The 72,089-nt window shown below is 44.3% G+C and overlaps 2 protein-coding genes across 2 annotated transcripts; one reads left to right on the top strand and one right to left on the bottom strand.

Moving 5' to 3' along the window:
• Positions 1-20,079: 20,079 nt before the first annotated feature.
• On the bottom strand, positions 20,080-21,438 carry LOC133369403 (non-POU domain-containing octamer-binding protein-like; the record flags this gene model as incomplete). The annotated part of the gene is made up of 5 exons (XM_061594686.1): positions 20,080-20,176; positions 20,355-20,396; positions 20,704-20,788; positions 20,859-21,055; positions 21,320-21,438. Coding segments are annotated over 5 exons (540 nt in total), but the record flags the coding sequence as incomplete, so codon positions are not given.
• A 27,295-nt stretch (positions 21,439-48,733) lies between these two features.
• Positions 48,734-67,062, top strand: KCNG4 (potassium voltage-gated channel modifier subfamily G member 4). Its single transcript, XM_061594160.1, has 2 exons — positions 48,734-49,477; positions 66,280-67,062. The coding sequence occupies exons 1-2, from the start codon at positions 48,734-48,736 to the stop codon at positions 67,060-67,062; spliced, it is 1,527 nt and encodes a 508-aa protein (XP_061450144.1).
• The last annotated feature ends 5,027 nt before the right edge of the window (positions 67,063-72,089 follow it).

Genomic DNA, 72,089 nt, shown 5'->3' with positions numbered 1-72,089 from the left:
ATGGAACACTATAGATTTTATTTATTTCTCTATGAAGAACTTGGCACAAACCACATTGACTCTTTAATCTGTGCTTGGCGGTAGGTTTAGGAACAGGGTTACCCAGAAGAGAATGTGGCCGCAAAAACTGGAAGGCTGCAAAAACGTCCCCATCCCTGATCAAGTCTAACATCCCGCTTCCCACAGGGGCCAATCAGAGGGTCCCCTGAAAGTCCAAAAGCAGGTCAGGAAAGCAACAGCTTTTCCCCATGTTGCTGTCAGCCACTGATATTTCAGAGGGTGACTGCCTCTGAATGTGGAGGGCTGGGCTAATAGTTGCTGATAGGCTCATCTTTCATTAACTTACATTGGATAGCCCCCAGTTCTAAGAGACGGAAGGAGAAAAAAATATATCTCTGTTAAATTTCCCCATGCTCTTCATAACTTTAGAAATCCCTATCATCCTTGCCCCTTTATCCCACCCTCTCATGAGCTGCCTCAGTGGCCCACAAGCCCTTAGGCTCATTTCTCCAATGCTTGGCTCTCCTGTCAATTGCACTCTCTGTTGTGACTGTCCTGACACCTTCCAATTAAGTGCAACAGAGTCTGCCTGGGAGCATCCATCAAGGAAGGCTAGGCAGCCAAGCCGAAGGAACAGACTAAACAAGATGTGAGGTGGAAGGCTCTGCCCTGCCCTGTGCTCCACCACGCTGCACGGCTGATCAGAGTTAGATTGGCCAGGTGGTATAGCAAAACACAAGCAAAGAGGTGCCAAATGCTTCAAGCTGAAGTGCTAACGGGAAACAGACCTTTTGCATTGCAGGAAGAATTCACTGGGTCACAAACGCAGGATCTAATACGCGGATGGGGAATGCGGCCCCCAGGCTTATCTGTCTGACTCTTGGGACTCTCCCATTTATTATACAGCCACAAGAGCGGCTGTGTACAGTGTTTTACAGAGCAATCCTAACTAAGGTATGGCTTATGCCAGAGTAATTTACACTGGTGTAAGTTACCCCTATTCCAAACTCCATTCAGGAGCCTCCGGGAGGGGCAACTGCTGGTTGAGCCACCAGATGAGTATGGGCCTGCATGTGGAAGATCACATGACTAAATGAACAGAGTTTGGAATAGGTGACAAAATTCAACAGGGTGGACTATGGCCAATCTTCGGGGGTGGGGGAGAAGTTCATAACTGTGGAAACCCAATGAAAAATGCTCAGCTCAGTGACTCATTGATTTAATCTCACAGGCACATGAAACATTCTCAAAGGAGCGTGAGAGGACTTTGTTAATAAATAGAAATAACTTTAGGGCTGATTCTATCAAAAGCCTGCCAGGCACACATTCTATTCTGAAATCTCTGCTCCAGATTCCCCAGGGACAGATTTTGGCTCAGTTCCAAGCTAAAATATGACCAGCTCTACAGCCTGTGTTAGCTTCTACAGCTCAGTAGAAATTATTCGAAAGAGTGCATCTGAGCATGTGTAGAGAGCCCTCACCTCACCACTAACTAAAACCAATGCCTACGAGTAAAGACTTAATCCAGGGCTGAAGTGAGACTTCTAAACCTAGATGAACCACAAGATCTTTCTGTTAGAAATTATGTGCTGCGTTTCCCCTGGAAACCTCCTACTTTTAATAAGGATAAATAAAATTAGACTGTAGCTCCCTCTTGTGGAAGCAGCCCAATATAGCTTTGGCTAAAAGGTATAGGGATGGCAAGGAGCACATATTATTTTGCATATGTATCTAGCACACTGAAAGTATTCTTCAAAGCATTACAGGATATTATCATGGTAACCTTGTAAGACAGCAATTCAGCCGCATAATCCCCATCCCGCAGAGGGGAAACTGAGGCTGCCTGGCTTGACTGTCAACCAAGTGTGTTTCTTGCAGACCAAAGGCCCATCTTGCCCTGTTCTCACAATGGCCAGCCAGTTGCCCTAGTGGAAAGCTCTTAAGCAGGTTAGGAGCACAGCACCATGCTCCCCACTTGAGACCCCCAGCAGCTGATATTCAGAGACATCCCACCTCAGATGTTGTAGGGAGTACTTAGCCATCATGGCTAGTAGCCATGTCTTATCCTCCACAAGTTCATCTTATCCTTCACAAATTAGTCTCATCCTGTTTTCAGGCCATCCACGCCATGCATTTAATGCACATTCAATGCACATTTAAAGCACATGACTTCCCCCAAAGAATCCTGCGAACTGTAGTTTCCCCCTCATAGAAGTACAGTTCCCAGCACCCTTAACACACTACAGTTTCCAGGATAGTTTGGGGGAAGCCATGCACTTTAATTGTGCATTGAATGTGCTTTAAATGTATGGTATGGATCTGCCCCAAAGTTGGGGGCTACATCCTGTGTCAGTGAATCTCACAGGTTAACCATGTTATGGTTTGAACCGGGGACTCTTATCCAATGTTTCCCAAAGGAAAATGGTGGTGCTTTTGTGTGTCTTTGACAACCCTGTTTTCATGCTAAGAATCACTGCCCACAAAGAACATGGGGGGAGGGAATGTTTTCCATTGCTGACTGCTCTTCTTTGCTTGCACTTTGCAATAGCCAGTCCTAAACTGGCTTCTGAATCAAGGAAACTGGAGATCCAGTTATAGAAGGATGGATGGAGGAACATGGTTCTGGTGTTATGTCCTCATGTACATGCATTTGGAAAACAACAACTAATAAATCTTTTTTATTTTATTTTATTGAATTTACCCAGATTGCATCCAGAAGGAGCCCAGGGCAGCAAACAAAAACACTAAAAACACTCTAAAACATCTTAAAAACCAAAGAATTTAAAACATATTTTAAACAATTCCAAAAAATGGAAATGGACTGCCTTCAAGTCGATCCCGAACAAGGAATTTCAGAAGAAAATCACCCTGTGCTTTATAAACTACAGCAAAGCCTCTGACTGTGTAGATCATGAAAAACTATGGAATGCTTTAAAAGAAATGGGGGTGCCACAGCATCTGATTGTCCTGATGCACATCCTATACTCTGGACAAGGGGCTACTGTAAGGACAGAATATGGCGAAACTGATTGGTTCCCCATCAGAAAGGGTGGGAGACAGGAGTGTATTTTATCACCCTATTTATTTAATCTGTATGCAGAACATATCATACGGAAAGTGGGATTGGACCAAGATGGAGGTGTGAAAATTGGAGGGAGAAATATCAATAATTTAAGATATGCAGACGATACCATACTATTAGCAGAAACCAGTAATGATTTGAAAAGAATGCTGATGAAAGTTAAAGAGGAAAGCACAAATGCAGGACTACAACTCAATGTCAAAAAGACTAAAGTAATGACAACAGAAGATTTATGTAACTTTACAGTTGACAATGAGGACATTGAACTTGTCAAGGATTATCAATACCTCGGCACAGTCATTAACCAAAATGGAGACAATAATCAAGAAATCAGAAGAAGGCTAGGACTGGGGAGGGCAGCAATGAGAGAACTAGAAAAGGTCCTCAAATGCCAAGATGTATCACTGAACACTAAAGTCAGGATCATTCAGACCATGGTATTCCCGATTTCTGTGTATGGATGTGAAAGTTGGACAGTGAAAAAAGCAGGTAAGAGAAAAATCATCTCCTTTGAAATGTGGTGTTGGAGGAGAGCTTTGTGCATACCATGGACTGCGAAAAAGACAAATAATTGGGTGTTAGAACAAATTAAACCAGAGCTATCACTAGAAGCTAAAATGATGAAACTGAGGTTATCATACTTTGGACACTTTGGAATTAAAATGGGGAAAAAAGGAAACGAAGGCTGCAATGCAATCCATGTTTACTCAGAAGTAAGCTTTATTGGGTTCAATGGGACTTACTCCCAGGTAAGTGTACACAATACACACTTGCCTGGGAATAAGTCCCATTAAACCCAATGGGACTTACTTCTGAGTAGACAAGTACTGGATTGCAGGTTAGTCCTTGTGTTGCATCACATTTTACTTGCCTTAACCAGATTGATGCGTCTTTGTATTATAAAGGGTCATATTTTTTCTCTCCCCCCCTTCAAATTGGTAGAGCTTCAGTCAGTCCTTATCTTGCCTACTTATCTCCTATACCCAATTTGATTTACCTGGGAGTAAGCTCCATTAAACATAAAGAGATTTACTTCTGAGTAGACTTGTGTATCTTGTACTGTAAGTCAGCTATACCATCATTTTTAACAAGTGCCCGACAAGTGCCCGTTTGAAACTCTTCGCATTTGCCATGGGGAGGAGGATTTGCACAAAAGAGCTTCCAGGGAATATCTTCCCCACAAGAAATGAAGGGCAGGAAAGAAAAATGGCAGCCCCCCCCCCCCGTGCTGCTCCAAACTTCGCTGCTCCGGGTTTTCCAACTCACCCTCCCGATCCGGACAGCTGGGCTGCTCCACGCCACGTTTTGCGGGGGATAATTTTTTTTATCTATAAATGTTTGGGGCGAGGCGGTTTTCTGCTTTTCTGTGTAGAGGCTGCAGCTATTAAATCAGCGTGTAACTGAACTCTGGGGTGGGCCTGGGGTGGGCCTGGGGTGGTTCTCACTAGCATGAATACACGCAGCGAGGGCCACAACCTACAGCTGGTTGTGGGCTAACAAAGAGAATTGGGCAGGATCTGATTTGCTTTTTGCAAACTGTTAGGTGAGGGTCTATGCAGTGGGCATCGTGTGTGGGGAGGAGGAGGGAAAAGAAGCTACCTCTACAGCCCCACGCAGTGCTGGTGTATATTTCTGTTATTGAAAGATATAGCACTCCAGGGTTTTATAGGTTGGAAATAGGTTTATCATTTTAAAAAATCATAATCCCCTTATCGAAAAAGTAAATGAATTAAGCCATTTCCAAAAACTTGGCAAAAGAGCTTCACACAGAGAAGCTGCCTGTTTGTGGGGAACCTGCCCCCTGAAAGCAGGTAAAGAAATGTCCAAACAGCTAAAAAGGAGGGAACTATTCTGGATATATAAACTGGACACTTCAATACCAAATGGTCTAAATGAGGAATTGGACTGGAGGTCTCTCCTATAGATTTACATATTTTCTGGTTTTTAGAATTTTACATTGCATCTTCTAAGCCATTGTTTGTCAACCCCTTGGGTTCTTTTTAGCATTAACTTTTCATCAGGACTTTACATTTTTACTTCTACCCTTGTTGATTGTTTTAAGTATGGAGAGAATTCAGCTCTTCTAGAGGGGTGTGGCACCTGTTCCAGCTGTGGTTCATTTTGTGTTACATCATTGTTAGGCTGCAGGCTGACTCATGACATACATAGACCTGCTCTTCTTTCAACATGTATTGCTGACTGCTTGCATTTACATGTTATTTATGAGTTTATTTTACTTTTAATTTGACCAGTGGGTGAGTTTTTTTAATAGGTTTGCTAATTTGGAGATATATATATAATAGATCTCACTGCAGGCAAAATGTCACCTAATGAAATAAGGCTTCTAGCCAGAAGGTGCTTTGTGTTCTGTTCCCCCCCTTCCCTCTTAAGAATAATCTTACTGTTTTTTAAAACAATTTCTTTCCCTCCACTGCTGTTTAGAGGCCTATTTTTATATGCATTAAAACAAGACAAGAACAAACAAGAAAACATGGATCACTATCACAAGCAACCCACTGACGTTTTGCGGAATGCTGTAAACAGGAGAGTACAGGCACAGGCTCCCATGGCCCCCTCCACCTCCACCTCCTCTTCTGTTTCCAAATCAAATCAAATCAAATTTTATTGTACAGTCATAGACCCAATATACAATTGATTTAACTAGAAAGTTTAAAACATATACTATAAAATAGAAAGTGACAATACTCATGCTAATACAGCATTAAAATTAAGCATTAGTATCTAAAAAGAAAAGATTCTTCTTACGTGTAGTTTGAGCAGCGAAAATGAATTTCGCTACAGATAGGGTAATTGCCTTATCTGTACCGGCCAGAAGATATTTCAATAGGTAGTCTGCGGGCCTGCCAGGGAAATTTTTTATAATGGGGTCTAAGTATCTAGAGCATTCGGTGATATAAAAGGTGCAGACGAAGACGTGGGACAATGATTCGGTGTCTGCATGCCTACAGGGACATAAGTGGAATTCGTAAGGAATGCCCTGATAGTGGCCTTCTAAAAGTGAGGAAGAAAGGCAGTTGAATCTAGTCCTACAGAAGGCTAGCCGGTATTTGGGTATAATCAGGTTTTCCAGATATAAAGCGGAGTTTGGGAACATGAATCTTAAGTCTGAGTAGATTGGGGAACAAGTTTTGGCAGCGTTTGACATTGAGCATTGGAAGTCTACATCTTTGATCTGAGTCTCGATGGTCCGTTTGGCTACTTTGGGATCTAGGGATGATAGAAAATCCAATGAGAAACCCAGCCTGGCCAATTTAGTGTGGAATGTTTTAGACCATCAGCTGGAAAAGACATCTTTCCAGAGAACATACAGGTATCCTGAGGAGGGACCTGCATAAGCTAATTTGGTCCAATATCTAAAGGCTGAAGACCAGGCTAGGCATTCAAGTGATGACAGGCCAGTCTCTAAGCCGAAGGCCAGCAGCCGGGACACATCGAGGGACGCCAAAAATTGATCATAGGAAAGTTGATAAAATTGATTCAACAGTGGGATTAAAGCCCCGAGCCCAGAGTGGAACACCATACAGCAGTTGGGGAAAGATCTTAGATTTGAATACCTGGATGGCAGGTATATACTGCCCGCCCTTGGTGTAAAAGTAACGAAGGATGGCCTTTGACGTGTTCCAAGCTGTCTAGACAGCAGAGCGTATGTGTGTTGCCCAGGAAAGAGAGGAATGGAACGTAACACCCAAATATCTGTATTGCCTAACCTGGGCTATCTTCTGGGCATTGATTAACCAGTCGGACACAGATAAACACCTAGAAAAGACCAGGATTTTAGTTTTGCTAAAATTTATAATTAGTGAATTTGCAGTACAGTATGACATGAAGGCACGGAAAAGCCGTTTGAGTCCTATTTTGGTCAGAGACAAGAGGGCGGTGTCATCTGCATAATGCAGCAAAGGGCAATTTTGATCGGCCACCTTGGGGGGATGAAAATCGGAAGAATGACAGCTTATGCTCAGGTCGTTCAAAAAAAGATTAAAGAGTAAAGGGGCTAGAATACAGCCCTGTCTAACCCCTTTGTTAGCAGGGATAGGATTTGTTAAAGTTCCGTCAGCGCCGCATCGTACTTGGAGGGTTGTGGATTGATGTAGACGGTAAATGAGGAAGAGGAGTCTCCTGTCCATATTTGTTCTAACAAGTTTAGCCCATAACTTATCTCTGGGAATGGAATCAAAGGTGAATTTAAGATCAATGAAAGTGGCAGCAAACGGACCATTTCCCAAGGGGCTCATATATTTTTCAGCCAGATGGTTTAATAATATGCAGTGATCAAGGGTACATCTGCCTTTTCTGAAACCTGCCTGTTCCCAACCCAGAATATTCTCCTGCTCTAGCCAGCAGTTCAGTCTGATATTTAGGTAGCTGGCATACAGCTTACCCACTACCGATAATAAGCTGATAGGTCTATAGTTTGAGGGGACATCTCTGGCCCCTTTCTTAAAGATAGGAATCACGATGGCCTCAAGCCAGGCCGTGGGAAAGTAACCAGATTTATTAATCTGGGTAAACAGGCTGGCCAGTAAGGGAGCCTACCAAGCTTGATGCGTCTTCAGCAATTCAAGAGGTATAATGTCAAGGCCCGGAGCCTTACCGGGCTTCAGGCCACTAATCAAAGATTTTATCTCGCTCTGCTTAACAGGAGGCCAGGGAGGGAAGGCAGTAGGGTCTAGGGTAAGTGGGCAATTCGAGGAATGGTCCTCGAACAATGCTGAAAAGTGTTGCTTCCAGATGTTAGGGGGAATGTTACAGGGAGTTGGATTAGAGGGCATTAGAGCATCTGTAGCAAGAGACCAGAAGATTTTAGTTATTGATTTTAGATGCGTTTATCAGGGCCTTCCACCCGTCCTGGGTTGCCTGTCTCTTTTCAGTAGCTATCGCATGTTTATATTGTCTTTTGGTGGTATAGTATTCTGGTGGCAGCACGTTAGAGTTTTCCTTCCTGTATTGGAGGTATATCCTTTTCAGATTTCTCTTAGCTACGAGGCAGGCGTTATCAAACCACCAAGGGGGACCTTGTTTAGTCTGCGGTCTAGGGTGGGGAGATTTTGGTTTTAAGATTGTATTCAGGGCGGAGATCAGTAGGGAATAGTCATTTAAGGCAGGAATAGGTTCTGTGGCATCCACTATTCGATTTTTGAAATCCAGCCCCTGGGGAGAGTCTAGGAAGGAAGCGGTCTTAGTCAACGCTCCTATAGACCAATTAATTCTCTTATGTATAAGGGAGGGTATTTTGTCCTTGAAGTTGTATTTGGCTTCTAGATGGCCTTTCTCTGGGAGCAGGACAGTGAAATTTAAAGGGAGATGGTCACTATCTAGTCTGTCTCCCACTGTGAAGTTGGTAACCGAGTTAAGCAGAGGTTGACGGATCAAAACATAATCAACAACACTGCTTCCTTGACCTGATACATAAGTAAATTCCGCACAGTTGTCAGCCAGAGTAAGACCATTCAGTATTACCAAATTAAAACAGCCCACCAATCGGGTTAGACAGATTCCCCCATAATTCACCTTTGAGTCTTTAGAGGACCAGTCATGTTTAAAGATATAATTTTCAGTGTCGGCCTCCTCCGAGAGACCGGATGAAAAAAGTATGGTGTTATTAGGGCTGATTCTTGCATTGAAGTCCCCCATTATAATGGGGTAGGCTCTGGGGTATAGGGATTCTAGTCCTATTATGTATTGTTCCAGGTCCTCTCAGGCCAGTTTGGTGTCATTCCTGGAGGGAAGAGACATTAATATAGACATTAATCATCAGGAAAGACGTAGATCTTAGTTTATTTATTTATTTTGTTGCATTTATATACCGCCCATAGCAAGTAGCTCTCAGGGAGGTAAACAGAATATGATAAAATACATACATCATAATAATAATAAAATAATAATAAAATCACAAAACATATAAGACACAATGAGAACAAAATACAATTAAACAAAATATAAGATGATAAAAGGATTAGTATTACAAGATTAAAAAGATAAAAAGATTAAAATGATTAAAATGCCTGGGAGCATAAGAAGGTCTTTACCTGGCGCCGGAAAGATAATAATGTAGGCGCCAGGCGTACCTCTTCAGGGAGGCTATTCCACAACTCGGGGGGCCACCACAGAAAAGGCCCTAGATCTAGTAACCACCCTCCGGGCTTCACGATGGGTTGGTACCCGGAGGAGGGCCTTAGATGCTGAACGAAGTGAGCAGGTAGGTTCATAGCGGGAGAGGCGTTCCACCAGGTATCGCGGTCCCACGCCATGTAAGGCTTTATAGGTCATAACCAGCACCTTGAATCTCACCCAGAAGCAAATAGGTAGCCAGTGCAGGCGAGCCAGAACAGGAGTTATGTACGAAGACCGACTGGTCCTCGTCAATAGTCTAGCTGCCGCATTCTGCACTAGCTGAAGCTTCCGAACTGTCTTCAAGGGCAGCCCTATGTAGAGCACATTACAGTAATCCAATCTCGAAGTTACCAGAGCATGAACAACTGAGGCGAGGTCGTCGCCATCCAGATAGGGGCGTAGTTGGGCTACGAAACGGAGATGGTAAAACACGTTCCATGCCACCGAGGCCACTTGAGCCTCAAGAGACAAGGAAGGGTCAAAAAGGACCCCCAAACTACGGACCTGTTCTTTCAGGGGGAGTGTAACCCCATCCAGAACAGGATGCACATCCACCATCTGAGCGGGGAAGGCGTTCACCAACAGTGTCTCAGTCTTGTCTGGATTGAGTCTCAGTTTATTAGCTCTCATCCAGTCCATTATCGCGGTCAGGCAACAGTTCAGCACATCAACAGACTCACCTGAAGAAGATGAAAAGCAGAAATAGAGTTGCGTGTCATCAGCATACTGATGACAACGCACTCCAAAACTCCTGATGACCGCACCCAGAGGCTTCATGTAGATGTTAAAAAGCATGGGGGACATTAGGGCACCTATTGCGAGCTTCCCACATGGATGAAGTCTTTTGGTATTTACGTGCAGAGAAGTAGACAGCAATATTGCCAGGCCTGCTTTGGGTCTTTTCCATTGGGAGGCTCAGCCGGTAAGTTGATTGTGGAGAAACCATCCAGATACAGTTTTTTGGTGGACCAAGTTTCCTGAAGAAAAATTACCTCAAAGTCATTTTAAAAGGCAGATAGCTCCGAGTTATTTTGCTTAGCTGCCCAACCTGCTATGTTCCAAGAAAGGAAATTGATCTGGTCCCTAGGTGTAGTAGTGGTTTTGCCAAAATCCCATGGGCAAGTTGGTTGGGGTCCTGTTGTTGGTCTGATTGGGAGGTTGGCTTGGGAGGGAGATTGTCAATTTAGTTCAGTAATCTGATTAAGCTCTCCGGTTATGTCCATGTAAACCGCTCCAGATTGTGCTGGGGGAATGACAAGCTTTATTTTATTTTTGTCCAGCAGGCTCAGATGGGGCTTCCTGGTTGTATGGCCCAGTTCCTCAGGGTCCAGAAATCTGGATTGTAGCCAGTCTGCTCCAGACTTGTAAAGGTCTAGTCAGGTGGTTCAGGAAGTGTTCTTTTAAAGACCCAGAGCATCCTTCTGCTGTATAATTTGGCTTTTTTGATAGGGGTCTGGAAGTAGTTGGATCCTTGAGAGGGGAAAGGATCTCAGGGTGCCGCTTTAACTGTCCAGTCAGCGGCTCTGAATTCCTGGGCCCTGGTGTCATTAGAGGGCGTGAGGATATCAGGTCACAATCCTGGGGCCTCATGGCTTTGTCCTGCAAAGTGGAATGGAGAAGCGTATCTCTTAAGAGTGTAAGTCTAGAGGTTATTTCTTCCTGGGCCCAGGGTGGTAAAGATAAAAATGAGTCAAGGAGATTTTTTTCTTCTGGGATGAAGTCAGTTTTAAAATCATAAGGCAGTTGGAAGAGCATACCTTTTGAGCTATGTCCAGGGGTCGGAGGGGGTGGAGTAGCCTGGGAATTGTCTAAGCAGATAAGAGGGTTACTCAAGTTGTTGTTTTCCATGAGGCTTGGGATTTTATGGAACAGATCAAAATGGTTTTGATTCTCGAATATCCTAGTTATTAAAATTCCGGCATGATTTTCCCCCCCTTTTTCTTTATAGAGCAGGTGGGCAGACTCTGAGGTCTGAAAGGTTATCATGGCTTGGGCATGCCGATAATTATAATGTAAATATTCAATGTCGATGATGTTGGCAACAGACCCGCGGGGGTGTGTGCAATTTTTTTTGCCAGTTGCAAAAAATGGGCTTTGCGCTGGTCAAAAGGCAGCGAGCCTTTAAGTTTTGGGAAGTTTGAAAGGATTAGTTTTTGGTGGCTGAGAGACAGTTTCCAATCCTGATCAATTATAGAATTTAAGATGAATCTGGATTTAATTTGAACCTGAGGCCGAGAGTCAGGTCCCAGTTCAGTGGCATGTTGCCATGGGTCTTGTATACCATCCGGAGGGTGCATAGGAACTATTTTATGTTCTGGGGAAACCAGAGGGGACTGGCAAGCATTTGACTTATCAACGGAAGGATGGGATAATGTGGAATCAAGTTCTGCTACATATTTGTTGGCATGTTCCCCTTTAAAATGTGGGGGTGCCCTTCCTTTCTGGGAGGTTTTAATTGGAGCCTGTCTTGGTTTTTCTAACAGACCGAAGAGCCTTTTAAAATTTAGTCCCTTGATGTTTGGCACTGTTTTCAGTCTTTTCTTGTTCGATTCAAAGCTTTTACTCTTTTTCTGAGTGACGGGTTTGCGCTTTTCTTTTCCGGAGTGTGGCTTTGCTGGGATCTTCGTTGCTCTTTCTATCATGATTTTAGTATTTGATGCTTGAGGAGACCGGGAAGAGGATTTTCCCCAGTTCCTTGTTTTCTCTTCATGTTTGTGGATTTCAGCTATGACCACCTGAAGTACATCTTCAGTACAGAAGAACATAACAACATAAGAAGAGCCTGCTGGAGCAGGCCAGTGGCCCATCTAGTCCAGCATCCTGTTCTCACAGTGTGTTAGTGGTGGCCTTTCAGAACCAGGTAGAATGTAATAGTCAGACGTACACAGGAGCGTTGTAAAGAAGAACTTTATTTGTAACACACAAATAAGTTCTATAAACAGATAGAGACACTTACGCAGCACAAGCACTTTCGGCAACAAACTCCACATCGACTTTTTTCCTCAAACCCCCACACTTGCTGCAATTAGTATCCCTCTTTTATGGGCCCTAGGTTCGTAAAGTTAACCTCCTGCAGCTGTGTGGCTGATGCAACCTGAGCCTTCTGATTAGGCTCCTCATTAACCCTTTCTTTCCCTGTTTCTCTTAGGGGATCAAAAAAATACAAACTGCAAGTCATTCATCCGGTAACATTCCCCCACCTTTTGATTCCCGAGGAATACAGACCTTACAGTGTTCAATTTACATACTTTTGCTTCAAGCAATATACAGTATGATACATACATACATGCATGTGTTACATATGATACCATTCAATCATATTTTTATTTCATTCCCAGATCAGCTATGATCTTCCTGTGCTTTTCTTCAGGCAGAGGCTTTGTGAGCACATCCGCTAACATGTTATCAGTATCACAATACTTTAACGTAATTAACCCTTGTTCAACACAGTCTCGTATGTGATGGAATCTAGTACTTATGTGTTTCGTACGTTTCGTGTGGCTCTCTGCCTGTGCCAAGTGAATACAGGCTTGATTGTCTTCAAAAAGCACATAGGGTTTGGAAACAGATACGGACACATCTTTATAATAAATAATAATAAAATTTTATTTTTAGGCTGCCTATCTGGCCGAATGAACGGCCACTCTAGGCGGCGTACATAATTAAAAATACAACATATAATACAGTTTTAACATATAAAACAATTATAATCCACCAACCTACATCTATACACTGTAAACTAAAATTATCTAGGAGACTTGTATGCCTGCTGAAACAACCAAGTTTTCAATCCTTGGCGAAAACCTACCAGGGAGGGGGCATGGCAAAGGTCGTATGGCAGAGAGTTCCAGAGGGTGGGGGCCATAACTGAGAATGCCCTCTCTCTGGTCTGCACCAGCCTAGCTGTCTTAACTGGTGGGACCGAGAGAAGGTCTTGTGAGGCAGATCTCATCAGGCGGCATATTTGGTGATGCTGGAGGCGCTCCTTTAGATAAACTGGACCGACACCGTATAGGGCTTTAAAGGTTAACACCAACACCTTGAATTGGGCTCAGTACACAACTGGTAGCCAGTGCAGATCTTCCAGCACTGGGGTGATACGATCCCGGCAGCGGCTGTTTTTAATCAACCATGCCACCGCATTCTGTACCAGTTGTAATTTCCGGACCGTCTTCAAGGGTAGCCCCACGTAGAGCGCATTACATTTAAACAATGGTTCGTACCAAAGAAGTTCTGTACAGGCACTTGAGAGACTGATATATTCAGCCTCTGTACTCGAGATAGCTACCATGGTTTGCTTTCTGCTGTGCCAGTCTATGAGCGCCCCATTGTATAGTGTGGCTGAACCTGATATAGATTTTCGGGTTGTGCAGTCGGCTGCATGGTCTGCATCAGCATAGCAAATGAGACCGCCTTCCTGTGAGGCTGAAAGGAACAGCTGTTTACTGGCTGTACCTTGTAGGTACCTTAACACCCTTTTTAACCCATTCCAGTCATGTAAAGTGGGGTGTTCTACAGCCCTGCTTAGGATATGTACAGCAGTACATATATCTGGCCTGGTTACTTTCGCAATATATAATAGCTTTCCAATAATACATCTATATTGTCGTGGGTTTGCATATGCATCATCGCTATGCTCGCTTTGGAAACCCACGGCCATTGGGGTTTTAACTGGGTTACATTCTTTCATACCATGATCACGCAACAGCTGTCGTATTTTCTGTTCCTGATGCATTGAGATACTACCATCTTCATGCATACATATTTCTGTTCCCAAGTAGTGAGCTACAGGTCCTAGACTTTTAATGTCTACATGGCTTGCTAACTGTTTAGAAAAAAAATGATCTTGTGCTATGGTGTCACACACATGTAATATATCATCCACAAACACAAGACAGTAAGCCGTTTTTCCTTTCTGTTTATGCATATAAAGAAATGGGTCTGCTGTACCTCTTTCGAATCCCATAGATTCTAGTACAGTATTCAGTTTTTCGTACCAACATCTAGCACTCTGCTTCAGTTCATATATTGATCTGTGTAGTTTGCATACACGCTCTGTTTGGTCGTCAAAACCTTGGGGCTGTTCCATATATATGTTTTCCGTCAAGACACCGTACAAAAATGCAGTGTTTACATCATAGTGAAACACTTTCATATTGCCCATGGCAGCTATTTTTAATATAAGCTGAATGTTTTCATGGCGTATGACTGGTGCAAACACGGCATCATAGTCCTCTCCTATATGTTGGTGGAATTCTTTTGCTACCAGTCTTGCCCTATACCGCTTTAAAAGGTCTTCAAAAACGGAAACATCATTAAGGGCAACTTTCTTTTGATCACTCCACCCTAGTTCCTTATGCAACTCCCCGGCTGCTGTCAACAACTCGGTATCTGTACGGGTCTTCTCAGCCATAACAGCTAAGAGCCCCCCTGCAAAACAGAGATTGTTACCTATGGAGTTTAAATCTACCAAATACTGTCTTTTTTTACTGATGATTGCGCTGTTGGATATAGAACCTATTGCCTCCACCATTTGGTGGCCTCACAATTGTAACAACCAAACGCAGAGAGACATGTGCAAGTATTTGTGCATTGCTCTGCAAGAGGTTGCTCATATGCGTTAGATAGTCCTCAGCATTCAGGGCATCCCTATTCCTTCTGACTGAAAATAGTGGATCTGATAGACCACCACCCTCTAACCTTATTTGAACATAATCCTCAGGAGCGATTCTACTATTAATATCTTGTAGAACCATCTGGATGGCATTGTATAATTCAGATACAGCATGGGCATATGATCTGATACGGTCTAGATTAATAAATCGGAATACCTCAGTAACGCGCAAAGCCTGGAAGCCTTCAAACTGTCTCTGGTATGTGGCAACACACTCTACACGTACCAGCCCTTCATGATCATTGGGTGCACATTCACCTTCACTATCTGGGGGTGGTGTAGATGAATGCGCGGGCATCCCTATAAGGGTCCACATCCTGAGATGGTGTAGACGTATGTGAGCCTGAAGACTCTGCATCCTGTGGTGGTTGGAAATGTTTTAGAACAGCTGTGCCTAGAGGTGGAGTATTTTTACAGCCTTTTTTACCTGAACGCTTTTGGCTTTTAGAGGCTGAGAGTGTTTTTTTAGCCATGCAAAGTATTTTTTTAATCCTCCTTCTCCGGTACATCTGGGACAGTGTTGGTTTGCTTTTCCTGAACCTTTTTTTGGGTTTACCACCACCCCTTTGTACATGCTTAGCAATACTATTAGCACTGCTGTGATACTGTTGGTGTTTTTTAATCTCTTTAAGAAGAGTTGTCAGGGCTGATGAATCAATACATCCCCCACTACAAAACTGCTTTACAGATGCTTGATACTGGTTGGCATTCATCATCATCATGTTAGCTTTTTTAACCATATTCTTAGCTTTTTTAACCATATTCTCGATAGCTTCATATGTATTCGATACCAGTCTATACTGTTCAGCACAATTATGTAAATCTTGCTCCTCAGGCCCCTGTGTGGAAATCCAAAACTTTAGGGATCCTTGTGATGACTGTAGAGGGTTGTCAAATGTACATACTTGCAACTAATTGCTGTGGACTTTTCTATACAACGTTTAAACTATGTATCATATTTATGAAATAAAACTATGTATCACATTAATGAAATGAACAATTGTCTTCTAGAAGCTTAAGAATGTTTGCTGAGAGAAATAGACTCTGTGGGGAAAAAGATTTTTAAAAAGGGCTAGAAACAGCCACACGGCCTCAAACTTATTAAATCATGCTAGGAAAATGTACATAGCTGCAAATAATTGCTGTGGACTTTTCTATACAACGTTTAAACTATGCATCGCATTAATGAAATAAACAATTACCTTCTAGAAGATTAGAGAGTGTTTGCAGAGAGAAACAGCCTCTGCGGGGAAAAATAATTTAAAAAAGGGCTAGAATCAGCCACACGGCCTCAAACTTTTTAAATCGTGCTAGGAAAATGTACATAGCTGCAAATAAATGCTGTGGACTTTTCTATACAACGTTTAAACTATGCATCGCATTAATGAAATAAACAATTACCTTCTAGAAGATTAGAGAGTGTTTGCAGAGAGAAACAGCCTCTGCGGGGAAAAAGAATTTTAAAAAGGGCTAGAAACAGCCACATGGCCTCAAACTTATTAAATCATGCTAGAAAAACAATAGAGGGTACTCACCAATGCCAGGTAAAAGAGAAAGATCCTGAGCTGTGTAGGCTCTTTTATATCACCACACCTAATGTATGCAGACCAAGGCTTTATGATTGGTTTACACTACACCCTGGAGAACTGCTATTTTTTTTTTACCTATAGAGAGCGTCCTGTATTGGCCATATCCAATACCATGTGATCTCCTCTAGAATCATATGACCATACCATGTGGTCACAGCCATTTTTTCTCCTGGTCCATGTGGTCACAGCCATTTTTCCCTGGACCTTACACTGTACGGATGGCTGGTTTCTAGGATGCCTTGCAAAACCACGTGTTTTACAAAAATAACCATGGATATCTACATCCTGAAAAACACTGCTAAACTGGGTATCTATGATCTGTGGTTGGTTCCAAAATATTACAGGTATGATGCAGAGTGGGATTTTTTGTTGTTGGGGGCTGTTATAGCTGTAGCTTTCTGGTAACCCTGAATTTAACACAGTTCATTCATATTATACAGTATAAAAACCCTACATCTTACAGATGTGCTGCATGTGGGGGCAGCTTCTTTAGCTCTCAGGTACCCCTATATTATAGTTTTCAAAGATTTACCTAAAGGGATATAAAAACAGTTTCTGTACAGTTATTCTGTTTAAACTGTAATTTCCCCTGATTGAATTAAGGCCTAGGAGAAGCTATCCATATAGGATTAAATCCTAGGAAGCTGCTCATGGGCAGCATCCAATATATTTTATTTACTTTTGGCATTAAAGCAGGAATGGTGAGAATGATTAGCCCCCCCCACCCATAATCCCTGTCCTAATTTAACCATTCAGGTGTTCCATCGGAGGAGTCATGTATTTACATATTTATTTTTTAAAAAGAAAGAAAAAGACACTATGTTTCCAAGTAGAACGTTTTATTCAGAAGATTCATTGAGAGATGTAAGAAAAGTTTTGTAACTTCTGTTCTTAATAACATTTAAAATGTGGCTTAGATATGACTGGTCAGTGTCTCTCAGTATCTTTTCAACAACTTTGACAGACTTCTGGGAACGGCCTACTTTGGTAACAAGGTTTAATACTTCATCAACAGTTTCTTGTGTTAGAACAAGACAATTCAGACTGTAAGCTGTTAAGATAACAACATGTAGCACACTTTTAAAACAGATCTTTCCACATATAATTCTCAACATTCTAGAAAGGACAGGCTTTGTCCAGTTCAGACATTCATGTGATTTTTGACCTGGGGCTTGAATTAGGCAGCCCTCACAAGCTTCATACATATTTTGCATTAAACAGTGCTTCAAAATGGCATACACAGCTGCTCTGACAATGCATTTCATTGCAGCCTTCCGTTTTCTTGGTAAAATATTGTCTGTTTCATGGGTTTGAATGCCTAGAACGCTTCTGAGGATGATATGCCTGAGATGATTTCTTGTCAGATCTGCAGAGTCCTAAAAAAGAAAAAAAAATAGAAAAAAATCAAACACAGACCTCTGTTTGTTTTTATAATACACCATGCAAATAATCACTCTACAAACCTGCATGTGAATGTTTCCTATTGATATCGTCTTCCACAGGGCTGTTGGACATGGCTGGGAACTAGCTGCAATAGAGTTTTCAGTTACTGAAGATCCCTAGAAAAGTAAGGACATGTTTTCACATTTTTGCCCCTCCTATATTTTACAGTTCTCCATGCATGTAGTTTACACTTAAATCTTACCGGCATTACAGTGTTATCTGTTGCAATGGCCTCCAACATGCTGTTCCACATTTGGCTGTTCTCTTCCTCTTTTAGCAGTTTAGTTGGTGAAAAACGTACATCTTCATTAGAACTTGTGCTAATAAAACACTTTCGAGGGTTAGGTCTCTCTACGGGTGGCTGTATAGTTAATTCTGTAGGACTTGATGGGGTGCTGGCTGGTTCCATGTTCGATCCTCAGCGCGTGTCTGGGCTTGCAAAATGCACTTCTGTACCAGGTCTCTCTGTCCCTTCTCCTGATTGGTTAGGGATTCAAAACCTCCCCCATTGGGTGACGTAGCTGTAGAGGGGTTACTTATCCCTATTGGGCTGTTCTGGAGAGGAGGGGGTGGAAATGGACCGCTTCGGGATCCATTTCTGGCACCCTAATTTCACCTATGGGTTTTAAACCTCTTCAGATTGGTCCCCAGGCATCCATGTGCTCATAGAGGGGTCACATGCCCCTGTAGGGAGCAGTTTGGAGAGGGGGTGGAAATGCACCCCATTGGGGTGCATTTCCGGTACCCTGCTTTCACCTTTGGGTTTTAAACCTCTTCAGATTGGTCCCCTGGAGACCACGTGCTCATAGAGGGGTCACATGCCCCTATAGGGACCAATCCAAGACCCCGTTTGAGTAAAAATACGCCCATTTGTCAGGCCCAGAATGCGACTCAGGAAACAGACCAGAGGTTGTAGTTAATTCGTGTTTTATTAGGGTAATGTCCAAACAAAGACTGCGCTTTCTCATGAAGCAATACAGGGATACAGGTCCTGCAACATTGGGAGAAAGTTGACAGAGCAAGGGGCTGCTTCCCGCCTGTTCTTTAAGAAGGGGCTAAACGGGCGCGCAACCTTTCGCTCCTCCTTAACTCCCCCTCAGGTACTGCCCGCCTTCCCCCCTTCTCTGCTGTCTTTTCAACCGTCTGCGTGTGCGTGGTGAGGGGGGAGGCATCACCTCCTCCCCTTCTGAAGTGTCCGATTCCACTATGGGTGATAAAGAAGGAGCTGAGGGTAAACCATCTCTCCGCCTTTCTGCTGTGATCAGCCCTCCCTCTTGCTCTGAGCTGCGGAGAAGGGAGGGCCTGGGAATGTCTGGGGGGGATTCTAAAACTTCAAGGCTCTCAGGCTCCCCGTTGCTAGGCGACCCTATCTCTGGCATGTCCTCTGTTTCGGCTTCGCTCCACAGAGGGTAAGTTCCTCCCTCCTCCCTCTGCCAGCCATCTGAATCCTCTCCTTCCAACCCCCCAGGAGCCCAGCTCATCCTCCCAACACCATTGGTCCAGCAAGGGCCACATGCTCCTGGGGGGTCACAGGGCTACTGTTTCTGGGGTGGGGCATGAGGGCTGGGGCTTCTGGGAGACAGGATATCCGGTGAGGTCATCAGGGGAACCGGAAATGGCGGGTGGGCCTTCCGGGGTGGGCCTTCCGCTGATGTCATCCATCAAACTCAAAAGGGGCGGGGTGTAGCTGTTTGACGTGAGGTGGTCTAGTATTACTACTCACCTGAAAGAAAAAGGAAGTCAATGAAAGCTCAATAAGCAAATATAGCAGAAGCCTATGAGTGGACAGCCAAAAGGAGGTTCTCTTTCAAAGCATGTGCCCTGCAGTCCTGACTTCTTTTGTGATCCAGCTGTAGCTCCCTCACTGCACATATTCCTGCTAGTGAGAAGCACCCCAGGCCACCCCACGGTGATTTAATATGTTGCAGCCTCTACACAGAGAAGTACATAAAGAAAGCACATCCTAGCCAAAAACAATTATAGGTTAAAAATTTGCAGCTCACCTGCCATGCCCATCTGCCCCATGTGCATATCGGGAGGCTCCCTATGAAACAGACAGACAAATCTGCCTCAGACCACACCCCTTACACCTCCTTCAAATACAGTATGCAATAGAAGCTTCTTCATGCTGCTGCTCAGGCCAGTTAGCAACTGTATTAATTGACCCCCACCCCTGGCAATAGTAGGTCCCCTACACCATCAAAGAAGGCCCCCATGAATCTCTCTTGTCGTCTCCTCATGTCTTCCTGTCGCCTCCCAGGGTGCTTGTGTTTAGAGCCAGGAGCGGCTTCATTCATTCCCTGCTCACCTGAGGCTCAGCTGGTTATAACTCTGCATCTCCTGGCCATGCAGCACTTGCATTCTCCTCAGATCTTCCAGTCCCCTCCTCGGGTCTTCCCGTCACCTCCTTATCCTTATCTCTCCCCGTCGCCTCCTCATCTCTTCCTGTCGCCTCCTCATCTCTTCCTGTCGCCTCCTCATCTCTTCCAAAAGGCCCCTGCATTCCTCCTCTTTCCTGAAAGGGAAGCGCCCAGGTAGCCACACTAATTGGAGAGATACCAGAAGATGCAGGCTTGCTTATGCCCAATGCTCTCTATGGAGGACTGCTCCCGAAGGAGTCCATAGCTTGCAGGCCAAGTTTCACAATGCAGGGAGTGTGGCACAGAGCTCCAGAACACCAGTGAATGCTCTCAGCCTTGCCCCTACACAGACCCTGCTGATCACCAGCCCGGGGCGCTTGTGTTTAGAGCCAGGAGCAGCTTCATTCATTCCCTGCTCACCTGCGTGCCAGCTGTTTAAGCCTCTGCACCTCCTGGTTGTGCAGCTCCTCCATTCTTCTCAGGTCTTCCTGGCACCTCATTAAGTCTGGAGAAACACCCGCAAAGGTTAGAGTGCCTGCGCTACCTGCTCTGTGCACGCTGCCAATGATTGTCACCTTGCCTCATGAGCATGACCTGGTGCTCATAACGAGCTGCCTCCGTTTCCATTTCCAGCTTCTCTCGGGCCTTTTTGAAGTTCCAGTCTATTTGTTCCTGCTGCTGCTTTTCCATCTCAGTCTGGGCCTTCCAATGCATTGCAAAGTCGTACTCAAAGGAACCTGGCTGTGCAAAATGGGGAGGTTGCTCACACTCCCTGTAGTAGCAAAGCAGAAAAATCAAGTCAGTCAGGGGGAGGCAACCAGAGTTAGTGAGAGTCAGCAGAGTGAGGTTAAGGCAGCAAGCATTGAGTTCTGAGGAAAGCAGTTGCACCATGACTGTTTTTAAGAAGGGAAACCTTAGGTTTATCTGTCCAGTAAGTTACTCAATTATAACTCCAATAAATAACAACAATATAGGGATACTTCCTACAAAAGTGTTACTGTATGCAGAAGCAAGAGCTGAGCGGCTTTTCAAGAACCTGTTGTCCACAATAACCAGAGCCCTTTCTACTTGGCCAACCGTTGAAAAGGCCTCCTCCAGAAGCTCATTGGATACAAACTGCGGCAGGTTCATGATAGTCAGTGAGGCACTGTGGCATGCAAAGTTATGTTACGTTTTATGTTACGTTTTATTTCTAGGCCGCCTTTTGGCCAAATAGGCCCCCAAGGTGGCTTACACACAAATAAAAATACAAATACAAAATGCAAATAAAAACAATACAATTTACAAAAAAAAAATCAAACTAACGAAGTCCTAACATCTCTAAAACAACAGGAGCAGCAAACTGAAAGCATTAATCTTCCCGGTAAAGGGCAGTCCCCAGAAAAATGTCACTAAGAGCAGGGGTTGTTGGATGTTGTATCTGGCGCGAGCAGATGCCCAGGATGCAGAACAATACAGTGACAGGCTAGATGCCAGTTGAAGCAATGAGCCGGACAAGCAATAAGTTTTAAGAGTCACTTTACTGACAATATATCACAAGCTCTCTCTGTACAAACTCCTCGACCCCCACACTCACAAGTGTCTGCTGGCCCTCTATATAGAAAAGGCCAGCTGCCCGAGCCTAGGTTGCATAGCAATGTGTCCTTGAAGATGGCTCGAGCTCTGCCAACTTTCGCTTCTAAGTCACGTAGCTCACTTGTGGAAATTTAACCTCTGCTTTCTCGGTTTAATAGCCAACAATCCCCCACCTTAAATTTCCACATTCAGCTAGTTACATTTCTCTTCCATTTACATGTGTTACATTTTACATGTCATTTCATTTACATCATTTGGTTTCATTTCAGTTTACATCACTTTCATTTGTAATACAGTTACTCCATTGCAATCTCAGCATCATTTTCATTACATTTCATTACTCTTCATGATTTCCATCATCCCACTTTCTCCAGTTACTGAAGTCTATATGTTTAATGGAATTTATTTTAAATCTAACAGGTGGAATACCTTTTGTTGTTCTCTCTGATCTGCGTGGTTGTATTTCTGCCTTAGTATCTGTGTCTGTGTCAGGCGATTCCTCTGTTTCTCTCTCAGAGCTAGAACTTGATTCACTACTGCTGCCTGTTTCTTTTTGTTTTATTGGTACTGTGTCTGCCTGTTCTTGTTCATTACTACCTTCAGTGTTTCCCAACTCCACATATGTTTTCTCTTCCCAATCCTGCTCTATTGCTTGCACGCTTCTGCTTAACACCACAGACCTTTGTTTTGGCATCCATATTCTGTAATACGTGTTTTCAAATCCCAGCATGTACCCTTTGTCTGCTCTCCTTTGCAGCTTCCCTGTCCTTTTATTTTTGGGAACATGTACCCAGCATTCTGCTCCAAACCTAATCAAATGGTTTAATCTGGGTTTTCTGTCATACAATTTCTGATAAGGAGACATTCCAGTGGCCTTACGGAATATTCTGTTTTGAATGTAAGCTGAATACAGAATACATTCTCCCCAGAAACCTTGTGTTAAAGAGGAGTCACATAGCATTGATCTTATTGAGTCCTGAAGCAACCTGTTCCAGCGTTCAGCTAACCCGTTCTGATGAGGACTATAAGGGGCTGTTAACTCCTGTTTTATTCCTCTTTTATCCAAGTATTCAGTAAAAGAGTGTCCTAAGAACTCTCCTCCTTGATCTGATCTTATTCTCTCTATTTTGACACCAAACTGCACTTCAATTTTTGTAACAAATCTTTTCAGTTTCTCTGCAGCTTCACTTTTAGCTTTTAGTAGATAAACAGTGCAGAATTTTGAAAAATCATCAACTATTGTCAGGAAATATCTTGCACCCCCCTGAGTAGGTTGAAATGGCCCCACTAAGTCCATGTGTATTAATTGATAAGGTGCATTTGTACTGGGCATGGCTTCTTTGTTCTTTGTAGCCACAACTGCCCTAGTTTGTTTACACACGTGGCAGTCTACATATTTTTCACAGTTTCTCAATGTCACATCATTACTGTTCTCTGTTGTTTTCACCACATTTTCATATCCTATATGGCCTAGTTTTCTGTGCCATAAATGAACACAATTATTATGGGGTTTCTTATTAGCACACATGAGTACATGATTTGTTTGTTTCACGTGTAAGAAGAACAATGAGTTCCTTACTATTCCTTTCATGAATATTTTTTCTCCTCTCATTACATGCACTGAACCCCTTTTGAACATTACTGTGAACCCCATTTCATTGAGTTTTGACACAGCCATAATGTTACATTTGATATCAGGAACAAACAGCACATCAGTCATAATGGTATTGAAACCTGCTAATTTCACTGTACCCCCACTTTTGATAAGTTTCTTAGTCCCATCAGCCATTATTACATGATCCTCTACGTCACAAAATGTATGAAACATGGATTTATCTTTGATTATACTATTTGTTGCCCCACTGTCAATTGCCCATAAACCTTTACAGTTATTTCCCTGCTCATTGTTAATACATTGCTTATTCTTACTAGCATTGATCACCTGTACACATGGTTTTCTTCCTCTTTCTCTTCTTCTTGCTTCACAATTCCTTTGAAGATGTTGCTTGGAACCACAAAAATAACATGCCTTTTGTCCATACAGTCTCTCTTGTGCAGCTTTGTTGTTCTGCTTTTCCACGTTGTGTTTAGACTCAGTCTTTTCCTGCTTTGTCATTTCTTGCCTTCTTTGAAATTCTTGTAAAAGTTTGCCTTCTATATAATCCATATTGAGATTGGCATCGTCCATTGCTTCCAAAGAGCTCACCAGACTATCATAACTTGAATCTAGTGAAGATAATGTGATATACACTTTTTGCGTTTGAGAATGTTCAATTTCACGTTCTGACAACTCCGTAAACAGTCTGTTTATTTCTAACAAATGCTCTGACATGGTTGTATCTCCAGATAAGCGCATCTGATACAATCTTCTGGCAAGATACATTTTAGAACTGGCAGTCTTTTTCACATGAATATTTCTTAAAGTTTCCCAGGTTTCCTTTGCTGTTGCTGCATCACGCACGTGCAGTAATTGAGAATCATCAATAGCAAGAACAATTAACGCCTTTGCCCTCTCATCCAGCCTTCTCCAATCTGCTGGAATAGGCACCCCGGCGGGTGGGTCTTCTGCGATAGCTTTCCACAGGTCTTCTTTCACTAGAAAAGTCTGCATTCTCTGTTTCCAAGTGCCATAATTTTTCCCTGTCAGCCTTTCCAAGGGAATCCCGGCCGATAACGTAACAGACATACTTTCACTTTTCACAGTTCACTGCCTTTGTAATTAGAGCTTCTCACCTCTGTCCTTCGGTTAGTTTTTTTTTCTTTCCCACGACTCTCTCACAGCTTTCAGCTCAGCTTTCGGTTTCTCCATCTCTCTGCTGTTTTTCTCGCTGGTCTGCAGTTCTGGCTTTTCTCTGCCGCTTTTCTGCAATCCTCCGCTCCAGGTGATCCTCAGCACCAGGTAATCCTCAGCACCAGGTAACCATCCTCTGCTACCACTTGTTGGATGTTGTATCTGGCGCGAGCAGATGCCCAGGATGCAGAACAATACAGTGACAGGCTAGATGCCAGCTGAAGCAATGAGCCGGACAAGCAATAAGTTTTAAGAGTCACTTTACTGACAATATATCACAAGCTCTCTCTGTACAAACTCCTCGACCCCCACACTCACAAGTGTCTGCTGGCCCTCTATATAGAAAAGGCCAGCTGCCCGAGCCTAGGTTGCATAGCAACGTGTCCTTGAAGATGGCTCGAGCTCTGCCAACTTTCGCTTCTAAGTCATGTAGCTCACTTGTGGAAATTTAACCTCTGCTTTCTCGGTTTAATAGCCAACAGGGGTGGGGGGCAAAGCAGGTGGAAAAGCATGCCCCTTGATGGTCCCAGCACAGTCCCATCCCTGCAGCAGCATGTCTCAGTCTGCAGCTCTTCCTGATAAGGCCCAGGCAGAGGGGTGGGGCAAGGCAGATGGAAATGCTTGCCCCTTGACGGTCCCAGCACAGTCTCATCCCTGCAGCAGCACATCTCAGTCTGCAGCTCTTCCTGATAAGGCCCAGGCAGAGGGGTGGGGCAAGGCAGATGGAAATGCTTGCCCCTTGATGGTCTCATCCCATGCAGCAGCATGTTGTCCAGTTCCACCTTTGCAATCTCAGCTAGAATATGAGTTTCCTGGAGACAAAACCATTCATTAAAGCCCACCTAGCCAGCATTTTTCTAGTGAGATGAGCGATTCACCAGCCCAGTAGGCCAAACTCCTTCCTGAAGAGACAAAGGGCTTAACGAAGCACCAATGACAGGGAAGAATAATTTTATTCCTAAGGGAGTGGATAAAGGCAACTCAGCAAAGAGATGACAACTGGCACAAAAAGTTGCCTGGCCAAAATGAAGAGAAGCAAAGCAGAACACTCATGAACAATTGAATCTCACAGGAGAGCAGGCCCAGACCAGTCTTGAGAACGGTGGTCAGTTTCACCTATGCCCTGTGGTCAGTTTCACCTATCCTAAGGATGATTGCAGGGAAGCAAATCCCTCTGAACTATTCCCTAGACCAGTTGGTCATGGAACCAACCCTGGACTTAATCTTCAGTGGGGACCGGGACCTGGTGCGAGATGTAAGTGTTGTTGAACCGATTGGGAGCAGTGACCACAGTGCTATTAAATTAAACATACGTGTACCTGGCCAATTGCCAAGAAAATCCAACACGGTCACATTTGACTTCAAAAGAGGAAACTTCACAAAAATGAGGGGATTGGTAAAAAGAAAGCTGAAAAACAAAGTCCAGAGGGTCACATCACTCGAAAATGCTTGGAAGTTGTTTAAAAACACTATATTAGAAGCTCAACTGGAGTGCATGCCGCAGATCAAAAAAGGTACCGCCAGGGCCAATAAGATGCCAGCATGGTTAACGAGCAAAGTCGAGGAAGCTCTTAGAGGCAAAAAGTCTTCCTTCAGAAAATGGAAGTCTTGTCCGAATGAAGAAAATAAAAAGGAACACAAACTCTGGCAAAAGAAATGCAAGAAGAAGTCTTGTTTTAGCAGGAAGAAAGCAACATTATTAATGTGATGATAGCTGGGGGTGTTACCCCCGACTTTCACCATCCCAGGACCCAATTCCCCACCCTGGGCAATTGATCCTGGCAAGATATCCTTCTCTGCCAAGGCTGTGCACACTCACAACAACCCTGCAGGGAAGATAGCCGCCTCCACCCTTTTTTACTGGTTAACCACTCTGAGCCAAAGGGAAACTCAGAGCCCAGAAAACTTGCCAGGAATTCCAAAGAGCAAGAGCCAAAAAGACACTCCTTGCCCCTGGAGCCTTAGGCAAGCACCCAATTATACAGTAGTCGTAGTCAATGGCCAAAGTACCAGATTTAGAACTGACATCCTCCTAAAATGAAGGCACACTGGTAAACAGAAGTAAGTTTATTAAAGAATAAAAGAGGTGCACAGTTACAGCAGCAAAATGGTTCCTTAATATCCACACTCAAGAGGGGCAAGGTAAAACAAAACATGAGAGAGTTCAATCAGAAACAGAAGAATAACCAAGACTAACTAGCCTGAGCTAATACTTACAAAACGACTTGCAGTTAGTTAGCCACCTCAAAGAGATAACAGTCAGGATAGTTGATGATAAACAGGAACTTACCTGGATGGACACCAGTAAGATGGAAACCAGTAGAGGAACAAAACTTAGAATTTTCTGCCCATACTTAAGGCAAAATCCCCAGCAACAGGCCGGAGACAATTATCCAGTCAGGCACATCTTCTCTTTTACGGCCTTGAAGGGCTTCACTGATAAGAAAGTGTTAGCCTGGCCCTTTGATTACCCGCAGCTGGGCAGTAAGCACCAAGAGCCTGTGCTGGCTAGAGAGTTTGGACACGTGAATATCAGTTGTGCATATCCAGCCAAAGCCCAACCGACACGATGCATTTCAATTATGAATGCACACACACACACAAAAGGGGTGGGGGGAGATTGGTATTGCTTGTGAAATATGTATTTATTTATAATTTATTTATTACAATTATATCCCACCTTTCCTCCATGGAGCTCAACCTGGCATACAAACATGGTTCTTCCCTCCCAATTTTATCCTCACAACAACCTTGTGAGGTAGGTTAGGCGGAGAGGCAGTAACTGGCCCAAAGTCACCCAGTGAGTTTCATGGCCGCTCTAACCACTACACTACACTGGCTGTTATGCCCCTAAGGAGGCAACCAGCTTCTTTTCACTTGAATTCCCTGTGAGCACCCTGCATCCTCAGGATTCCACTGCTAGGCAAAGCTGTGAAGCTCAAAGTGGGACTGCTGTCCATCCAGTAGACTAGCATTTAGGTGCTCTCAGAGGACTTCTTGTTTCCCACACTGTCCTGTTGTTACAGACATTACATTAGCAGAAGTGCACATAACACATTTTGGTTTTGAGAAACAAAAGCCCTCTCATGCAGCATTCATGAGCCCGGGCTCCACCTGCATGGGAGAAGGGGATGATGGCAAGGCCGATGTGCACTTTGCTGGCTGCACAAATGAAGATCAGGTCTATGCTGTGATCCTATAAATTAATACTGGCTACAGAATTAGCTTTCTTTCTAAAGGATCAAATTTCTTGCCCCTATTTATCTATTTATGATTAAAAATAATTTTTGTGCCGGCTTTCATTTCAAGAGTAACAGTGCTTCCTTTCTTCAAAACTTGCCAAGAGATGTGAGGAATGCATAGTGAACTTCAAAGGCTGGGTGTGGGGAGGTGGAGGAAGACTGCTGGTAGACCAGGGGTGTGATCCTTTCTTGCCTTGCGCTTTGCTCCTCCCCACTGTGAACGGATTAGGCAAATATATGAACATTTACATAATTCGTACAAGACACAGGACTCAGATCATTTGGGGGCACATGTGTTGCTGCAGGGCAAATCTCTTCTTCTCTCCTTCTAGTTCTAAGGCTTTGGAAAGTCCCTGTAATGGTCTTGAGCCCAGGAGAAATTGGGGAGGTCACCACAGCCCCAGAGCCAAAACCTGAGAGAAAACTGCCCAGGGAGGAGCTTCTAGATCTCATGTTCCTTCAGGTATAAGTTGCAGAAGGTCATGGTCCCACATGGTCCCACAGCTTACTTGCTGTATCCATAGGAGGTTGGCAACCTGGTGCCCACAGGTGCCAGTGGACCTGCCAATACCTACTATAGCACCCATGCACAGATATTTACTATTTCCTCAAAATTCAACAAGACTTTGTGCTCCTGTCTCTTTTTCTGCTCTTTTAGGTGTGGTAGCTGTTAGGTCCAAACCCAACACGCAGGTCGCCTCTGTCGACCCCAACTCACTTACACCCGGGAAGGTGCGGAGCTGAGTGCAAATGAACTCACTATCAGAGATCAAGTAAACACAAGACAACTCCTTTGCAAAGGGGACCCAATACTCACACGCCAAGGCAGGCCAGCATGGGAACCTCGTTTATTGATTGCTTGGGGTATATATAGTCTCTCCCCATAGTTTACAATATCGAGGTAACGTCATAATAACAAAAGAAGCTATTGCTAGTTATTGCAACCTTCAGATATGTAGAAGGAGGTAAAGGGGTACAGGGGAAGGGCACAAGTAGAAACACTGAGACTATCTTTCAGACTTCATGTCTGCATATTTTGCATGTCCTTGAGATAAGCACTCTGCATGAACAGACAAAGGGAAAGGCATGAGGAGGAGGCCCAGCTGCAACTGGGCGCCCCTAAAGTGGAGACAGACATGAAATTACTACGCTTGCATATCAAAGGGCTTTATGAGTCAAGGTTTGTGGGACATCGGAATAACGTTTAACATTTCTATGCAAGGCACATTTGTAACAATAAGCAAGGTTACAGGCATAGATATACAGTAAGTATCACAGTAAAGGTTCCAGCTTAAACCGGCTTTTAATATACTTGAGCCACTGGAATGTAGGTAAGGGTCAGGTCACCAGGAAATAAACCTACATTTTATATCAAAAGTCATTCAAAGGCCACTTTGGTTCACTTTCCCATGATGCTCAAGCCATTTCTAATAAAGCAAGTGAATTATAGTTCTGCTAGCAACTGGGTCACAAATCCTGACCCAACATAGCCACTCTGTGTTTTGCCACACACCCCACATCTGCCATTTTTCTCAGACTTCCCAATGTGCTCACTGGTCCTCAAAAGGTAGCAGCTTCTGTGAGATGGCATGACAAGGGACATTCTATGAGAGTGTGTAACTGAGAAAGCTATTATAAAACCCCAGGCATCATTAAACTGTAAGCCTCTTGTATTCTACAAAGGGTCTTAATGAGGAAGATGAAGCAGATGAGAAACATTTGTAAAAGAAATGAGCCTTCTGACTGACACACACAAACGTGGAAAAGAGGATAGAGCTGCTGCACCTTGAATTGTGCAAAAGAGGGAATTTCAGCAGGTGTAGGTTATTAAAGGTGCAGAGGCCCTGTACTCTTTTGCATCTGACCATGCGACATGACCCCCATGACTTTTTGCATTCACGTTGCAATCTAAATTGCTATACGTAAGGTTAAAGGGATTCCTTCTTCCTTGTGGAAAACCTGTTTAACGGGCTACCGTTGGTTTTATCCAAGAGCTGATGCCAGGTGGGCAACATCCATTATATTTCCTGGGCCATTAAAAAAACCAAAAAAGAGCAACAACATTATATAGCTATCCCGGTATCTCGTGTGTGCCACCTGAGTGATTCAAGCATCCTGCCTTCTTCCATTCTGCTTACTCAACCCCATTTCTTATTGATGGGCCACTTGCTCCACGCCTTCCTTAAGCAAGATTGGCTTAGGAAAGAGAACAGGGTTCCGAATGGCCACTATTGCAAACAGGAAACAGGCGGCCTTTCCAAACCCATTGGCTATGCATTTACTTGAGCTCCGCAAAAGCCGCTGGGGCCTATTAGCTGTATTGGGTAGAGGACATTTGGCTGGGAAGGAGGTCAGGCTATTCCTGTGCTGCTCTTTATCACTTCAGTTGGGACAAGAGAAAACTGCCAAGAAATAAACCAGCGTCAGCAAAGGATGAGGAGGAAATGGAGCAGGTGCCACTTGCTTATCTCTGTAGGTAACTCTGAAGCACAGGATGTTTTGAGTGGCCCCTGGCAAAGTTAGGGGAACTTTCCATCAAGAGGACCGGTGATTTCGATCAGACAGGAGAAAGTGCTGTTGCAAAGGACAGAGATGCAATTTGCTCTGGCCCCCTTCTGATAAAAGAAATGCATACGCTTCCTAACAGGATGCGATGACATTTTTTTTCTGATTTCATGTGAGATATTTACTAACCACGAGTTTGGGTCACTGTGTTGGTCCTGGTTTAACAGGCTGCTTTGGGAGGTGGTGGGGTCTTTGCTGGAAGTATTTAAGCAGAGGCGGGGTAGCTACCTGTCAGGGATGCTGTAGTTGCCAGATTCCTGCACTGAGCCATGGGCTGGACTAGATGACCTCCAGTGTCACTTCCAACTCAAAAATTCCATGAGTGGTACTTAATGCTAGTGCCAGTCAGAGGTCACCCACTGAAGTTAATAGACACTAGTAACTTAGGTCCATTAATTTCATTGGGTCTACTCTGAGTAGGACTTAGTTGAATACACCCCTATGATACTATAAACATTGAAACAATCAAATCAAGCATAAAAACCAACTTCTATAGAGGGAGGGGGAAATTATTCACAATCCAGAGTGCCATTAACTCTGCCACTAGCCTTGATTCATCTGAATCAAATTCCCATGAGAGGCCTGGATGATGCTCAAAATGCTTTTTGTTCCATGATGGAAGCGTTTCAAGTGTTCAAAACATTTTTGCAGGCAGTAATCCTTACAAGTGAGAGCCAGTGAGGTGTAGTGGTTAAGGTGCTGGACTACAACTTGGGAGACCAGGGTTCGAATCCCCACACAGCCATGAAGCTCACTGAGTAACCTTAGGCCAGTCACTGCCTCTCAGCCTGAGAGAGAGGCAATGGTAACCCCCCCCGAATACCCCTTACCATGAAAACCCCGTTCATAGGGTTGCCATAAGTCGGGATCGACTTGAAGGCAGACCATTTCATTTTCATATCCCACTTTTCTCCTGTCGTGGAACCCAAGACAGCATACATAAGGTTTATTTTATTATTATTTATTTATGCATGTACGTCTTAATGTCAAAACAGGCTCCTAAATGGTTCACAAAGTACAAAAACCAATTACACAGCATTAATATAATCAATTACAAATAAAATACAAACACCCACAATTAAAATACACAATAAAATAATCCCATTAAAATATTAAAAATAAAGATCCATAATTAAAATATGCAGTAAAACAATCCCAATAAAATAACTCAGCAGTTTAACAGGAGGTTCAGGTCAAGGGATTGAAGGTATGCTTGTGTAAGCAGGTGCAACTTCAAAAGCCGGAGGAATGCCAGTAGAGATGGGGTCTCTCTTGTTTCAACAGGCGGTGCATTCCCTGACACTGGTGCCACCAGGGGAAAAGCTCACTTCTGCCTCATCCCAAGCTGATCATCATCTGGCCATAATAAGACTAACTGGACATAACTGACCTAAATGTTCTTACTGGGCAATGGAGTGGAAGTTGGTCTTTCAGGTAACAATTGTTCCCGTCCAGGCTTGACCACAGACCTTGGTGTAAACAGTACTGAGCTAGATGGATCAATGGTCTCATTCAGTATGAGGGCACTTCCTATGGTCACGGTGTGGGCAATCCAACGTTCAGGGAAATTTGTCTGCCATTCCTGAACTCCTGTTAAAACGATAAGGAGTGCCAGGATTCACTATTTGAAAACCACAGCTCATGTTAATGAAACTGTGTATGTAAAACACGTTCTAACATCTCTCTTGGAATTTCACTGGGCCCCTCCAGACATCCTTTTTATTGTGCATTCATGATCATTTGTGCTCAACATGGTATTGGACTGGATACATGCAATCCCACTTCCAGTACTGTTTGTGCCTGCAAAAGTTTGTTTCTGATCAGTGCATGCCCTGCATCTTCCCGCTGAAGTCCTGTCACTTTTCCTGCCACAAGTTTTGTAGTTAATTATTTTTGTCTCATTTTTTTGTGCTGTCGCGCAAGAGTGCCCCTTCTGGCTGCAATAATGCAAATAACAGTGGGGAAACATTGCAGAACAACTAATAAAGTGGAATAATGTGGATAGTCCAGAATAAATCCACCACTAATCCACTCTTGTTTCATCAGTGACATGTTGCACAGCACACCTGCAAAAGCAAACCAACAGACAAACCCAGTCTGGAGTGGCCCATTATAAAAACACATCCTCAGCTTCACCAACACAAATTATTTTCTTAACTAATCTGTTACTGCAGAAGCCTGAAGTCTTCACAGTTTACATGGTGTCAGGGAAAACAGATGACTTCTCTTTTTATCCATTTTAAATTCAGAGGTAATCTTCAAAGCATTAAACATTCATGGTATAAAATATTTAGATGTCCTGAACTGCTCTGCTCTGGAGAGCTTTATCTTGTTAGCAAAGAAAGAGATTTTCCTTACAAGTGGGGAGAGCGGGTGTAAACCAGCTGCAAACTTGCTTAGGTCTTTGTCACATACAAAGCTGAAGTTGACACCATTTGAAATCAGGCTCCTAAAAGAAATATAAACTCTGCACGAGCTAGGGTTTTCTCTTCTGAAAAAAAGTTGCACACGTGGATGGGGCCAAATAATATATATATATTATTTATTATTTATTTATTAGATTTATATCCTGCCCTTCCTCCCAGAAGAGCTCAGGGAGGCAAATGGATCCTCTCACATGGTGCCTGCCAGGCCAGTGGCACCAGGTTTTGGGAGTCCTTAGGACAAGATGCTTCCAGCCATTGACCATACTGGCTGGGGCTGATGAAAGTTGGAGTCCAACATCATATGGAGGGCTGCAGGTGAGGTTCCATATCCCTGCTTTAGGAGCATTCAACAATGGTGCATAGTCACACACACACCCCTTCCATGCCTTGCAGTCTGAAGTAGTGCTGTCCATTCCACCACTCTAGCCTTCCAACCCCTATATTCTGCTGCATGGTTAGGTTGAGCAGGACAATGGGATATATTGCATTGGATGGTATACTGGATGACAGGAGAGCCAATCCTGCTTTTCCTTGAATCTTCTTGGTTGACCACGGGCAAGTCACGATTTTGCAATCTTACCTTTGTAGCGTGAAAGTATGTAGTATAAATGGCCTAATCCTTCAAATAGATCAGGTGGTAGAATCCAAGTAATAAATAACTCTTGTAAGTCTCTATATAACCATCTATTGCTGGATATTATTGTAGTAGAATCAGCTTTTTGATTTCTCTCTCTCTCTCTTTTGAGCTGACATTGCTCCGGATCCTTCTCCCTCGGTTCTGCTCTTCCCCCCCCCCACATTTCTTTTGTTCTGTTTGCTTTGGTCCTGTAGCACTTCCACCCTCATTTCTGAATGGCTTTCCTTTCCTGCCTCCCCCAGTCATGTGTTCTTTTCCAGTTCATTTAATTTTCAATTATCGTTTCCATTTTTCCTCTTTTGAGCTGATGTGCGCCTTTCCCCCGTCTCATTCTTCTTCAAAGTTTACAGAACTGTGAACGTTGTGGAATTACAGCAGTTGAAGGAGATTGCAAGGTCTTCCACTATATCTGTTGTGGTTGGCTGTTCCCGATAGAGCCTTCTCAAGGTCTCCAATACATGGAGTTCTTGTTGGTTAACAGTGCAATCCTATGGATGTTTCTCCTCTCAACTCCAATGGGACTTACTCCCAGTTAAGTGCATATACAAGCAGGAAACTGTTGCTGGAGTCCAACTCCTATCAGCCTCAGCCAGTATGGCCAATGGCCTGTGGCGGTAAGAGCTGGAGCCCAACAACATTTGGAGGGCCACAGGTTCCCCATCTCTGGTATATAGGATGGCAGCCTAGGTGGTTGATGTATCTCTGTGTAACTCACATCTTAAAGTGCATTTTGTTGGCAGGTAGTCTTGTCGTGAGAGACAGCAGATCATAGAATCATAGAACAGTAGAGATGGAAGGGGCCTATAAGGCCATCAAGTCCAACCCCCTGCTCAGTGCAGGAATCCAACTTAGAGCATCCCCAACAGGTGGCTGTCCAGCTGCCTCTTGAAGGCCTCCAGTGTTGGAGAACCCACCACCTCCTGAGGTCATTGGTTCCATTTTTGTACCACTCTAACAGTAAGGAGGTTTTTCTGATAATCAGTCAAAATCTGGCTTCCTGTAACCTAAGCCCATTATTCTGTGTCCTGCACTCTGGGATGATCATGAGTGATCCTGTTTTTTTCTTTTTTAGTATTTATTTGGAATATTTAAATACTACCTTTCATTAAAATTCACAAACAGGCCAAAAAATCTTGCTGTTTAAAAACATATCTATAGCCAACAGGTATTTCCATCAAACTTTAAAAAGCAGGGAAAGTGGGCAGCTATAGTAAATGCACGAGGGGAGCAGGAGACCTGACCTCCTCTCTAAGATATTGTACTGCCCTACAAATTTGTAAAAATGCAAACACACTTTGGGTTGGTCTTTCACAGTCCAATCCACTTGCTGTGTACCTTGGAAGAATTAGAGGCAAAATTACATAAAAATGTGAATGCTAGAAGAAATTTGCACCAAAATGCTGCTGAATTGTTTTAAAAAATCACAAACTGATGTGGCAATATGTATAAGTTAAAAACAGAAAAATGAGAAACCGAAAGAAACCAAAACTAACAGATTCACTCATTCTTAGGACTGTGGCAAAAGCAAGTAAAGAGTTACATCTCTCCACACCTTCTGTGATCCAGATAATTATCACACAGATTCACACCAGCTGATGCTATTTGCTTTTTTAAAAAACTGCCCTAAATGCAAAGCTACGTTTAACAGCAATCAGTTTATTCTTTTTCTGCCTGAGTCTGTTACTTCCCTTTCTGTAAAATGGGTCAAACACCATCATCTTTGGTCTGTAGTTCCCAACTTGGAAATTTTACTTTATTGTCATCCACACAAGTTTGCTTGTTTGTTTATTAAATTTATATCCCTCCCTTCCTCCCAGAAAGAGCCCAGGGTGTCAAACAAACCTTTAAAAACATCTATAAAGCATATTTAAAACAAAGCATCTTTAAATGTTGTTCTGAACTCTGTTGTCAAAAGACAGGACTAGAGGAGCTGTTGTTCATGTTGTGGTTTCTCCTTCCCCCTACGGACAACTCTTTGCAAGCGTCCCATTTGCTGGCCTCACTGAGCAAGCCAAGCAAGGACATCTGTACCTCCATATGGTTCCTTAATCTGCCTCTTTCATAAGATAATTACAGGACAGAAAATGAATATTCACATTTAAATGCAAACCCTAAGCATCTGGGGTGAGTGCTTACTTAGCTGCTGACTGAGGGAGAGCTGGCTCTCTACTGTATGATGTGTTAGGTGGCCTGAGAGGTAGCAATCCCCACAATGACACCAGATCTGTTGCACCAAAACCAACCAAGAGTCTTATGGTGCTTTAAATACGAACACATTTCTATGGCCTTCGCTTTCGTGGACTGCTGCTTAAGCAGGTCCACAAGGTTTTATCCTGAGTTACAGTCATATACAGACATGGTGGTGATAGGATTGTAAACAGTGAGATCAGAGGGAAATGATATGCAGAGAGGTGAGGTGGAGATAATCATGTTATTAACAGTAGCCATTCACAAAACATCTGTTTTATAAGAAACAATTGGGCATTCAGAACACAAGAGCCTTACTTCCTCAGAACCAGACATTTAAAAAAGGGAATGTGGTAGAGAATCTAAGAAAAGATTCTGCAGGATCAGGCCAATGGCCCATCTAGTCCAGCATCCTGTCCTCAAAGTGGCGAGCCAGATGCCCCAATGGGAAGCCCACAAGCAGGACCTGAGTGCATGAGTACTCTCCCACTTGTAATTTCCTGCATACTGCCTCTTACAGTGGAGGCAGAACATAGCCATCGTGGCTAATAGCTATTGATAGCCTTATCCTCCGTGAACTTGTCTAATCCTCTTTTAACGACTCGCACTGCAAGTGTGGGGACACCTTTACCTTTTATGTTGGCTTGATAGGAGTTCTTAAACTCTGGTCCATGGACCAGTGTGGCTGCCACACACACAAACACACAAATATACATTGAGTCTCATCATTAAAAACAAAGACAAAATCAATAACACTTTAAACATAGGCATAGGATATTAAATGATATGATGATGATGATGATTTGGGACTTGCATCGCAAGGAAACATCCGCACCATACATTTAAAGCATTCTTATATCACTTTAACAGTCATAGTTTCTCCCAAAAGATCTTGGGCACCGTAGCTGGTTCATGGTGTGATAGGGATGGGAGAGGAATCCAAAACAACATGAAAACAGAAACACAGCCATCCTTTGAAATTCGCACATCTGAATTTTGTGATGCAGTTCCCTAACCAAGCAATATTTACCGAGATGCATACATTAGGGGAAAGTGTGCATAAAAATAAACATATTAGTGAAACTAAGATACAGAAATGCATTATACTAGAACAAATTGTTTGCAAAAATGTGTACATTAGTCAAAATTGCACACAATGCTGGGTTTATTAAGAGAAATTCACACTAAAATGCTGGAGAATTTTCATGAGGATTTTTTAAAAAGAAAAACTCACAAATTGCTGCAGGGATGTGGAGGTGAATTTAAGACGGGAAAACGAGAAACGGAAAGAACGGAAACGGAGAGGTTTTTCTATCCCTAGGGGCTGAGAGTTGTTAGGAGACCTTAACAACACCCATGTTTTGTGCCTATTGAGAACTGAGGCTCTGATTCTCTTTCATGACAGGGAAGAAAAGTTAAGAAGCCAGAGTTTAGAGTCCTTGGTTGATAATGGGGGAGGTTGAGAGAGACATATCCAGGCTGTAACTCACTGATCTCAGAGACAAATCGGGGAACTCAAGGACTGTGAAATCAACAGGGGGTCACAAGGATGGATTTAGTTGACTGCGATCCATCATTCCAGGAGGCAACATCTCCTAAATGTGGATTGAATTGTTGTGGTAGACTTTTACAGTGGTGAATTTCTCAATCAAGAGAAAAAGGAATTAGCCACATCTGTCAACAGAAAGCAAGCAGACATGACAGGAGAGGTATTTTCTGTGTCAAGAGTATTTTGCTGAGAGTTCTTTGGCTGCAGAGAATCAACAGAGCAGTGCCTTCTGCTTCCTGTACATTCAGGATCCAGCTTCTGAATCTTCTGCTTATCTCAGGAACCTTCAACTTTAGGGTTCAGTGATAGAGCACATGCTTTGCATGCAAAAGGTCCTAGGTTCAATCCCTGGCATCTCTAGTTAAAAAGCTGAGGTAGCATGTGATGGAAAAAAAGAATCTGTTTGATACCCCAGAGAGCTGTTGTTAGCAGCAGGTAGTTTTAGACTTTGGCCTTAATAATCCTTGAGAGGTACTCCTATTTATACGATAACATGCATTATCTTCCCTTCAAAACCTAGCAAGCTACCTCTGCTGCATTTTGGGAGCTTTCCTGCTTGTTCTGCTGAGTGGGGCCCAGGCATCTGCCCCAAAGTCCTTCCCTGGCAGCACCACTGGCTGTTAAGAGTAGAGAAAATGTGGCTAGATGGAGGATTAGCATGTCCTGCAATCAGGCAGTTTGCTGTGTACCAATGGGAAACACAAAGAATGCACACATCCACAACCTTGTAGTTGAGGAACTCTAAACTCACATTCTCAGGAGTGAGCTTAGGGCAACTTAATTAATCCAAACCAACAAATGATGATGATGATGATCTGACCATCAGCAGATTTGTCTTGCAAGGGGCTGAAGCAAGCTGCTGAGGAGTGTGCTGTTGCACTCATGTTCTGCTTGTGGGCTTCTCATAAGCATCTAGTTGGCTACGGTGAGAACAGGATGCATGACACAGCAGGGTTCTTCTGATATTCTTCATTTCTCACTCTCACATGGAACTTTTCAGATCTGAATGTCGCAGCATCCAAACAACGAACTATTTGATTTGGCTGTGATAAACAGCTGATTGCAGAGGCAAAGGTGCAAAATGAAGGCAAAAACCAGTATGAACAGCATGTCCGAGCCTGGCAGAGGGAAAACAAGCCTGGAAAATAGAGTTTGACTTACACCACCCTTTTTGCCTGAGTAAATTCTGCCGGATTCCCAGGTCGCCTTAACCAGAATCATAGCCACTGATGATTTGGTGAAGCACCCAAATTTAAGGAAGCTGGTATAAATCGTTCTGTCTGAGTCACCAATGCACAAAGTAGAGCAATTTTCATTTTTATCCTGCATATGCTTTTTTAATAATCAAAGACAGAATGTGTTAGGTTCCTTCAAGGTGGTTACAGTGGCCAGAACACCCCCAAACTCTCACCAGGAAATGCTTTACCCTAACCAGACCAAGGAAAAGCAGGGGCAAGCATGTGTACATTAGCCACCCCATATACACAAACTGCTTTGTGCTTTTCAGAGGAGCTGCCTGTAACGTGAGGCATCTCCAGCATGCCAGAGCATTACCCCTGGACATTCAGACCTGGCTTAGCTGTGAGCATTTCCGACAGCACAAGCAACCACAACAGAAGTGCACACAGCCTTTCTAGAAGAAGCAGCCAGAGAATTCCAGGAGGATGGAGACTGCTGAAGAAGGCCGAGCTGCCCTACATGCAGACTTGCAGTCTTCCCACATACTGGATCTTAGTCCTCCCTGGCTACAGAGCCAGGAGGTAACACACTTGCAGCTTTGCAGTTTAACAACTATTAACCATTTCCTTTCAATATAACACATGTGAGGAAATTGCATACAGACACTTCTTGAGAAGTCCAGGCTCCCTTGACTCGGTGCCTAGAGAGGGGTCGCTGGGATTCCCAGAGCGAAATGGCTGAGCTTGGGGCCTGAGCAGGAGGGACCTGGCCAACTTGCTTCCTCCCCTGCAGACTTTCCTGTTGAACTTTGGATCACTGCACAGACTGAAATCTTCCCAAACAACCATGTTATTAACAAGGCCTCTCTCTCTCTCCTTTTCTTTTATGAGTGCTTCTAGAATTAGAAAAACTCTTTGGCCTGAAATTTAATGCATCATAAATGCAGAGGTGTATGTGTAGTAATTCAATTTAACAGTCTGGTATTAGGAACGACTAGACAAAAGCAATCAATTTCCCTCTGGTAACGACTCAAGAATTGTATTTCCCAGGTCACCATTCAGAAGCTTTCACAGTATCAGAAATAAATCTTCATTTGGGGAGGAGGGGGAGGGGAGGGGAGAACCCCCCAACCTCCCATATTTTAATCCCATTCATAGCTGAGAGAGGCATCAAAGGAATTTGTATTTTTATGTGGTGGGTCAACACGGTGGTTGATGCTGATTTTTATTTTATTTTTTCCCCAACTCTGCTTTCTATGTGAATGCCTTGTGAATGCTTGCGGGTTTTCCACGGGCAACAGGCTGGCCACTGTGCGAACAGAATGTTGGACTAGATGGACCATTGGCCTGATCCATCAGGGCTCTTCTTAGGTTCTTAATGCCACCAATGCCTCATTGTATTCTCCAGTGATCCACCAGATAGCTAACAACTGATCTTTGCAATAACTTTCCTGTGTAAGAAAGTATCATGCAATATAGTGAATGGTGTGGAAAAAAAAGATAATTTCATCTCCTCCCATCTACAACTGAAACAGGGGGCAAATTTCACTGTCAATGGAATGGAGTGGCTGGAATCTTGACCAGGGAATGCACCACACTGCAACATTTTGTTGATGTTCCCATAAGTTATCTCCTTTGATTAGGGATGGGCAAATATGTACGTTTGGGCATCTATCAGATTTTTTTTTTTAAAAAAATAACAAAATAAATATACTGCTTGATTGTAATAAAACCTCAAAGCTGTTTACAAAAAACATTAAAGAAAACATTTAAATTATCGATAGAAGACAGTTAAAAACATTCAAAAACAAAATCAGCAATAAACTAAAAATAAATTTGCATAATTTGCATTTTCCAAATCCAAAGTTTTAATTTTCCACTCTTAAGTTCAGTTCTCCACATTTCTGCATCAGTTTGTACATTTTTTAAGTCTTCATGAAAATTCATCAGCGTTGTAGTACATGTTTTTCTTAATATACACATTTTGGTCTGTAATTTTGCCTAATGCACACATTTTTGCAAAATATTTCCCTAGTATAATACATTTTATGTTATTTTCACTAATGTATACATTTATATGCATATTTTATCCTGGCATGTGCATTTTTGCACACCTAACTTGGCCGGAGGACTTCACTGCACAATTTGGAGAAGTGCAAATTTAGAAGGATGGCTGAGTTTCAGATCATGTATTGTTGGGGAAAGGGCAACTTATGCGAGTCCACCGTTAAATGTGAATTGAATTAAAATTGTCCCCCATCCCTACCTATGATTACCCAGTGTGCTTTACACCAGGTTTGGAAAGGAAGTGGGTAAACCCAACTGTACACATAGCTGATGTAATTTCCTATTTATTTCCTTCCACGCTAAAGATTTTCAACTCGGAAACATCCCCTGCATCAGCGAGCAGCTCAGAGCACATAGAGTACAAAATCTATACTAATCCTATGGAGAGTAAATGAAAGTTTGGATGTGCATACAAAGAGAACTGGGGAAAAACAACGTAGCAGACAATGTATACTTGCTATCAACCCTCTTAAAGATTTTCTTACTGAGTGAGAGCAAAACCTCCTGGGATTCTAATGGGGGCAAGGTGGGGGTGGTTAGAGGAACTTCTCAAAGAGATGCCTTTAGCCGAATGCAAGTGAATTGCTTTGGTGGGGGAGGGAGAAGACTGGAGGAATCCATGGTGTAACTGTGACACCATGGCACAACTGGAGGACTGATGTGGTGTGCAGGATCTGGAGTGCTTGATAGGGAGCAGGAGAAGCAGGTGGACCTTAAGACCAAAGGGAATGGGAAGAGCAGCCAGAAGGTAAGCTGGACCTGGTGAAGGCTGGTGCGCTTGTTCTACTAGGGTACAGCCCTGGCAATCAGAGTTGCAAATAAAGATTTCAAAGCTTTCCCCAAAATGCCCAAAGCCACACTCTTTCTACCCCCCCCACTCTTCCATTGAACTTGAGAGATTTCTGGAGATGTTTTAGTCAGTCTCTCATTCTCCGGCCAATCAGCTGTCTGCCCCACTCAGCCAATTGGCCACACCTCCTTGACCTCCTTGCAACCCCTCTGTCCATCAGCCACCACTTTGGCAAGGTGAAACAGGAGAAATGGACACTATCCAAAAGAGCAAGTGTAGGGTAGTGGTTAGCATGTTAGACCAGGACTTGGGAGACCAGGCTTTGAATCCTGGCTCAGCCATGAAGCTCACTAGGTGCCCTTGCCCCCTCCTCTCAGCCTAACCTGAGAGCTATTGTGAGAATAAAATGGCAAGGAGGAGAACCACATCCCTTTGCTAGGGCTGGGGCTGATTTGTTCTCCATGGCATCTGTGATTATGTGACGCAAGGGAGACTGGCCTGGATTCACAGTCCTTTCTGTATTTTGCATGTCTGTCTATATCAGGCCTAGGGAAGCTTTTTTCAGCCAGAGGGCCACATAATCTGAAGAGTGGGGTTTTAGATGAATTGTGGTCTTTATTGATTTTATTGTATGGTATTGTATGTTGTACGTCGCCTAGAGTGGCCGTTAACTCGGCCAGTTAGGCGACTCAAAAATAAAATTTTATTATTATTATTATTTATTATTCCCTCATGGACTACTTTCCAGGGGCCACATGCCAAATGCTGGCCATGGTCAGAGACAAAACATGGAGATGCAGCGGATGTGACTCTTACCTTCGTACTGTAGGTTACAACCCGGCTAGAAATGGGGGAGGAATTCAGTTTGGTTCACATTTAAAGCCGTATTTATCAAACGCACACTTTCTGAAATGATGAGAACCGCAACACAGCCATCCTTCAAAATTTGCATTTCTCTGAAGTTTGCAACACAGTTCTCCCATCAAACAGCGTTTACAAAAATGCATATATTCAGGAGAAATGTGCAATAAAAATGAATGTATTTGTGAAAATAACATAACATGCATTATATTAGGAAGAAGTGCTTGCTTGCAAAAACGGGGAAGGCCATAGCTTAGTGGTAGAACATTTGCCTTGCATGCAGAAGCCCCCAAGTTCAATCCCTGGCAATCTCTAGGTAGGGCTAGAAAAGGACTCCTGACTGATCCTGGAGAGCCGCTGCCAGTCAGTGTAGACATTACTGAGCTAGATGGACCAATGGTCTGACTCAGTATAAGACATCTTCCTATGTTCTTATCCATTATTCAGATTGCATGCAAAATATTGTTTAATAGCTGAAACACACTGCTGAAGATTTTTCATGAGATTGTTTTAAAAAAATTGCAAAGTGCTGCAGAAATGTGGAGAACTGAATTTAAGACTGGAAAAAAATGAGAAATGGAGAGAACCAAAAATGACAGATCTTTTCATCAGTAATCCTAGCCATGCAAAAGTCAGAGATTCCCTCTACACCCACATCTCTCCATCCTCCATCCTAAGGTCTAGATGCCACAATTGGCCTGTAAACCAGAGATTCCCCACCCTGGATCTAGATCATGAATTGAGGCTGTGGATTCTCTGATGGACATTCTCTGAATTACCTGGGCATCTCAGATTTTCTTTTCTTTTTTAAAAAAGAATCTGTTATTGGAGAATCCTCACCACCCTTGCACAACTACAGTTCACAGGGTTCCTTAAGAGGAGGCAAGGCAGCTAATCTGGTTTTATATAAACAAGTCCTGTGTAATGGAGAGGTAGCTCTTTGTACCAAAGAGACTGGACTGAGGACACTCTTGAAGAAAAAGCTCCTCCAGACAACCAATTTATTATACATTCATTGTGATTTGATTACTCAAAACTTACGTTGAGGTTACACCGTATCCAGTCTTAACTAAGCATTCATACTCATTTGCTTGTGGGGAGGTTATACAATAAAGGGCATCCATCCTGTTTTGCTTGTGTGGTGTTTACACATCTCACTCATTTGTTCTTCCCACATTTTTCAGTACATTTCTTTGATACTTTCCTAACTGCAAAAAGTCCTTTAAAACAACAACCTGGATTTGATGTGTCAGGGCAACATAATGTTTTAATCTGCTTAAATTGCACCAACTTAAAGTTTTGGTATGGACTTGAATCCCTCCTACAAAATATGAATGGGGTTGTATTCAACTAAGTCCTACTCATAGTAGATCCACTGAAGTCAATGGACTTGGTTAACTTAGGTTTATTCATTTCAGTGGGTCTACTCTGAGCCAGGCTTAGTTTAATACAACTCATGCTGTACAGGCCAACAAGGAGAGGGTTGGATTGTGATCGAGTCTGGTTTTCTGTCTTCCCTGAGACCTTCTGACTCCTTCCAAAAATTGTGTTCTCTTTGACCCTTGAAAAACATTTCTGCTTGCCATAAATGCTAGGGAAATCAACTATACATGTATTATTGTGAAAGCATTTACAAATGTAACTGGGGGTGATGGTGGTCAGGGTGTGAGAGGGAGTGTTGTGTTTGACAATAATGCCTTTTTATGAAATTATGCGGGTGTTTTGACGTAAGCCCTGAAGAATGTTAAGTGTTTTTAGAATGTGCAACATCCCTTTCAGGAGGATTCCTATTTCAAAGAAAATTCCATTACTATTGAGCAACATCACATAATCAGAGAGGCAATTGTAGATATGATACAATGCATGTGCTGGCTATTTTGAAACATGGCATGATGCAGTGGCTCGAGTTTGGGGCTGAGCCTGAGGAATTGCCAACGAGCTGCAGAATCCCAACATCTGTCCCCTTGGCTAGCTACAATCTCCAGCCCTGACCAAAGCAGTATACGTGTGTGACCTAAAGCTAGTAGCCACCAGTCATCATTGCTCATAAACCTAACCATCTTCTAGCTATCAGTGCCTATTATAAAAGAGAAGAGGTGATGTTGCACAATCTAGTCATTTCAATAGTACACTGACGATGTGAGCAGAGCATTTGCCTCTCTAATTGGCCAGGGGATATATTATCAGAAAGCACTTTCTAACAGCTGCATATGGGCAGGATTAGAGTGCTGGCAAAGCTCCGGTTGGGATGCAAGTTCTAAAGTGCCTTCCTATTGCAAATAAATCAGAGAGATATCCAGCCAGAATCATGTTGTGAAATGCTTCACTAGCTGAAGACCTGTCTGGTTTGATGGGCTGGGTAGCAGCGTAGTCTGAGTCTCGTTATCTATATGCCCCTGCCTCTGTGGCCATTGCCTCAGACAGAGCAAGGTGTGGGGATAGGTGGAATCACTATCCTCTCTTTGCTCACTTCTTTTTACTGCGCATCCAGCGTTGCACTTTCAGTGTTGTCCCATGTGTTTTCAGATCTGACTTGCAGAGGTTGGGTTTTTTTGTTTTTTGTGTTTGCAATAAATGCCATTGCGGCACTTACTTGCCCAACATGGAAAGGCAAAACATGATGAAGGCTTCCAAATCGCACCATTTCGCCTAAGCAAATGAAAAAAGAAAAGAAAAGAATGATAACGAGAAGAAATCAGTAATTAACAGGAGAGTTTCAGGGAACCCCCCTGTATGCCAATGTAAATGCCATGACAGAAGAAAGGCAGGATATAAATGTAACTAGCTAACTAAAGTGGGCAGAGCAATTAATATAAATTTGATCTCTGCACAATAGGCTAGTTTCTTCGACCCACACTCAGACACAGTAGTGTAGTGGCAAATTCAGAAGTGCAGGGTCTCTTCGTGATCGTCATTCCACGCCCCCTCACTCACTTGATTGCTCTCCATTGTCATTTTCCACACTCCTCAGTCCTTCCAGGGCACACTTTCTCCCACAACAACAGATGTCCCTAGCAGCCAATCAGCATGAAAGGGGAGGGTGTTAGCTACTGAGAAGAGTGGCTAACTCACCTTCTTTCACTCTGATTGGCTCCAGTCAGCAGGAAAGGACAAGGAAGCATGTTAGAAGACTCTTTTCAGTGGCTAACACACTCCCCTTTCATGCTGATTGGCTTGTAGGATGCTGGAGACCTGGCTGGGACCCTGCTCCAAAAAAAGAGAGCCCCTAAGATTCCCTGAAACCCTGGATGACTACAACCCTCACTGCCTTCCATCCAGGCAAGCAAGAAGCATGCTCAGAGTTCAAGGACACGTTCCGGCCAGGCAAAAACATTCAAGGAGGGTGAGAAGCAGGGCCGGTGAGGGGTGTGGCCTAGATAGAAGGGGTGTGGCTGGGGATGGGGGTGTGGCCTGGGGAGAATCCCGAGGGCCAGATAGAAAGTTCTGGAGGGCCTGAGGTTCCCCACCAGTGCACTAGAGTGGGAGGGAATGTTGGTAGCTGGGGTGTGTGTGTGTGCCCAGATAGAAAGATAGACAGATAGAGAGTAAGAATCCGCCTGGTAGCCATAGGCAACGGTGACAAGAAATTCCATCCAGGCAAATGAGCAGACTGGTGGAGGAGAAGAGATGGAGCATTCTGTTCCTCTTCTGCACCCAGCATGGAAATTAAGGAGGCAGCCAGATGGGGGAAGCCCTCTTCTCCACACCCAGAACACCAAGCTACTGCAGGAGCACCGGATCTCCCCATGTCTCCTCTGCCAGCTCCCAGCAGGCTAGTATTTACTGTATTTTAATTGGTGTGGTGTAGTGGTTAAGGTGTTGGACTATGACCTGGGAGACCAGGGTTCGAATCCCCACATAGCTATGATGCTCACTGGGTGACCTTGGGCCAGTCACTGCCTCTCAGCCTCATGAAAACCCTATTCATAGGGTCGCCATAAGTTGGAATCGACTTGAAGGCAGTACATAAATAAATAATTTTTTTTTGCATGCAAATAGCTTTTGTGGCTCTGTTGTTCCAAACCATCATCTGCTGGCTCTCTGCGTGTGCAAAGGCCCCTGTTGTAAAATGTAAAGTCAGGAATAGCTCTTGTGTGACCTCCACCACACACACATGCACACGCACACACACACACACACGGAGCTGTCCCCAAAATTGTGGTCTGCCGGAAGATTTTGTCAGCAGGCCCATACATAAGAGGAAGACTGATGATTGGTTGGATCTGTCCTCCTGGCAGCCCCCCCCCACCCCCCCCACCCCACGAACCACCATGCCAACAGCAAACCTATCCCACGCACACTCCTATCCATTCTTCCGCAGAAGAGTTAAGTCCCTTTTTAAAAATCTGGAACTTCCAGAAGTCAACACCCCAAAGGAAGCTGCTTCTGGGAAGAGCGTGGAAAAAACAACCTTCCCTTAATGCCTCTGAAGTCAAAGAACCAGGAGAGAATGAACACCGGCAGCCACTGCTATGGGGGTTAAGGCAGGGGTGGGCGAATGGCCTTTGCCAGCATCGATTCATCCTTGAGCATGCATTGGCTGGGGCTCTCTCCTTCCACTCCAGGCTCCTCTGGAATTGCTGGTGCGCCCTGCAGTCTGCTCACAGGATGAAGAGCTGGAGGACGTTGGACAGAGAGAAAAAGGGAGAGATTATGTCTAAGCCCTTCCCTCTCCCCTCCCTCCTCCTGCTGTCAGCCCTCCAGGGAAGCAAAGCAGGAAGAGGGAGAACACATGCTATCTCTCTGTTTAATTCCCCAAGAAGATCTAGGGACACCTTCCAGGTCTTAGAGCTCAGTCTTTAAAAAAAGAGAGCGAGAGAGAGCATGAATCTAGAGGCAGATCCTGGCTGACTTCAAGAGCAATTTTATGACTTCCACGCAATCAAGAAGACAAATGTCCATCGATTCTTCCGCACCACCTAGGAATGGTGACAATTTCTCGCAGTGTGTCTTGTTCTTGCTGCTGGAGAGAGGGGACCTGGATGCAGCCTGTGCTTAGCGCAGTAAGTAACTTTGTGAAACTTTGTTCTGGAATGCTGTTAGGCTGCAGCAGGGTGATGGCAAGCCAGAGGCACAGATGAATAAGGTTCAAGGGGTTGTTGCTGTTGTCGTTGTCGTTAATTATTATTACCAACTATTTCCATCACCCCCAAAACTCTACAAATAGGCTGACTTCCATCCCAGCATTGTATATGTAATTCCTGCGCATGGGGACAGAGGAATCGTGTATGTATGCTGCTAGCAATTTGTAATGCAACTAAATGGCTACTGAGCATATTGCAGGCAGAAACAAGAGGATGACACACTCTCCCAGCCTCACTCACCCTCACTCTCCCAGCCTCATCCCCACAGTGTGCAATATGGGAGGGAGGAGATTATTTGGGCTACCTTTACAGGGCTGAACACTCAGAAAGCCCATCATTATTATTGTTGTTGTCAAAATTCACATCAGCTCATCAACATTAAAACGTTAGGCTTCTCGGACTTTTCTTTTGTTGCACCCATTGGTGAAATGGGGAAGGGATGTAGCTCAGGGGCAGAGCATCTGCTTTGCATATGGAAGGTCCCAGGTTCAATCCACAGCATCTCCAGGTAGGGCTGGAAAAAAGTCTGGACTAAAACCCTGGCGAGCTGCTGCCAGTCAGTGTAGACAACATTGAGCTAGAGGCACCAATGGTCTTTCTCAGAATAAGGCAGCTTCCTAGACCCCCCTGAATGTGAAATGGTATCAGTTGGTGGATACTCGAGAGAATCCTGTTAGAGGCTTGTCGATCCCATGACCAATTATTCACTTATACAGTATTTCAGTTTCTTCTGCTCTTAACTTTAAGGAGGGGGGTTACCTTTAATACAGCATCAGAAGAAAGGTAACAGCATTTAGAACTTCCAGCTAAGATGAGCATGTTCAGTAACCCCTGCCGCCTGATCTCCTGGCAGACAAAATGCCAAGGCGTTAATTAATCCCTGAGAGTCTACTAAACACTTATGGACTACCTGGAGAGATTTCTTTCAGAAATGCCATCACTTGGTGAAGTTGATTTGCAGCAGATTAAGGGCAGACAAAAGTAAATCCTGCCTACATAAACACAATTAACATATAGAATTTGCTACGCAGAAGTGTTAGTGGTCCGGGATTGTGGGGGTCATACACCACACTCGCACACCCCTTTCTATCCTCCATCCAGGCACCCAAGCGACATAATTAGTAGACACATTCCAGCCACGCAAAAACACTCACAGAAGCTGCAGCTCAGGGCTAGCGAGGGGTATGGCGTGGGAGGGTGTGTGGTCTGCATGGTCTGTGGATTCCCAAGGGCCTGATGGAGAAGCCTGGAGGGCCACATTTGGCCCCTGGGCCTGAGATTCCCCATCCCTGCTGTAAACAAAGGGATATTTTGGACTTGGTTGTCATTTGTTTGTGAATTGTCTTGCTCTTTCTTCTTGAAATGAAAAACCATATATATGAGTAAATTCTAATTCTAAAAATAATCTCTCTTTCTGTTTCCTCCCCACCTCCATCTCCTCAGCTAGCTTGGATCTGATGCTGCTTCTGTGCTGGAGCTCAAGTGACAATCCTCAGAGATGCCTATTCTCTCTGGAGGTAGTGACCTTGATTACAGCTATACTTCCTGTAGTTCCTTGAACCATCTGTTTCCCATCTCAGTGGTCGAGACTCCCTCCGCCAAAGGAGTCCACTACCAAAGGGCCCAGAGGATTTACCGCCCAGATCACCTCCGGGAGGTTGATCTGAAGAGGGAGATTGTCGTCAACGTTGGTGGCATTAAGTACCTGTTGCCTTGGAGCACGCTGGACGAGTTCCCATCATCTCGGCTGAGCAAACTAAAGTTCTGCAGCACCTATGAGGAGATCATCCAGGTGTGCGATGACTATGATGAAGACACCCACGAGTTCTTCTTTGACCGGAACCCTAGGGCTTTTGGGATGATCGTCAGCTTCCTCGCGGCGGGGAAACTGATGCTTCTCCGTGACACCTGTGCCTTGTCTTTCCAGGATGAGTTGAGGTACTGGGGGATTGAGGAGTCCCGCTTGGAGGGCTGCTGCTTCCGAAAGCTCTTCCAGAAGGTAGAGGAGCTGGCCGAGGTGCACAAAGAGGAGGAACAGCAGAGGACCAAAGTGTCGGCTGGTGTCCTGGAAGAGGAGACCAAATTTGGTCAGTTTATGAGCAAGCTGAGGGACATGGTGGAAAACCCCCAGTCGGGCCTCCCGGGTAAAATCTTTGCTTGCCTCTCCATCCTCTTTGTGGCAACCACAGCGATAAGCCTTTGTGTCAGCACCATGCCGGACTTACGGGAAGAAGAAGACAGGGTAAGTAAGTCCCTGTTTTGTGCTGGAGGTAGAATACCTCTTAATACCAGTTTCTGGGAAGCACAAGCTGGGAGTGGGCTACAGGACTCGTGTCCTGCTTGTAGGCTTCCTCTGGGCATCTGATTGGCCACTGTGAGAACAGGATGTTGGACTAGATGGGCCATTGGCCTGATCCAGCAGGACTCTTCTTATGATCTTAGCAGCAGCAGGAGTATTAGTTGCATCACATCTCCACGTCAGTGCTACATCACAGTATTCCTCAGGAGAACACTGCACCCCTATGTTTGGCCTAGTTCACACATGCAATTCCCTCTGTATCACTTTTGAGCGTTGTACCCACATTCACCTGTGTATAAGGAATGGACATTGGGGGAATGACATTGTGGCAGCAGGCTCCACCCTGATCTATGTACATTCACATGTATGCGCGGAACTTCTCTCTATGCAGCTGGGATCCCTGTTTTTCCCGTGTCTCCCATCAGTATTGGCTCCAGTATTTTGGAAGCCTTTGGGCAAGATGGCCGCAATGTTGCCCTACCCTTCCTCCTCCTCTTCTCTGCCATTGCAACTAGGTAAGCATTGCCAGGAAGAGAAATGATGAATAAATAGGGGGGCTGCTTATTCTCACTGCTGCCATGACTGCATATTTGCTCATTCCCTCTGGGACAGAGGCTGCGGGATAGAGGCTGCAAGCTGGCAGCACCGGAGCCAGGGGGCTCTTAATGGTGGGGCCCCTGCCATGGCACAGGCCTTGGAAGGTGCCTGACCTTGCCGACCTCTGATGCCAGCCTTGTCCCTGAATGTCTGGAGAGAGTCCTCCATATGTATGGCTGTGCCTGCAGGGGCTTGCTACAAATGTTACAGTGCATAGGTCAGTGCAATGCCACCCTCCCAAAACACACGTATCATGCATAGTTGAATTATACACACCTGTGCAGGGCTTTGGTGAGTGAACTGACCCCACTGACTGGCATTGTGCTTGAGGCAATGAGGCTTATTTGCTCTGAACTGGTTCACAAATGCATGTCAACATTGGATAACGCAGGAGCCAGGTGATGGAATGTTCATGCATGAACCAGCCCCATAAATACCTGGCTAAGTCAGCGTGCCCAAATGTTGCTGGGGAAGGACCATCGCTCAGGGAATGTGCTTTGCGTGCAAAAGGCCCCCGGTTCAGGGCTTGGTGTCTTCAGATATGGCTGGGAAAGATCCCTGCTTGCAACCCTGGCAAGCCACTGACAGTCAGTGTAGACAATACTGAGCTAGGTGGACCAATGATTTGACTTGGTATAAGGCAGGTTCATTGCAAGCATCCGTAGCTCAGTGGTAGATGGTGGGCTTTGCAAGCAGATGGTTGCAGGTTCAATCCCCGGCACCTCCAAGTAGAACTGGCACAGTGTAAGTCAGCGTCTGATATTCCTAACGTGTGTTTTAAACATGCTTCATGGGATAATAATAATAATAATAAATGATTATTATCCTGCCCTTCTTCCAATGTGCTTCTCCCCACATTTTGTTTAACCCCCAACAAGCTTGTCAGGTAGGTTAGGCTGAGAAGTAGTGACTGGCCAAAGGTGAACTCTGATGCTGAGGAGACTGGCTCTGGTTTCCAGGATGGTGTAGTGGTTAGAGTTTTGGACTAGGACCCGGGAGACCAGGGTTCAAATCCCTGTTCAGCCATGAAGCTCACTGTGTCATCTTGGGCCACTCGCCAACTTCCAGCTTGACCTACCTTAAAGGGTTGTTGTGAGAAGTTGGGATATCAATGCAAAAACAAGTACATGAACAAATCCGGGTCTCCTGGTCCTAATTCAACACTCTAGCCACTATACCACTCTGGTTCTCTACCATTTTGTGTGTTTCCTGGCATAAAGTGTTTCTTGAAGAGCTAACATAACTATCTGACTCAGGACTAGCTTGTAACCGTGGGGGAGGGAAGCGGAATCATGCCCAATGTGAAGAAAAGCCTAGTCATGAGGAGGGGGGAGGAATGATGTGGTCAAAGAAAAAAAAACCCAATTAGCTCATTCTGAGATAGAATGAGTGATTTAATTTTCCTAGATTAGCAACAGGGCTTAATTTGAAATGAAGGTCGCTCATAACTTCAGTTCAGAGCAAACTCAGAAACTGTGAAATGAGAGAGTAACGCTGTTTGCATATTTTTAAATGGCCAGCAAGGAAGGAAATCATTCATCCCCCTGTTAAACCCCTTTTCACAGGCACTGTTTTATTGATACGGGAATGTAGAGATGAACTAACCAGCCAATAAACTGCTCCTTGGAGGACAAATCTATGTACAGATGACAGTGAGTCTGAAGATGTATAGGGTGCCCTTCTGTCAACAGTGCAGCTGACAAGTTGCTTAGATTGTGGGGAAAAAAAGTGTTTCTTAGGCAGTTCATGAATGCCCTAAGCAATTCTTGGTCAATTTATTTGATTGTTTGCTAATAAATGGAAAGGGAGCTGATCCAGTCACTACTGGCTGTGCTGCCAAGAATTTTTTGTAACCATCCCAAAAAAGTGCACACTCTTTGTATAAAAAAAAAGAATAAGAAAAAAGGCTACACTTGGCTGTCTTTGTCTGCAGTTGCATTTAATAGTACATTAATTCCCTTCAAACTCATCAGTATTTACTAACAGCTTCTGCAAATAAGTATATTTTCAAAGTAAGCCCATTAAAGTTTTGCACAATAGTTTTTGTTCTTACAGGACAGCACATGTTTACTTGTAAGTAAAATATGGAAATGGACTCCATTCAAGTCGATCCTGACTTATGGTGACCCTATGAATAGGGATTTCATGGTAAGCGGTATTCAGAGGGGTTTTACCATTGCCTCCCTCTGAGGCTAGTCCTCCCCAGCTGGCTAGGGCCTGCTCAGCTTGCCACAGCTGCACAAGCCAGCCCCTTCCTTGTCCACAACTGCCAGCTGGGGGGCAACTGGGCTCCTTGGGACTCTGCAGCTTGCCCACAGCTGCACAGGTGGCAGGGCATGTCACCTCTGAGTCACTCCCTGTGGGGGTGATCTTTAGCTGGCCCTTGACACCCAGGAGACATGAGCAGGGATTTGAACTCACAGACTCTGGACTCCCAGCCAGGCTCTCCTCCCCACTGTGCTAAGTCCCTTTCTGTTCAATAGCACTTATTACCAGGAAAGTGTGCTTAGGGTTTCCATGTTCATCTTTTAAAGTGTCACAAGATTCTTTGTAGTTCAGTTGGGATTGTTTATCAGCCCAATCCGCAGCATGTTTACTCAGAAACAGTGGCAGCTGGTTTATTTATTTATTTATTTATTTATTAGATTGATATCCTGCCCTTTCTCCCAGTAGGAGCCCATGGTTACTCCATGACAGTAGGGCAGTGGAATCCACTCCTTGAACAGCTCCTTGAAAGTTCAGACTAAAACCCGGTGCGCGTTGCCCTGCCCCAGTGGCATGGAGTCACCAGCCACCACTGCTGAGAAGTAAGTCTTACTGAGCTCAGGGAGCCAGCCCATTGCTAGGCACATTATTCAATGGTGCTTAGAGTTTTATATTCTAGAAGAGGCTTTCTTGGTGGGTGGTGGGTGGGAATGCCTTCCAGAGTCATCATTCTCTAATACTTGGGCAAATGCACCTCTGTGGTGCAGTGGCTTAGCTTTGGCATTCATATGAGGAATCTGGAAATCCAGAAGTTGTTGGATTCTCATCAACTCCAGGCAGAATAGTCAATGGTTAGGGATGATAGGAGTTGTGCTCCAACAACATCTGGAAGGCACCATATTGGCTACCCTTGTTCTAGATTCTAGGGAACAGAGTTAATGGAACAGAGCAGCCTTTTCCAACCTTTGACCCTCCAGATGTTGCTGGACTCCAACTCCCATCAGCCCCTACCAGCATGGCCAATGGGAGGATGGCAGCAGTAGCCCAACAATGTCTACAAGGCCACAGATTCCCATCCTCAATTTTTCCTAAACAGAACATCTCCTCTTTTTATCACCTGAGTATTTTCAATCAGTCTTCAGTGGTGGTGGTGGTAGTAGTAGTAGTAGTAGCAGTACTACTACTACTACTACTACTAATATTACTACTACTACTACTACTACTACTAATAATAATAATAATAATAATAATAATAGCAGCAACCCTGAACTTTATCACTTTCCTTTAAGGTGCCTTGTGATAATAATCTTACTAGCAAATCTGAAATTATCAATATTTAACTATATCAGTGCAATGCGGATCAAAATAACTTGTTAACATTTTGACACAAAACCCACCTCCACCAAAAAAAAGTGTTTATAACGATATGCACATAAAGGTGTGCACAAAATTCTTCACAAAGCATGCAAAATAATCTGCATGTCAAATGCACAAAATGAGAAATAAAAAGAGAAGAAACTGAGCTGCCACCTATGCGTGATCATGGCAGCTGGTTCAAAGCTGACCATGTATTTCACAAAGAATGCCAGAAAGCTGGTAATAAAATCCTTCCTCTTTTCGCCAGCCTCCCACTGTTCTGACTGTGTGTGTGACTCATAGAGCTGGAAGGGACCTCAAGGTGCAATGCAGGGAATCCAGTGCTACAACAATTCTGTTAGGTGGGGTTCCATCCTTTGCTTGAAAACCTCAAAACAAAGTAGAATCCATCACCTATTCCACTGTCAGAAAGATTTTTCCTAAATCAAAAGGTGGTAGTGGGTGCAGTGGTGGCTGGTGGCTCCATATTTCAGCACCTGGGACAGTTCCCCAGAGTGGATTCCAGTGCCACACTGACATGGGGCCACCAGCTGCCACTGAGTGGGGGTAACATTTACCAATCCTGGGGCTGCATTGTCTTGTGGTCAATCTTTTGGGGGCTGTATGCCAAGAGTGGGCAGAGCCGGAACAAAAAAATGGTGGGGCCAGAGGCAATGATGGGTGGGACCAGGTGCATTTCTTTGATGGCTTGTCCATTCTGTGTGTGCCGAAAGCTCTGTTTGAGTGTTTGTTCATAGGAACATATTCACAGGAGTAGACTTATCCCAAGTTGGATTAGTTTGTTTATTGAGCTTAGTACACTTTTCATAGACTGGCATCCCCCAGATGCAAAAGTGGACAGAGTCATGGACGTGTGCAGCCCTCAAGCCAGTGGTGCCTGGCGGCTCTATACCAGTGGGGAAAGTGGAATCCGCTCTGAGTTTTAGTCCAAATTTGACCAAGGTGCTCCTTGAAAGTTTGGATTAAAACCTGGAGCAGATTCCACCTCCCCTCTGACATGAAGCCACCAGCCATCACTGCCCAGGGCCTGAGATACTCTACCCCTGTCCTGCTTGTAATTTGAACCTGGAACAAGACGTTTGCTGCATTGTCTGTGTAACAGCCCTTCAAATATTTGAAAATGGCAATCATTTTTCCTCTTTGTCTCTTCTCCATGCTGAACATATCTTAACTCCTTCAGCCTTCCTTGTAGGCTGCCAGAGTGCTCAAGGGAAACTAATCTAGTTGAAGACTAAAATCCTGTGCTCACTTACTTAAGAGTAAGTCCCACTGAATGCCAAGGTTCAGCAAGGAAGTGCTGTTGGACTAGGACCTGGGAGACCAGGGTTCAAATCCTTACTGAGACATGAAGCTCACTGGGTGACCTTGGGCCACTCACTGCCTCTCAGCCTAACCTACCTCACAGGGTTGTTGTGTGGATTAAATAACAACAACAACAACCTAGAATGAGAGCACATGCTTGGCAGGGAAAGGGCTCTGGGTTCAATTCCTGCCACTCCTGCCTTTAAACCTGGAGAGCTGCTGCCAGTCAGTGTAGACCAGGGGTGGGAACATCAGGCCTGGGGTCCAAATATGGCCCGCCAAGCCTCTCCTTGGCCCTTGGGACCCTCCCCAGCCCACACCACCTCTTGACCCCCTTCTTGATTGTTTTCCGTGGCTGGAACGTGTCTTGAGCTCTGCTTGGATGGAGGATAGAGAAGGGTGTGTGTGAGTGTCTGTAGCAACTAGCCTACTGTACAAAAGTGGCATTTGCATCCATTGCTCCACCCACTTTTTGCCTCTAGCCCCACCCACCCCTGGCATGTGGCCCCTGGAAGGTTGCCCAGAAGGGAATGTGGCCCTCAGGCTGTGAAAGGTTCTCCACTCCCTGGTGCAGGCAATACTGAGCCGAGATAAACCAGTGGTGTGATTCGGCAAGGGCCGTTCCTGGTGAGACCTGGGAGTGAATTCCATAAAGTGCACATGATGCTCTAAAGATGGCGGAGAATTATAAGACTGAAGGAGAGACACAGAAATCCTTTGCAAGGCCGTTTCCTAGCGTATACGATTCAGATCAGATATACTGTAGATGTTTATGCAGCTTATGACATCTGAAGGTCAGAGGAGGTGCGCCAGTTCGTGGCAAGCGCCCGCTGCTATGTTGTCCTTGTGCAATGAAGGGTCAGTCTGAGAGGCGTACCAACCCAGGTGGTGAACTTAGGGAGATTCTCTTGTCCTGAGTTAAACATGCATAGGATCGATATTCACTCGCTGGAGGAGGAGGAGGAGGAGGAAATGACTGGGTAAGCAAAAATGAAATAAAGGTGGACATAAAAAATGGAAATGGTCTGCCTTCAAGTTGCTCCCAACTTATGGCGACCCTATGAAGAGGGTTTTCATGGTAAGCGGTATTCAGAGGGGGTTTACCATTGCCTTCCTCTGAGGCTGAGATGCAGTGACTGGCCCAAGGTCACCCAGGGAGCTTCATGACTGCATGGGGATTTGAACCCTGGTCTCCCAGGTCGTAGTCCAGCACCTTAACCACTACACCAGCTTCATGGAATATGTGTTTGAATTACTCCCCCCCTCTCCTTTTACTATGCATCATGTGGTACAACCGTACAACTGTTTCCACATTTTAGCGCCCTGTGGGAGGTGTGAAACAGACAAGGCTGTGTCTGCCTGATTGCCTGATAAGTCATTCAAAGAGATTCTGAATGCAACTGCAGTGGAGTTCAGTATTGTTCAGTATAAACTGTGGACTGGTGCAGGGAAGTCTGGTTTTTCAGAGAAATGGGGTACAATCCTATAAGCCATTACTTAGGAGTAAGTCTCAATGAACTTAATGGGGCTTACTTCTGAGCAGACATGCACATTAGAATTCTGTTCTATTAGGACTGCACTTTTAATTCTCTCTTCCAGCCTTTGACCACTCAGTGCCTTTCAGATGTTTTGCACTACAGCTCATTGCTGGCTGGGGCTGATGGGAGTTCTAGTCCTAAATATCTGGAGGGCACCAAGTTGGCAAAGGCTTCCTTATTCTGGGCAGCCTGCCAGGATTTGTGCTACATTTCAATAGGAAAAGTACAACCTCTGTGAAAGTATCTCTGGAAATCTAAGAAGTCTTTTACGAAGCAATTGCGTTTCAAAGGGGATAGGGGAGGCAGTTAAAGATGCTTTGTGGTGGCAGCTTCATTCAGAGAATCAGAGATCTGCTCTGGTAATCTTTCCTAGATCCCTCTTCAAGACAAAACCTGTTCCCCAGAGATTAACTGATAGGATACTGATCACAGAGGTCACTTTCAGATAGGGATGGAAAGATCTGTCAGTTGCAGTTTTCCCAGTTTCTCATTTTTCCAGTCTTAAATTCAGTCCTCCACATTTCTGCGGCAATTTGCATTTAAAAACAAAATCCTCATGGAAATTCTCCAGTATAGCGACAGTCTGGAACTGCCCGGAGATGCAAAAACAGGGAGAGATTGCACCACAGAGGTATGTGTAGGGGGAAAATGATTCTGCAGGATTCATGCAGCACATAATTAACTTCTGGAACTCACCACTACAAGATATGATGGTCATTATCTCAGATGGGTTTAAACAAAATCAGGGATAGGCCCATCAATAGCTGTTAGCAAAATAGAGCCTCCATGTTCAATGGCAGTATACCTCTGAATAGCAGAGGCTGCAAACCAACTTAGGGAAGGGCTGTTTCCTTCATGTCCTGCTTATTTATGGACTTCTATGAAGTATCTGGCCAGCAACTATGGGAAGGAAGGTGCTTAGACTGGATGAATGTTTGGTCTGATCCAGTAGGGCTCTTTTTATGTTCTTAAGAAAATATATTAAGTTGTAAGAAAGTGGCTTAATTTGTACCAGACCTCCCTAGACCATCAGCCTGTAACTTATTTCAAATGCCAAGCCCTAACCTCACAATGTGCCAAATGAGCTATGAATACATTTCATTTTAAGGCGTTCAACTGATTTTTTTTCTTTTGTATATAAAAAAGTTGTTAATCATACGGTCACTAAGCAATTACATTTCCATACTGCATACTGGAAAACACCTTGCACCATCAGATTACATGTGCACAGAAGTGCAAATTGCATTGAATGCAGCTTCTCTTTTCACAGCTAGAGAGGAAAAACCCAGAGCTCCTGCACCTTAAATCCACCCCCACCCCATTGTAGAAGAGAATCTTAACTTTCCGCAAACCTGATCTATCTCTGGAACCACTGTGCACAAATTACTAGGCTTCTCACAAGGTCTACTGCTTCAGTCTTGCTTTTTATTTTTTTAAAAGAGAAGTTTCTGTAAGCATGGAGGAACTCCGTACAATTCCTCAGATCACCCATATTCATTAAAATCTCTCTCTCTCTCTCTCTCTCTCTCTCTCTCTCTCTCTCTCACACACACACACACACACACACACACACACACGTCAATGAGACGGTAAGGGGGCGCTCTTCCCTTCCTTGGAATTCTAAATGTAATGGTGGGTGGAATGGGTTGCCAATGACCTGTAGGAACAATTCATAGACCTTGCCCCCCAGAAACATTTCTACAGCAGTAGTGTAGTGGCAAATTCAGAAGTGTGGGGTCCCTTCATGATAGTCACAGTCACACACCCCTTTTTGCTGCTGGGTTGAGTATGAAATCCTTGTTAATGTCTTCTCCCAAAGCAAGAGACGTCCCTAGGAGCCAATCAGCATGAAAGGGAAGAGTGTTAGCTACTGAAAAGAGTCTTCTCAGTGGCTGACTCACCTCCTTTCACTCTGATTGGCTCCAGTCAACAGAAAAAGACATCGGGACCGAGCCTTTAGTGTGGCAGGCTCTGCACTGTGAAACTCCGCTACCAATAGAGGTTTCTTTCAGGCATCTCCTGAAAACTGAACTTTTTAAACAGGCCTTTTCATAGGAATTTTCCAACCAATGCAGTACTGATGGATGCTTTTATTATTGTTTTTAATAATTTTTATTGGTTTTTTAAAAAAGTTACCTCATGTTTTTATATACTGTAATGTCACCTTGAAAAGGGTGGTTTCTAAATATTTAAATAAATAAATAGGCTTTAGGGTGGCCAGCTGAACAGAAAAAGACACCCACTCCCACATGCACACTATCATGTTCCTGCACCTTTGATGATGACTTGTACTACGAAAAACAACGGGCAAAGCTCTTGGCACCCTGAAAATAAACAGTATCGCTTGCTAATGCCCATCGATCAAGCTGCAGTTAAAGGTACACGAGGAGGAGACAATAAAATGAATGGGAAGTCAACTTTGCTTCTCTGCTGTGCTGCTTGACTGCAGTGTTCGGTCAAGGATGGTTAAGCCATCCTATCTCATCCTTGTAATCACCATCAAGTAACATATTGACTGGTGCCAGGCCAACTCTCTGCCAGCCAGAATTTTTCGGGTCTCAGCATGTGCTGCTATTACAAAATCCGTGAAATTCTGGAACAGCGTTTCAAAACAGTGCTGGTGGCTGTGGGTTGAAGGGTGGGGTTGGGGAGGGAAGGAAGACACTCATTAAGATTTAAAACCAAACTGGATACATAAGAAGCATTTATCTTGTGTCTGAAGAGGCACTATCAGGAACTGAACACTGAGGTTGGTCGCTAGTGTATTGCTCAAGGACAGTACTGCAGGTCAGCATCATTGGGCAATTGCTAAGGCCCAGACCTAAGTGTGGGGCCTGATGCTGACCCTCAGAGCCTCCTGGCTCTGCTGCTCCTGTCTTCTATAACATAGGAACATAGGATGCTGCCTTATACTGAGTCAGGCTGTTGGTTCATCTAGGCCAGTATTGTCTACACTGATTGGCAGCGGCTCTCCAGGGTTTCAGATAGGAGTCTCTCCCAGGCCTACCTGGAGATGCCTGGGAAAAACCTGGGACCCAGTAGCGTAGTGGCAAATTCAGAAGTGCAGGGTACGTTGCCCTCCCCCCCTTTTTTGCTGCTGGGTTGAGAATGTGATCCCTGTTAATGCCTTCTCCCACAACAGCAGACATCCCTAGGTGCCAATAAGCATGAAAAGGGAAAGTGTTAGTTACTGAGAAGAGTCCCCTCAGTGGCCGACTCACCTCCTTTCACTTTAGTTGGCACCAATCACCAGGAAAAGACAAAGAAGCATGTTAGAAGACACTTCTCAGTAGCTAACACACTCCCCTTTCATGCTAATTGGCTCGTAGGATGCTGGAGACATAGGGATTCTGCTCCCAAAGAATTAAGGAGTCTAAGACCCCTTGAGAATCCAGATGACTACACCCCTGCTCAGCCCTTCTGCACGCAAAGCAGATGCTCTACCACTGAGACATAGTCTTTCCCCTAAGTGAGTGGGCAGTGACAAAGTCAATGAGGAAAAAAAGAAGTAGCTATGTGGACTAATCCTAGATTGGGAGCATCAAGGATTTCTTTAGAATGTATTTAGATATTTGGGGTGTGTGTATTTTGAGCTTACTTTATCACTTCGTGAAGTTCAAGGGTGGTACGCGGTGTTTTCTTTCCATCAACTCTAGCACTCTGCAGCCTCCCTGGCTTCCTGCACTTCCTGATCTGAAAAAGCCTGATGAAAGGAGTCACTTTCTGAGTCTTCTCCTGGGCTTTAATTGAAGTGCGGGAATCTGAGGAGGCTGCAAAGCAGAGAGCACTTGGGAGATGATTTGTAGAAAGGAAGGACACTCCCAAACACCCCTTGGCCACCTCAAAAGGTAAGCACCTCAAAAGCACACGTACTGTTTTCATAAGAATTTCACTGAATTTTTCTCTCACAGCTTTCGCACACAACTTCTTTTCTCATTAACTCAGTGGAGAATGGTAGGATAAAAAATGCAAGACAATTTTTTGGCACAGCTCTGCTAGATAACCTTTGCTGTTAAATGACATAGCTCTATGATACCTTCTCAATGATCCATAAAGAAAGGTTAGAGTTCTCCCCGGGCATATCCAGATTCAAAGCAGAGGAGTGATGCAGGGTTGCCCACAAAACCTTTTGTGGCTAAAAGATATTGCTTTACAGCCGCATATTTAAAAAGCCAGTGACCCATTGAGAGTACTTTCCCCCCCCTTTTATTTTCTCAAGTTCATACCTTGTACAGTTTGATTTAATCGGCGTCAGGGTTAATCATTCACATGCAACCAGCAATGCAGGAATGGTGACTCAGCAATCTCTGAGGCAGCAATGCAGTCAGGGGATTTCAACAGTTCCAGCTTGTAAGAGACTTGTGGAGAAGGCAGATGCAGAATGCTCAAACTGTAGGGGTTTTCTTTCCTTCTGGGTAAGAAATTCTAGCGACCTCTGGTTTAGAACAAGGATTCACTCCATTGCAATGTTTCTTCTTCTTCATCATCATCATCATCATCATCATCATCATCATTATTATTATCCGCCCTTCAGCCAAAGGTCCCAGGGTGGGTTACAACAATTAAAAATATATGTAATTATTGAAAACAACCCAAACAACATCACAGTAAAAATGGTGGGTTCTAAAAATATACATCTCTGGTGTCGAAGGCCAGGGTAAAAAGGTGCAGCTTCAGCATTCATTGAAAGTTGTACGATAAAGTTGCCAGGTGCACCTTGCTGGGGAGTTCCACAGCTTAGGGGCAGCCGCAGAGAATGTCCTCTCCTGGGCCACCCCCCAAGCTTCTGAGGGTGGCAGATCTACCAAAAGGGCCCCCTCTGCTGATCTGAGCACCTGAGGGGGTCTGTAGGGAAGAAGACAGTCAATTCACCAAACTGATCGGTGCCTTCGATTAGTCAGTCAGCAGATTGTACTTTTGAAAATTATTTTTATATACATACAAGCATGCATAAAGCTTATTGCCTAATGGCAAGAGCCATCAACATCCAAAACAGGCAGAAATAGAATGTTTCAGAATACACAGACAAAAAGTGCCCTAAGATTTTGGGTTGTATGGTGTGTGTGTGAATGGAACTCGCATTCCTGCCAGAGATGACCTTTAGTGTAGCAAAGTTTACCCTTGCAATGAAATTCTTACTCGGCATTAATTTCTGCAGCTATCGCCGCTCATTGATTTTGAGCCGGAAGCCCGCAGTGGTGTCTCTAGTAAACAACAGCTTAATTTGTAGATCTGTGCATGGAGGCTTTTTAAAATTTTATTTCAGTTAGCTGTGGGTATCATGGAGATTGACTAATAATACACTGCAATGCTAAAGAGTTTGCAGGCAAGATGTAACTTTGCTCTGGTCGTGGTAGGGATGATAGCACACAGGAGGTTGCTGAATTGGCGACCTAATACATCTAAAATAAATGAATGAATAAATAATACAAAAGGGCTCATTTTTATATTGCTTTTGTATGTAGGCATTTTCCCAGAAGTAGAGTCATTTGAAGATCTGACTGTAGCAGATGGCTGGTAGGAGGGTGATTCATGAGATCAATGGGTGTTTATTACACACTTTCTGAGTCTTGGGGACCCTGGGAACTAATAGTCTGTTAGGAGGGAAGGGAATGCCAAAAAGGATTTCCCAGCACCCTCACCAGACTGTTACAATCATGCCCTGCTTGCTGTTTTCCTGGAAGCTGGTGAGGCACTGTCGAAAACAGGCTGATCTGTTGGGGGAAGGGCCATAGCTCAAGTGGTATTTATTTACTTACTTAATTATTAAATTTATATCCCACCCTTTCTCCTAGAAGGAGCTATCACCAGTCATTGTAGACAATACTGAGTTAGATGTACCAATGGTCTGACTCAGTGTAAGACAGCTCCCTATGTTCCTATGCTGGGCTAGAAATGGCACCTCAGTCGGATCCTGCAAAGCTCTTCTTGTGCTCCACAACTGCCAGGATGCATTGTAGGAAGACAAGACAGTTAAGCTGGTATGAAACCTATATGGAGTGCAGATCTGCCTCGAAGTTTCTATGAACACAGGGAGCTGCCTTAGATTGGGTCATACTGTTTGCCCATGTAGCTTGATATTATCTACTCTGACTGGTAGCAGATCTCAAGGAACTCTGCCAGGGCATTTTCTCATTCCTTTGTTGTTGTTATGTGCCTTCAAGTCGATTACGACTTATGGTGACCCTATGAATCAGTGACCTCCAACAGCATCTGTTGTGAACTACCAGATCTTGTAAGTTCAGGTCTGTGGCTTCCTTTATGGAATCAATCCATCTCTTGTTTGGCCTTCTTCTTTTTCTACTCCCTTCTGTTTTTCCTAGCATTGTCTTTTCTAATGAAACATGTCTTCTCATGATGTGTCCAAAGTATGACAACCTCAGTTTCATCATTTTAGCTTCTAGTGACAGTTCTGGTTTAATTTGTTCTATCACCCAATTATTTGTCTTTTTCGCAGTCCATGGTATGCGCAAAGCTCTCCTCCAACACCACATTTCAAATGAGCTGATTTTTCTCTTATCCACTTTTTTCACTGTCCAACTCTCACATCCATACAGAGAGATCGGGAATACCATGGTCTGAATGATCCTGACTTTAGTGTTCAGTAATACATCTTTGCATTTGAGGACCTTTTCTAGTTCTTTCATAGCTGCCCTCCCTAGTCCTAACCTTCTTCTGATTTCTTGATTATTGTCTCCATTTTGGTTAATGACTGTGCCAAGGTATTGATAATCCTGGACAAGTTCAGTGTCCTCGTTGTCAACTTTAAAGTTACATAAATCTTGTGTTGTCATTACTTTAGTCTTTTTGATGTTCAGCTGTAGTCCTGCTTTTGTGCTTTCCTCTTTAACTCTCATCAGCACTCATTTAAGGAATGTGACCAGACAGTGTGCTGGATCCAGGATTAAGATCGCAGCAAGGTGCCTTACACCAGATGAGACAGTGGCTGCATTCTGACAGCACTTTCTTCAGTTTTCCTCAAGTTTACTTACCTGTTAATTTTAGCATTTTATGTGACCTTTCACGTGACGTAAAAGCCACTTCTGGAAACCTAGTGGGATCAACTGGAAGTTTGGCACTCATTTCTGTGTTAATTGCTTCCAGGAAAAAAAAAATCAGTTTGCAACCCCATTAGCCCAGAATATCACAGGAGTTCTGGTGTTTATTCTTCCTGTGGCTTTTTTGGGATCATGCCACCGTCACTCACATTACCTTATTCGGGGCAGTATTCTGCCATACAGAAGTGTTCACGCACATAAAGAGTGGAAGGGGTGTCCGGTGACGTCTGCAGTTGTCGTGTCACACCACAGGCCCACTGATGTGAATGAAAATTAGCACAACATGATGGCATATTGATGAAAAAAACCACAGTTCCAAAACGCAGCAGCTACTGCAGCGTGGAAGGAACATTAGAAATTGGGACAGAAGTGCTAGCGTTATAATCAGGAAAAATAACACAATGAATCCCATATCTGCAGCCTCTAGGTTCATGTAGCTAAGTATTGTCTGTACTGACCAGTGGCAGTTCTTGGAGCTCTCAGGAGAGGTCCATTTCCCAGGAGGGTGTGGTGATACCTGGTTCTTTTAACTGGAGATACCAGGGACTGGACCAGAGACCTTCAGGCACACATGTGCTGTACTACTGAGCTATCGCTTCTCCCCAAGTCAACATCTGGGTTCTTCCATACAGCACACAATCCACAGAACATATTCTAAGGCCGGGATGGGGAACCTATAGCCCTCCAGGTGTTGTTCCACTCCAGCTCCCATCAGACGCAGCCAGCAGGGCCAATGGCTAGGGATGATGGGAGATGTAGTCCAACATCATCTGGAGGACCACAGCGTCTGTTATAAGTTTTTTTAAAAAATGCATTGGGCTGCCTTAGGGATGATATTATTATTGCTATCACTATATCTTTCACCTTAAGTGATGGAAAACCTTCAGCTAGGAATATGAGCGTGTCATTTATGGAATGGTAATGAGCTGCTGCACGCTAATTATTCTTTTTAAAAGATTCAGAATTTTTTTCTCCTTGCTAGAACAGTTCTGGATCTATTCTGAATCTTAATACATTGCCAAAAAAGCGGAATTGCATCACTCTGAAAAGAGGATGGAGACCTGCACAGAGTGTGTGCATACTAATTGAGAGGTTTATTCCCAATTTAGGAATAATTATTGTAATTTACATAGAAGCATAACTCCTCATACTGGGGGAAGACTGTGATTAGGTGACCTTGTGTGCCTGCTCAGTCTCTTGTTCAGCTGTGAACTGTTGATGGGCAACTTCAGCTTCAGCCTCCCATCCCCTGCACTCCTGTTTTAAGGTTCTTTCCTTTTAAACTAGGACCAAATAATCCTTTAGAAAGAGGACTATCTAGGGATGGACACATCTGTCAGTTTCAGTTGTCTCAGTTTCTCATTTTTCCTATCTTAATTCAATCCTCCACATTTCCACAGTAATCTGTGATTTTAAAAAGAAAATCCTCATGAAATTTGTCAGCATATTAGTGCAACCTTCTCCTAATAAGCAGTTTTGTATGCAGTTTCGACAAACATACCCATTTTGGCAAGCAGTTGTTCCTAAAAGAATGCATTTCTGTATGCTAACTTCACTATTATGTGTATTTTATGCACACTTTCCCCTAATATATGCATTTTGGTCAACATTGTTGGGTTGGAGAACTGCATTGCAAAAACTGGAGAAGTGTCAGTTTCGAAGGATGGCTGTGCTTTGGTTCACATGTTGATTCAAGAAGCATGGATTATGTAGCTTCTCATGAAAATGCAAACCAAAGCAGATTTCTCCCCCATCCCAACGACTGCGTAAAATAAGGCACATGGCCACTCTAAGTCAAGAATATTCAACATGTACAACATGCGTTACGACGTCCGCCTTATTTTTCTTTAAAAAAACTTTTCATTTGTCATGAATAACAACATGTAAAAACAATGCACAGAAAATATTCTGAGTTTGGTTTGTTTGGTATACAATACTACTTGCATCATTGTTCTGATTTTCATGTTAGGTAGGGAGTATGAGGCAATCAGTATAACTCAGCCTCTCAAGTCCATGGGATGAATCTGTACCACTGTCCTATGAAATCATCTCCCATATTCATTTGTCTTATTGCTTGCACTTGTTTTGTCAAATCTTCCGTTAAAGCGTATTCCCACTTAAAATGTTCCCTTCTTGAACTGTGCCTCTGTCTTCCAGTTTCTTGTTATAATCTTCCTAGCTGCAGCTAGGAGCAGTGATCACATCTCTTTATAAGGCTGGAAAGATAAATATCCATTGTCTATTACGCAATGGACTGAAGACCTCATTGCCCTGGCTACATTTAAACATACTTCATATAGACATCAGTTTTGAGTGGATACCTCTTTAGACATCTGGAGGGCTTATATTAATTTATATGCTTAACTCAAGATGGGTACGCTATTCATAATGTACACTGATGGCAGTTCATTGTTATTATTAGTATTCATATTTTTCTCTTCAATTTTTTTTGTACCTTCAGTATTTATTTTATTTTAATCCATTTTCCTTTGTCTTTTATTGTTAAATTTGTAAATAAAAAATCATTAAAAACATCTTCATAGGGTACATCTGAATTTCGATCATCAAAAGCAGACCTTATCCTGACCTTTGACACCTGAGATGATGATGGTGGTGGTGGTGATGGTGGTGGTGATGATGGCTTCTTTCTTTCCCCTTCTGCACCCAGGGCGAGTGTTCCCAAAAGTGCTATTACATCTTCGTCATCGAGACCATCTGTGTGGCTTGGTTCTCCTTGGAGTTCTGCCTCCGATTCATCCAGGCCAAGAGCAAGTGTCAGTTCTTCAAAGGGCCCCTGAACATCATTGACTTCATGGCCATCTCCCCATATTACGCATCCCTCATTGTGCTGGATGATGAGCCTGCCAAGAATGACAGCAGGCCAAGTGGGAACTTGTACATTGAGAAGGTGGGCTTGGTGCTAAGGGTCTTACGTGCCTTGAGGATACTGTATGTCATGCGCCTTGCCAGGCACTCCTTAGGCTTGCAGACGCTGGGCCTCACCATCCGGAGGTGTACGCGAGAGTTTGGCCTGCTTTTGCTCTTTTTGTGTGTGGCTGTCACCCTCTTTTCCCCGCTGGTCTACCTTGCAGAGAATGAGTCTGGGAAAGTCCTGGAGTTTACCAGTATCCCTGCCTCCTATTGGTGGGCTATCATCTCCATGACGACAGTGGGCTATGGGGACATGGTACCCAGGAGTGTCCCGGGCCAGATGGTGGCCCTGAGTAGCATCCTGAGCGGGATCCTCATCATGGCTTTCCCAGCCACCTCCATATTCCACACATTCTCCCACTCCTACTCTGAGCTGAGGAAAGAGCATGAGAGGCTGCAGTCCCGGATTACCAGGATACAGAACGCCAACACCTCGGGCGACAGCGACACCTTGAACGAGAGTGAAAGCTTCATTTCGGACACAACTGGCTCACCCATCAAGTACATTTACAAAGGCTAATGGACACCCTGCTGCAATAATAATAATAATAATCTGTGTACTGTCACACACAAAGCAAAGCAGTAGCCCAAGGCTTGCAATTCACCATTTTCAATGCAATTGCTTCTGCAAACATCTGCCCGGGTGAATCAAGAGCTTAAAGCACTTTGCTGGGAAGAAACAAGCAATGCTCAGGCAGTGCTGGCAACAGCAGGGAGGGTCTGGGATTGAAAGAGTGGGATCCAGCAAATGCTGCTGCTGCTGATGACAAGAGTCCCTGATAGGAGTGTGGCTTGCAGGCTGGGATGCACATCAAGCTATGGCCACAGGCTGTCACAAATAGGCTAGATCAGGAGCGGAGACCCTTTTTCAGCCCAAGACTGCATTCCCTTGTGGGCAACCATCCAGGGGCTGCATACCAGGGTAAAAAAGTGGGTGGAGGCAGAAGCAAAGATGGGCAGGTCCAGGTGAAAAAGTGGACAGTCTTAAATCTATTCAGGGAAACGAGGCATTATCATCGTTCAAAGGCACATTCCAGCCATGCAAAAGAATGTCCATGAGTGCGGAGCAGGGCTGGTGAGGGGTGTGTAAGGGGAGTATCTTGAGGGCCATAAAGATGTGCAGGGCCATATTCAGCCCCCAGGGCTGAGGTTCCCCATCACTAGGGTAGGTGGTGAGGCATCTTTTCACCAGGTATAAGACCATTGCTCCATCATGAAGGCTGGAATTAATTGGCTATCCACAAAGGCACTCTGCGTTAAATGCTCCGTGACATTAAGCGAGAGTGATAATGAACAAGGCTCAATGGGATAACTTGAAAGAGTTTTTGGAGATTGACTTTTGATGTTTCTCGACAAACCAGAGGTCATTTTTCATAGGTTGATGTTAAAAAGTACACAGCGTCTCACAGACCTCACTTCCCAAGTATATATAAATGTGTGCTTTTTCAGGGTTTCCGTTCTCAAAAGCTCTGAGGTCCAGTTTTCAAGACAGGTGGAAACATCATGCCAGCCAATGGGTGGGGGCCGGGAGAAGAAGCTCCATTACTAGCATAGTGTGCTAGGTACAATTTGTCTCACTGCCCAGGCTGCCCACTCAGTGGGCCAAAGAAGTTGTTATGACTGCAATCCTCTACCCACTTTCCTTGGGGTAAGTCAATAGGACCTCCTTCTGAGTGGACACATTCAGGATTGCACCATAAAGCGACTAAACGTGTACAGTTAGAGCAGCCTTTCCCAACCAGTGTGCCTCCAGATGTTGTTGGACTACAACTCCCATCAGCCTCAGCCTCAGCCAGCAGTGCCAATGGTCAGGAAAGATGGTCCAACAACATCTGGAGGCACACTGGTTGGGAAAGGCTGAGTTAGAGCAAGGAGGGGGAACATTTTCCAGCCCAAGGGCCACATTCCCTTCTGGGCAATCTGCTGAGGGCCACATGCCAGTGGTGGGCAGAGCCAGAGGCAAAAGTAAGCGGGGAAATTCATATACTTTTTACTTCCATACAGCAGCTTCTACTCTCTCTTTCTTCCACCCAGGCAAAAATACTTGAAGAGGGTGAAAAACGGAGCCTGTAAGGGATGTGGGAGGGGATGGGCTATGTCTTGGGGAGAGTCCCAATGGCCAGATAGAGAGAGCTGGAGGGCTGCAATTGGCCCCTGGGCCTCCGGTTCCTCATCCCTGGGTTAGAGGGAAGAGGAGGAGAGTCCTGATAGCAGATATACAAGAATACAATACACATACAATATTGAATAAAAGTATTGTAGGATAAGTATTGCAAGTATTGCAGAATAAAAATACAAGAAGAATCCTACTGGATCAGACCAAAGGTCTATCTGGTCTAGCATCGGCCAACCAAAGGCCTCTGAGAAGCCCACAAGTCAAGCATAAGGGCTATCACCCTCTCCTGCTGTTGCACCTCAAGAATTGCTCTTCAGTGGTATACCAGCTGAAGCATCCCTAGATGGCTAACAGCTGCTGGTTGACCTCTTGTTCTCCAGTTCCCTTTTCAATGCCATCTAAGCCAGCGGACTTCATCAATGTATTCCATAATTTCATTGGAATTTATGTTCTTTGCCTGTCTTTAACCTCCTGCCAATCAACATCATTGGCTAACCCTGAGTTCTAGTCATAAGTTGGGCCAGCCCTGCCATTAGGCAAAGTGAGAGGCCACCTCAGGCGGCTGACTGGGAGCATCTCAGGGAAAGATAGTTATTTAATTTATGACTATTGTATCATTACAGCCAGGAAAGGGAGAGGAGTTTGCAGGACTTTCTGCCTCTAGTGCCAAAATAAGTTGGCTGGCCTTGGGTATTATGCACCTCAATTTAATGTCTTGGTCTGGCTGTGGCTGAGAGGGGAAAAAACTTCACTTACTTTGCCCTAAGGCATCATTTTGTAAACTTTACCAACAACTGTTTCAAGTAAGACGGCTTTACACAGAACTTTTACTCAGCTCAAGGGCTAGATTGGGCACCAATCGTATAATGCTGCCTACCTAATCCCATGTCAGACTATTGTTCCATCTAGCTGAGTCCCTGGGGCCGGCCCTACCATTAGGCAGAAGGGGAAAGCTGCTCAGGCGGCAGATGCTGGAAGTTGGGCAGCAGTGGTGACGTGTTGAAGAGCAGAGCTGTATGCTACACATCCTGCGCGGCAGCCCGAAGCTAGCCTGCTGCCCTTGCGTGTTGTGGAGGGTGCTGTCCTGTCCCTAGTGCTGAAAGAAGATTCAGCTACCTGTCCAGTTGGCTTTGCAACATGAAATGGGGTGTTGGAGGAGTACCATCTTGTCCTTCAGCTGTTTGGCTGGCCTACATTCTGACTGGCAGTGATTTTCCAGGGTCCAATGAAGTCTTAACCAGCCCAGTTCATGGAAATCCTTTAACTGAAGATAACAGGGACTGAAGCTGCAGGCAAGCCATGTGTTCAAAGCCTCAGAAGTCCCTGAAGGAGAAGGGAGAAACAGGGATATCTGTGGCCCTGGGGAAGGGGCCATAACTCCATTGTAAAGCATCTGCTTTGCATGCAGAAGACCCGCTATTCAGTCCCCTGCATCTCAAAGTAGGGCTGGGAGAGACCCCAGTCTTAAATCCTGGAGAGCCGCTGCCAGTCAGTGTAGACAATACTGAGCTAGATGGAGCAATGGTCCGACTTGGTATAAGACAGCTTCCTAAATTCATGCAGGTATTGTCAGATTCCAGCTCTCATCCACCTTAGCCAGCATGGCCAATGGTCAGGGATGCTGTAGCCCAACAGCCTCTGGAGGGCCACAGGCTCCCCATCTCTGCTTTATAGTGTTCCAAGCTCTTGTGTCTTCTGTGCTAGCTGGCAATGGACACCTCAGCCAATTCCAGTTCCGTTGCTGATTGTACAGGAATCCTGTCCAACCCCAACAAAAGTCATGCATATGATAGTAGAGTTTGGCGGATGGCACCCTAAAGTCCTCCGCCAACTTTCACATCATGTTGATTAAACTACAGCACAGTCCCCATTTTTGGAGAGACAGGAAGGGGCAAAAGTAGGATGACTTTCACAGATTTCAGCCATAAGGTTTCTTTGCAGTTGCCTTTGAGTTTCCAATGCCCTTTATAGCCATCCGTGCCATCAAAGCACTGGAACAGGTTCACATAGAATTTATATATTTTAGCCATTTATAAAATGCTGAGCACCAAGCATATCAAAGAGCTCTCTCGAGATGCATATCGTCACAAAGCCAAAGGCACAAAACATCCATCCGCAGAAGCTTTTAAATCTCTTGCAGCCATCTGAACTCGAGGATTGCACCATAAATGACTTGCCCAGCACTTGGGATTAAGGAAGAAATTAATGCAGAGCTTTTTGAAATGCACCCTGCCCACTGTAAACCTTTCACCCTAGCAAACAAATTTTCTTACGTATTATTTGTTGAGATAATGAGAAAAGAATAAAAAAGTGCAAAAGAAGAAATAACCACCTTGTTTATTTGAATGGCGAAAGCAGCTTGCCTTGCAAAGGAAGTATGTTGTAAAGGGCATAAATGCTCCGGGCTAATGTTTTGTCATAACAATAGTAATACGTAACATTTGCTATAATGCTTCCAGTTGCTCAAAGTGCTTCCCATGCGTTTTCTCAGCAGTAGCTTTGCAACAACCCTGTGGAGCAGAGATGGGAGACCTGTGGCCTTCCAGATGTTGGACTCCAACTCCCATCAACCCCAGCCAACATGGCCAACGGGCAAGGATGATGGGAGATTTAGTCCAATATCTTGTGGAGGGCCACAGGTTCCCCAACCCTGCTGTAAAATAAGTGCTGTTACCTTCCACATTGCCTACATTTGCCATGATTCAGGTTTCACACACATACCCCATTTCCCAGGTCCATAGAAGTTAAGAGGTGAATGCATCTTGTCTCTAATGCACATGAATGTGCAATGTATGCACATGGGCATTAAGGCAGCAGGCAACACACAGCCTGCCACTTCAGATGCTGGGTGAAGCTTCATTTTCTAACTGTTGATAACAGATTGTAGGGCAATTCTGTTTTTCTGGCATATATTTAATCAAAAGAAGGAACAGCCTTTTTATTTGGCTTTGAAATTAGCGAAGAGAGCAGGGTACTGCAGAGGAAATGAACACAGGAATAACCTCAGCAATGAGCAAGGGAGTGTGGGCTTCAGGCAGTGCTCCTTGGCATGGAAAAAGGGGGCCTTGGACAAGCATGTCTCTATTTTCTTCTGTGAAGAGTTGGAGGGTATGAACTCCCTCGCAGCAGTGCAGCCCCATCTCCTGATGAAGAATACATTCACCCTCAAAATGCATTGGGGGTCTCTCTTCTGTTAATAAAATAGTATGTTTGTTCTGATAACCCATGGACCACCTTCTCACCAGGCCTTCTTAGATCTCTTCCAGACCTACACTAAATGCATGAAGGTGGGGGTGACTGTGTCTCTAGTCTGATATTGTGCTCCCTGCACCCCAAAATCCATATCTTCAGTGCAGTGTCTGCAAAGGGGTTGCCTACCGGCATAGTCACCCCACACAGTCAGGATCCCCGCTTGTAGAGGTTTCCCAGCA

The sequence above is a fragment of the Rhineura floridana genome, chromosome 13 (assembly GCF_030035675.1).
Source record: "Rhineura floridana isolate rRhiFlo1 chromosome 13, rRhiFlo1.hap2, whole genome shotgun sequence".
Lineage (NCBI taxonomy): Eukaryota > Metazoa > Chordata > Lepidosauria > Squamata > Rhineuridae > Rhineura > Rhineura floridana.
Note: the sequence above shows the minus strand (reverse complement) of the source record. Positions and strands in the feature narration are given on the sequence as shown.

Excerpts from the sequence above, each read along its gene's own strand:
- KCNG4 (XM_061594160.1), top strand. The coding sequence starts at position 48,734 with ATGCCTATTCTCTCTGGAGGTAGTGACCTTGATTACAGCTATACTTCC. Across the intron at positions 49,478-66,279 it reads TACGGGAAGAAGAAGACAGG|GGCGAGTGTTCCCAAAAGTG; the intron begins GTAAGTAAGTCC and ends TTCTGCACCCAG.